Source organism: Nipponia nippon, unplaced genomic scaffold, assembly GCF_047370975.1.
Source record: "Nipponia nippon isolate SJK-2023a ecotype South Korea unplaced genomic scaffold, ASM4737097v1 scaffold_1, whole genome shotgun sequence".
In the NCBI taxonomy this organism is placed as follows: Eukaryota; Metazoa; Chordata; class Aves; order Pelecaniformes; family Threskiornithidae; genus Nipponia; species Nipponia nippon.
The window spans coordinates 27,694,341-27,752,816 of NW_028262290.1; the positions used below are offsets into that span (position 1 = coordinate 27,694,341).

Genomic DNA, 58,476 nt, shown 5'->3' on the forward strand with positions numbered 1-58,476 from the left:
AGACGGGAAGGACAGAGCGCAGGTAGGAGGCACTTCAACTGTGCCTCGAGGCAAGTGGTTGCAAAACAAATTCCCCTCTTCACAATGTTTTAGCTTTGGTGTAATATTTTAATATACGTAAACACAACGTTATGAGAATTGTAAAAATGCACACAAGGAACATCACTGCTTCATTGCATTTTATATTATTTGTTTCTTTTAAAAAAATCATGGAATATTTAAATAACTTATGCCAGGCCTGCACTCCCTCTCGCTGCCACCCACCTCCCACCCGCTGTCTGGCGCTGGCTGCAGCCCACACTACTGGGAGCGCAGGGGAGAGCGGAGACCGGGTGCAGACCAAGCCAAGGGGACAAGGATGGACGCTAACCTCCGCAGGTGGCTCCGAGGGGAAGACAGTCTCTCCCAGGCCCCGGCCCAGCTCAGCGGCTGCCTCTGGACCCGTTGCTTTCAACAACGGATAAATTCTTCCCTTTAAGAATATTGTACACAATTTATTGCAGACCACTCGACAGTTTCCCTCCCGTTCATGCGAGCATTCCTACTGGAAAGTAATATCAATGAATCTTGCAAAAGAGTCACCTAACAGCCCTTAAAAGAAATAGTGGCTGAAGAAACTGATGTCAACAGATTGCAGATAAAAGCAAGACAAGCTACTTAAATACATATAAACTCAAAATAAGTGGTGCTATTTTGCAGAGAAAATGTAATCTGACAAAGTAGTTAAAAGCTAAATTCTGAAAAAAAAACAAACAAACAAACCACAACACACCAAAAAACCAAAACCCTCTCAGTTTCACTTGATCACTTTTATGTATGGAGAAGTTCAATAGTATTTTCAAATGCAGCTTTTCAGAAGAGTTTGAAGTTTAACTGCTAAAACGCTGAGGATAAATTTTGCTTAGAAACAACTCTATTTCATAAAGAGTAAAGCTTTATCTGCTTGAATAGGAATAGTTGGTTGTTGGAGAATTCATAATACAGTAGGACTCTAAAGCCATAAAAATTACATGAGTAGACTTATTAACAGTAGGAACTAAGAAGTGAATAATCTAAGTACAAAATAAAAAAGTGACCACAATGAGATTTGCCACAAACCAATTTATTACTTTTTTGGCAAGTCCCATACAGCATGAGCAAGGATCTTCACTCACTATATTAAAACATTATTTCGCTTTATACAAATTGTAAACATCTTCAACAGGACAAACTGTTGGTACAGGCGTTCAATGACTCTGGCATCTTTTCTCTGTCAGTTAATCAAACAAGAATGAAAACCCACAAAGAACTTTTTTCATACAGTATCTATAAAATGCAGCATGTGCATTTCATATCACGTCAATTCTAAGCAACACATAGAAGAGTATTTCTGATCATTATTTTTAGTGAAATTCATAGTGGTATTATGAATAGAGACACTTTTTCCATACTGTTGTATCCAATTTTTTGTTTGAAATTAAAGACATTGTTTTATACAATCAAGGTAGTAAACCAAACTCTACAGTAAACCAGCTGCTATAAATACAGCAATTTTTGCTATACTGTATCAGATAAATAAGGATGTAAAAACTCCTGATCTGGTTAATACTTTGTTTTCCTGGCAGGCACCAGTCTAAAAGTAGTCATAATTCAAGTTCTACTTGTCCAAACCCCCCTGCTATAATTGACTGATTTTTTTTCCCCCCTCCCTCTCAAAGTGCTTTAAATCAGACATAATCTGATCCATAAAGTGACTACTTATCTCCTTCTTAAGAGCAGATTTTTCTTTCTAATTTATAAGTCCCAGGAATGTCAATCTGCTGGCTAGCTTTACTGAAGGACTACAAGATGCGCACTGTTAACTCATAATCCTCAAATCAGGGCAAAGGTGTTTAACCTTGACACGAACCGCTTTTCTCCAAATCAACTCATCAGCACTAAAATACAGACAATTATGATGTTATTGACTAAGGCTTTTTTAAAAAAAAAACAAAACACTTCTACTGTTAAAAAACAATTGCATTACAACTTTGGTTTCAGTATGCTGCTAATTTTGGAGTCACATTTACAGTGACTTAAAGACAAAAATCTACATTTCTAATGTAAAAAGTCAAGCCATATTAAAAAATACCCCACCTTTCAAGTCTCTGTGCATCATAAGGAGTAATGAAAATAAACTTAATTCTTATGAAAATCACCTTTAAAAGTTACCAACAAAACCCAAGGTGGTTATTTTTACACCTGTATGCAACCAGTTGTTTTAAGCATTATAAAACATCGCACTTTAGATCACAAATTGCTTAGATCAGCAGATCCATAAATGATGAGTTCAGATGAGTTTCACCACCTGAAGTGAGGACATGGAGGAGCTTTTTGTTTGTAAGATTTCTGTATCATCGAAATGCACAGATGAAAGACTGAAAGATGAACAGCACAGTTAGCTTGCATCAATGTTATGATGTATAGTCATAAACAATGCTCTTCCTACAGATTCAGCACAAGGAACAGCATCAAGCATTCAAGTCCTACTGTCAACTGCAAAAAAAAAAAAAAATGAAGTCCTCAAACCTTGGTGAAAATCTTAGATGAAAGTCTTTAAAATAAAAAGATTGTGCAATTCCTTCAGCCAAACAAGATTTGTCTCCAGCTCTTCTCTGCCCAAATAAAGAAGGGGATCCCTACTACAGCTTTAAAGCTAGATCCTGACAGAACTAAAGAAACCCTGTAGAGGATATTCCATAAATCAAAATAAAATCAATTATTTTAAATGCCTTAACTCTTCCATGGTCATCAAAATCTGCCAGAAATAACGTAACAGGAACCTTCAGGTAACCTTAATCTTCAGCAGAAATGCAGATTAACCAAAATATTTTCTATTCGGTATTTTCACTGCAGCATGGGATGAAGCTCTATTAAAAAAAAATTCTGATCTACACAGCCACCATTTTAGATAAGATCTTCTAAACATGATTAATACCAACAAGTTCAAAACACTGTTGTGTGGTTTTGGTTTGATTTTGTTTTAAATCAAGAGCTACTTCTGATTTATAGTCAAACGTCGTATGTCTTTTTTTCATTTTTAATCCATTCCATTTAGTTTTACTTTCCAGTCTGTCTGTGAATTGTCTGGAGCCCGACACATCAAGATGCAACTGTTATCCATGTGGATCTATGACTTTTGTATGCTAGCTGCCATTTTCTGTAGCAGTGTCTGTTAGCAGTTTTACAGAATTGTAATGTTCTCCCAATCCATAGGCATGTCTCATATACCTAAAAAAAAAAAAAGTAACAGAATTAGTGTTCAGTTTAACTAAAAGTATATGTCATGCCAAACATTAACAGTGCTGGAAGACAGCTTAAATAAATTCAAGTTTTAGCACAGAAGATATATAGGGTTATTAAACAGGAGAGTATTAATAAAGGCAGTTTTTAATTCTGGTGACTTCCAGGCATAGACTGATATAAACTTTGAAGAGAAAAAAAAGTTTTCTGCTGCATCTTATATCAATTTCACTATTACTTTCTAATTATGTAACAGGTAAAAGGACCTTGTAGCATTCTATAAAGCAGTGACTGAGTCACACTTCAGGCTGATTGTCAACATTTTAAGAACTCTAATTACAATATCTTTAAACTAAGTGTGTCAATCACAAACAATTTCTGACCTGCAAGATCATTATTCAAGCAGCATTTCAACATCAGATACGTAACAGAAAATAAAAGACCAGGTGAGAATCAAAGCTGAGCCCTCTGCTATAGAAATAAGTGCACTAATTTTAAGAAGGGATAAAATTACATACTTACACAAGTATTATTGGTTTGCCTGAATATTCTTCACCAACAATAATGGGAGGGGAATCCATTTGCACTACTTCAATAGGTGTTTGCAAAATGTGTGACAAAGCCCTTAGCTTTAAGGCACAAAAACAATTCAATAATAGGATTAAATCCAATGTAGGGAGAAGAGAGGAAGACATGGCATTTCGTTTTAGCAGACATGAGTGTGGGCATAACATTTCAAACATTGTTAGAAAAAAAACTTTATTAAAATAAGCAAAATTTTAACTTTTTAAACTTTAATTGAAACCAGGTTGCCTTAAATTAATCATTGTTTTGATGATACAACACAGGTAACATTGGGCTAGTTTCAGTAATTTGGTAACTGCTCTTTCATAAAACAATAAATAAGACAAACTGAAATAAATACGTATTTTCTGAAGTTCTGGTTTACATTACAAAAGTCTAACATTGCTCCGCTCTAGTCAGCCTTGCTACCATTTAAGTCTGCATAATAAAATGTTTTCTCCTTAGAAAGTCCTCCCCCACTCATACTGTCAGTCTTTCTCATGATATTTATAACGACTGAATTTGTTAACTTGTATGCCGTCAAATACATCAGAACAGCAGCACACCATCAGAAAAGCTACTAATTTGTGAAAATAATTTATAATCACAGGAGAAAGTTCTTGATAAACTATTTATGACTACGTTCCCTTATGCCTTCAGGTATTCTTTCTTAAGAAGCCCTTTTTTGAAGGTATATTCACCCACTTCAGAATGTCACAAATAAAAGTTATCAATACAATACTTACTTCCAGCTGACCACCCCATGCAGCTGTACTCGCTATATCATCACAGTATTTTTCAAATTCCTCTGTGAGGAAAGAAAAGACAACTTTTAGTACTCCTCTTATTTGAAAACAAGCAACTGAGGAAAAATACTGACTGTACAATGAAGAGCTAGAACCTGAAAAGTCCACACACATTATACAGGAAAATATGTATGTTCACTGAAGACAAGGAAAGGAAAAAAAAACAGAGGCCAAAAAAACCCCGTAACTGTTTTAGAAAGAAAAATTAAAACTGAAGACAGGAAGAAAAACAAGTATGGGAAGAAAAAGAAGTACAGGTTTATATTTCAAACTTTTTTTTCAGGGAACTGTTAACAACAAGCATGAAATTGCATACACCTGTTAAGTTTCACCTGTTAAGTTTCACAGGGTGCTGTTTTGAGACTCCAGAAGAGAGTGTGCTTAGTTCTTATGTTAGCTAGGTGCCAGGTATGTTTTTAAAATCTCATAGCTGTATGCAGTTCAACTGTTCTGTTTTTGCTTGGCTGGTTGGTTGCCTTTTTTTTTTTTTTTTTTTTAAATTTCCAAATTAGCTGCCTTGTTTTTAACCTCTGATGTATTTATTCCCAATAGCTCCTTTGTTAATAGCTAAATAAACCCTTTGCGGATCATGTTCTACAGAAACAAAGCTTTCAAATTTATAAATTACAACCCTTCAGGCTTCTGAACCCTATGAACAGATTCTAATAAAGAAAGAACAGATTTTCTGAAGACTGCTCAGAATTGTCTTTCATACATTCCCCTTATAACAGACTTAAGAGACATAAGAAAACCACCACTCCCCACAGCTCTGAAGAACTTCATTCAGCCTTCTCTTGGGGCACATTTATCCCATGACAACTATCTCTGTCAACATGGGAAAGATGCCTCCTACTTCGCAACAGCCCCCAGTCACCAAATGAAATCTACAGCAATAACTATTAAATGAATGTAGGCAGTAAGTTAAAAAAAAAAGTATAAAGTCATTTGCATGGTGCTCCAGACACGCAGTAAGAAATGAATAAACCATACATTGCTCAAATAAGGAGTACATAAATTCCATTTAACTGCATTTACTCAGCCTACACCATTGCTCCACACTAAATGCCTTTATATTTTTTAGTTTAGTCTGTTTATAAGAAAGGGCTCCAAAAGACCTAGTGTAAACAATGAAAATAAAGGGGAGAACAAGAAAAAGTATCTATGCAAACTATTATAAAATAGATTTGCTTGAATTTCACGCTCATCTTTAAGCTTTCCTATGTAAATTGAAAACACCAATACAAAAGTTGACAAAAAAAATCATCCCTAACCTGGCAGACAAGTTGTTTATAATACAACTTGAATCACATCCCAGAACATGATTACCATCTAGTAACAGCAAGTTCTGATTTTTTTTTTTAAATGGGAAATAACGTTTGCTAGACTACTTTAGAAAAAAAAAAAAAAAAGATAAGTTACAAAGATACAAGTGTACCAAGTTTCATAGCAGATCATAATTCTGTGTTCCATAGAACACAGCCAAACCAACAAAGTAACAAAGTTCAGGAACAAACACCATAATGGGTTAGTCCCAATTCAGCTGTAACTGAGATCAAGAATTATCAGAAATAGTTATAACAGTTTTTAAAATCTCTTATGCCACAAGTCTTACCTCTGCTATACATGTCTCCAGTACTAGGGTTTGTAAGAAATGGCAGGAAGTCATCAAAGTGACTTTGCATATACTTTGCTGTTTGGCTCCTCAGAGTTGCAACAGTCCAGGAATTTTGGCGATCCTTGAGCTGATCTTCAATAGCTCTGTACATGCAATGGCCATCTGAAGGGATCTGTTTAATCTCTAGGTGCCTTGCTGCCAATAGGGAGGCAAGTTTCTGACTTTCAAGATGTCTAGCACCCGTTAAATTTTCTATCTCAGCTTCAGCTATCCTTTCTTCTCTTTCTTTCTCCAAGGCAGCTTTTTTTTCCTTAGATTAAAAACACATAAAAATGACATCAAACGTTAAAATTTAGAAGATGCCTGTACAGTTCTTGGGTTAGTGCTTGCTTCTAACTCTTCAAATGTTTTCTCAGTACATTCATATCTGTGAAATGCCCTCCCGAATCAGTACTACCCAATCTGAGAGACCTTCTAAACCCAAACTTTAGCAAATGGTAAGTGACCAATATATCCTAACTGCCTCCGACACCACAGCCAAAATTATGTGACAGGAGAAATCGTACTTACATCAACACGCAAAATAACACTTTACAACACTCATACAAAGGCTATTAATAGTAGTAATTTCTTCAGGATCACCTATTTCACCACACTGGCAAACAACTTAAGTATGGGAATTCTAATTAAACAACAGAAAATATTGCTCTTTCATAATAAGTGTGAAATCTACCACTTACGCATATGATTGCATAATGGAGCTCATGTCATGAAACTGAAACTCCCTCAGGCTAGGTACTATACATCATAAAAGACTGCTCCTAACCTAAAGGATGGATAAGAATGCACACAGAGAATACTAGAGGAGATGTAATAATACATAAGAATGACTTTTATAGAATGCTTCGTAAGTTTACACTTAAGTTAACAAGGGAATAAGAGTCAAAGTAAAGGAGCAAATAAAAAAAGGAAGCAGTACAGAGAATGATCTTTCCACTTTCATGCTTAAAATTCACCATAAATCAAGACCAGACTGGTTTAGGCGACCACAATATAGGACAACTAGACTACAGAGTTTCTAGTTTGCCTAGACATGGTGTGATGAACTAAGAACATCTTTTTATCATGTTTGCTACAAGGCAGTTCTGCATTAGTGATCATGTAACAGGGGATGGACTCTGCAGTAAAGCAGTGCTCCTTTGGCCCTGAACCAACATTCACGCAGGTACAATGAGAATGTTAATCCATCTCAATTTAACATCTGAAGCTTAACAAAATTTAACCCTAATGGTATGGACACCAGTTGGTGTTTCTTAACAACTCAAAAATTTACAAGAATCTCAGTATTAATGCTCTTCTGATAAACATGTAACGTTCTACTACTTGCATATTATCCACATTATATTATTTTAGTTCAATTACTTTATTTCTTTATTAATGTTCTTAGTGAAATTCTTTTAAAATAATTTGCTTTGCATAATTTGATTTTTCTGGCTCCCATCTTCTGACCTATTTTGATTCCCAGCTCATGGCTGAGGGTAAAAAAGTACAACTATTTATAAAATGCTCACGAAACTCTAGGTAGCAGCTTTACAGATTTTCAAGGCAGCCAGCAGATATAGCACCAATACTGAATTAGCCAGGTAATGTCCCCTGCAAAATTGTTTAACTTCGGTTATTACAGTTAAGTTTAAGTGAATATAACTTCAATCAAATATTTATAAAATTTTTAAATGTTAAGTCATACCCGCCTCTTCTGTGCTTTTGATATTCGAGGATGCTGAATCTGTTGCTCTGCTCCTTCAAGCTCTAAATTTGCAACCCCATCAGCTATAGAATCTGTCTAAAAGAAAAAAAAAATGTTAAATGTTCTTATTAGTATAAATGATAACCAAGATGCGCATCTCCTGAAACAGTTTTAAGTTCTGTTCCTAGGTAATTCCAGGGTATATTTATGAAGTTTCACCACAAAGACCTGTGTATGGCACAGAACCCGTCAAAGCCAAAAGTAAAGCATTTTACATCCCAAACCACCGTCATACATTTTATTATTTTTCTGTAGTCTCAACAGAGACAGGTACTGCACATCTCAAATTTAATCTATATGTTCTCTTACAAGCTTCCACACTGAAATATGAACACTGCTTACTGGCTGAAAGGGAAATTTTTCCTCACCATACCAGCCAACTGAAGTACTACAACAGTCATTATCAAGTTCTGTGACAATTAAAGCAAGAGAAGGCTCCACCTTCCATACCAAAGCATAACCAGCAGGTGGAAAAGACAGGCAGTTGACACTTCTCAAGAAAAATGACAAAGCTAACCCCATAATGGTACAAACTAAATGTCACCCTTGGAAGCGTGGACATGTTTCAATCCAAATAAAAAAGCTGAGAAGTGAAAGAAACTATACATTTCAAAACAAAATCCTCTCAGGCAAAGCTATGTCCAGGGCAAGGATTTTGGCTTGAAAGGTCCTCCATCGTAAAGTTTTGACAGCTCATAAAACAAACTCTTGAAACTAATCTAAGATACAGGTAAATAGAAGCATTATGTTTAATGCTTATGCATTAATTATCTGCTTAAGCATCTGATTAAAAACTACTACAGAAGATTGTTATAGGGTCATAACTCTCCCAATTGAAAGCCTTTTTTTTTTTCACCAGGATTCTCAGCAGATGCTTCCCAATCAAGTCTATTTCCCTAAAAGTCATTCATGTTTTCACTCTCATTTTCAAACAAAAATACATTCTGCTTAACTCTTGTTAGGTCACTAATGAGAAAACACCTAGTCCCGAAAGCCTCAGGCAGACAGGTCTTTGTTTCTTTACAAGATTTAAATAGGAAAAAGACACACGCTGTTAGGGAAACACTTAAGGAGATGTATGAGCATGGAGCTTTAGCATCATTCACAGATAACTATATTCCACTAATTTAGCCATAAGCTCTATTCCCATTTTGGTAGGAGACAGTATATGAACAGGCCTACTTGCACAAACCGTCTTTAAATTCGGGCACATGATACAAATAGAGTTCTTTTCTGTACTGGATATACATAATTAAGTCTATGAATGGCAAATTCACTGTGACAGGAGTTTCCAACACTACTTATTAAGTGCTAAAACACAGGTGAATTTTTGTATGTCACAAGCATTTAATCGTTTACTCAGGTGGTCACTTTTCCTGCAGCTAAATTTCAATAACACTAAGCCTCTGTTAAAAATTAAGTGGTTTGCCATCAAACAGCAAACTGGAAGCATTTAAGTATGTAGCTATGTTGCCAACATGGCAGAATAGTAGCATTTAAGACAATTCCCATCATCACAGAAAGTGTATTCTTACAAAAAGGTCAGTTACATTGTTGACAGAATTGCAAGACAAAACACACTGCATCAGTCAAATGCCTATGGAAGGCCAACAATACTCTACTAGTATCTCATAAGATAATTAAAGCAATAATATAACAGGAACTTAAAAAAAACCTCTTTAAGATGACTGAGCTGCTAACATAGCCTTAAGAGTGAAGCCAAACACTGCCCAACAACAACAACAAAACCCCACAGTTAAATGTCCCTTCTAGTAATGCCCACCCGCCATAACAGCTGAATTTTTCCAAAGATGAAGAGTTACCAATACTGCAAGGAAAAAGATTAATACTTTAAAGTGTTACTTCATTATAATTTTTAGAAGTTAAAGAAGCCCTAACACAAGTTGTATCTATACCACTTCAGCTAAAGTTAAGGCACCTACCTTACTCTGCTCAGGTGAAGCTTCCTTCAGCTGCTTTAATTCCTCCTTGTGCTTCTGTTCAAGTTCTGCCTCTAGTTTGGCAACTTCATCAGCCAGCTGTTTTCGTCTCTTTTTATCATTCTTGGGAACAGCATTTTTCATGCCTTGAATTTTTGCTGTTAGAGGAATAGTGTAATAAAACATCACCTCTAAATACAGATACTCCACAGTCATTGTAGAAAAAAGAACTGAAAGTCATACAGAAAAAAATTTACAAATATCAACATATCAGTATGTTTTAACAGTTTAGCTATGAGACTGCCCATTATGATCATCACATTTTAAAGCAGCTCTATTTTTCTTAAAAGATGCAAATGTTGCATCTGAAGAGGAGAAAAACTTGTGCCAAGTTACTATTATAAATGCTTATGAACTTCATCAACACAGCAGACCTCAGTCTGTTGCCTTCAAAAAGGTTATCTGGGCACCGAGATCTCAAATCCTGTCACAGGTAAGACGTGTAAATTCTTAATCACACAAAGTATTGGGTTTGTGTGGCAAGGTTTTGGTAGCGGGGGGGGCTACAGGGGTGGCTTCTGTGAGAAGCTGCTAGAAGCCTCCAACAGAGCCAATGCCACCAGCCCCAAGACAGACCCACCACTGGCGAAGGCCGAGCCCATCAGCGACGGTAGTAGTGCCTCTGGGATACCATGTTTAAGAAGGGGGGGGGGGGGGGGGGGACGGACACACAGGACCTGTGCAACTGCAGCTGGAGAGAGGAGTGAGAATATGTGAGGGGAACAACTCTGCAGACACCAAGGTCAGTGAAGAAGGAGGGGGAGGAGGTGCTCCAGGCACCGGGGCAGAGATTCTCCTGCAGTCTGTGGTGAAGACCACAGTGAAGCAGGCTGTGCCCTTGCAGCCCACGGAGGTTAACGGTGGGGCAGATATCCACCTGCAGCCCCTGGAGGACTTCACACCAGAGCAGGTGGATGCCCAAAGGAGGCTGTGACCCTGTGGGAAGCCCACGTTGGAGCAGGCTCCTGGCAGGACCTATGGACCCATGGAGAGAGGAGCCCAGGCTGGAGCGGGTTTGCTGGCAGGACTTGTGACCCTGTGGGAGACCCACGCTGGAGCAGTCTGTTCCTGAAGAACTGCACCCTGTGGAAGGGACCCACGTTGGAGCAGTCCGTGAAGAACTGCAGCCCATGGGAAGGACTCACGCTGCAGAAGTTCATGGAGGACTGTCTCCCATGGGAGGGACCCCACGCTGGAGCAGGGGAAGGGTGTGAGGAGTCCTCCCCTGAGGAGGAAGGAGCAGCAGAGACAACATGTGATGAACTGACCGCAACACCCACTCCCTGTCCCTCTGCGCCGCTGGGGGGAAGAGGTAGAGAAATTAGGAGTGAAGTTAAGCCTGGGAAGAAGGAAGGGATGGGGGGGGAAGGTGTTGGGTTTTTTTTAAGATTTGGTTTTATTTCTCATTATGCTACTCTGATTTGACTGGTAATAAATTAAATTAATTTCCCCAAGTCGAGTCTGTTTTGCCCGTGACAGTACTTGCCGAGTGATCTCCCTGTTCTTATCCCAACCCATGAGCCTTTTGTTATATTTTCTCTCCCCTGTGCAGCTGAGGAGGGAAGCGATAGAGCGGCTTTGGTGGGCACCTGGCATCCAGCCAGGGTCAACCCACCGTACACAAGTAGCAGATTAAAAGAAAGAACAGAGTTTACCTGTCCTTAAAATAAAGTTTCTAAAGGCAAAATGGGTACTCAAGGAGGAAAAAACCCTCAATTTGCCCAAGTTCTATAAGTATTTTTAGGCTGTAAGTCAAGGCTCCATTTCTCAAATCATAGAATAGTTTGATTAGAAAGGATGTCCAGAGGTGAATTCAAAGCTACATCAGGCTACGTTAATTCAGATTGATCTGGAATTTATTCAGATGACTGTGCAAAGACTCCAGGAATGAACATTCTGCAACCTTTCTGGGAAGTTTTTTCCAATGTTTAACCATTCTTGTTATGAAAACATTTTCCCTTTTTCCTCCCATGAGGATTGTTCTTGTTACCACTTTCAGCCATTGTCTCTAGACCATTCTCTGTGCTTTACTTTGAAGAGTCTGGCTCCATCCACTATGCAGTGGAAACTACAACCAGATTCCCCCCCCCCAGTCTTCTCCTCCAGGCTGAACAAACACAGCTTCCACAGCCTGTGCTCTTACATGAACACACCCTGCTAGCTCTCATCACTTCTGTATTCACTGTTTTAGAGTTACAGCACCAATTATTTAACACCCTGTTTGCTATTCATTATCTGTACATTTTCCTGCCCTTTACCCTTGACTGGCAATTGAGCTGAGGATGATGGTGATGATAACGAAACTTTTCAAGAGGAGGCAGCGAGAATGCTCACACTGAAAGATCTTAAGCATTCAGCCTCACACATGAATCAGCTGAGTTAGACAGAAAAGCAGTTTTGTTCATAAAAATTAACATAATGGGGGAGAAGGAAATCTGGGACTTAAGAGGCAAACACAAATACACAAGGAGAGTATGTGGGGGGTGGTGAAGACAAGGATCATCAACTGGAGGAGATGCTGGATTTTCAGAGGCTGAGATCTACCTTATATTAATTCTTATGAACAAACTATTTTACTATCTGTTAAACAGTTAATCATTGCACTTCTCAGGAATGAATTTTCCAAGTGAGAAAATGCGTGCCTATAGGTCATCTGCCTCTCCTAACTGGGAAGACTGGGGCTCTGTCTTCTGTATACCCCTCCCATCATTAGGTGGTGGAGGACTGTAATTACATACCCCCTTATCACCCTCTGTAGGTGGGAAAACCCTCTGTTCCTCAGCCTCTCCCAATCAATGTGCCATGTTCTCCAGCCACCGAATCACAATGCTCGATTCCTACGCCGCTTTCCCATTTCAACCAAATCTGAGAGAGGAAAAGGCATCTCAAACCAGTAAGCTCCTATAGATTTAATGGCAATACACAGCCCAGAAGTGTCTCTCCTCTTCTTGAACCCTCTAACCCATAAAAGGCTGCAGATTGGCCTATTTCATCACATACCAAAAAAGCCAAACAAGGAAAAGGCCATATCAATACAGCAGCAATAACGAAGGCTTAACAGAAAGATTATAATCAACTACAAAACGCAACAGAATCCAGCTAACAGAACTACTTAATTATATTAATCTACTGTAATAAAGTAGGTAAAATGTGGCTCATGAACAGTTCATATGTAGTACTGCAAGACCACACAGGTCTTCTACTATAGATATTTTACTGTGGCTAGACAGAACGTGAAGTTCATTTCAGATCAACTGCACTTGGAACAAAGAAACTTAGCTGCCTGGGCGGCAAGGTCCGTTACGCAGGCTTTTCGATCTAAAATGCCTTACAAAACACTCCTCCTTGAACTTAAAAGCAAAGCAGCAAAACGTTAATATAATGTTAACGATCTAGCATTATGTTAGGGCTCTCAAGCATCGTTAGGCTCCGGAGACTGCAGTAAGGCGAACCCAGCAGACCGCCTGCCTGACAAGAACCACGCCTAGCAGCAAAGCACGGCTCTGACCCCTCTCCCAAGACATCTTCATTGCCGCCGTCCTCCTCCTCCCCTTGCCAGGGCAGCGCCGGGGCTGCTCCCTCCTCTTCCAAAGCCGGGCGGTGGCGAAGGCGCCCGCCCCCCTCCCTCCCGCCCCCTCTGCGCTTCTCCCGCTGCCGCCCGGGCCTTCCAGCGCCGCTTCCGCGGAGCGGCCCCCGGGGGAAGGCCGAGAGCGGAGGCCGAGCCCGCCCCGCGTCTCCCCGCGGCGAGGCGGGCCCCTGAGGGAGTCGCGCTCTCCCCTCCCCCGCTCCCGAGCCTTCTCCCCCGCCCGCCGCTCGCCGGGCCGCGGCGCCCCTCACCCTGGAGCTCCCGCTTCTCCTTGCGCTGCCGCTTCACCAGCTGCTGCAGCGGCCCCTCGGCCGCCGGCTCCTCGTCCCCGGCGCCCTCCATGGGCGCCCGCAGGCCCGCGCCCGCGGGACGCCCTCAGCCCGCCGCCGCGGCCGCGCGCCTCACCCCCGACCCCGGCGCGAGGCGGGAGCTCGCCGCGCTTCCGGCAGCGCCGCCCCGCCCGCTCTCCCTGCCCGTGGAAGAGGGAGGCGGGAGGGGAGGGCGGAGCTGGGGAGGGGGTTTGCGCGATTTGTCACCTTACAGAAAAAAATTACCTAACCTCTTCACTTTTATGCAAAATACACAGTGCCCTGTAAGTGACGGGTTTTCACCTGAAGTTACTTAAAGCTAAAAAACACGCAGAAAGAGTCCCGATTTTCCAAGCTGTGGTGTTCGTGACTTGTGTCTCCTCACCACTGCGAAATTATGTCTCATAAAGTGTTACAGTAAAATCCAAGATTCCTGGTGGGGGTCAAATCCCCACCTCAGAGTGGGAACTGCAAGTTCTTGTTGAGAGCTGGGGTGGAGCGAGGCCCTTTTCTGCTCCCCAACGTTATTCTGTGGAACATTCAGTTCATCTGGGTGAAATATAATTTATAAACTTTAATGTTTTAATTGGGTTTAAAACTAGTCAATTATTACGAATTATAAATTATTAATTTGTTATTTATTGTTGTTTATTATGTTTATGAGCAAAAACTTTGGTAATGGAAACAGTAAGTTTGTGCTTGACTGTTACGGCATTGCTATTATTCTTTTACATTTTTATCAACAGAGCCTCTACAAGAATACCTCCCAGGAGATATTTAAAAGACACGTAGAGGTGGCGCTCAGGGACTTGGTTTAGTGGTGGACTTGGCAGTGTTAGGTTAACGGTTGGACTCGATGATCTTAAGGGTCTTTTCCAACCTAAATGACTCTATGATCCTATGGAGTACACTGTCAAGTGCAAAGAAAGGAAACGGATCTAAAGCAGAATTGTAAGATGATGGATCGGACTCTCTTGCTGTATAGAACCACCCAGTTTTAAGATCTCCTTTACAATTCTGTTGAAATGTAAATAATTTTCAGATTTGTATATCAATACCTGGAAATATATTTTTCCCTTACCTCCACCTGCTTTTTCCAGCCTCTTTGAATGAAACAGATCACAGACCAGCTAGGAAAAAAAATGGTCTCATCCAAAAAGAATGAGAGGGGGACAGTTGGCTTCCAGCTGGGAAAATAGGTTAGCACTGGAAATTACTAGGGTGGCCCTATAAATAATTCTGTATACTACCAGCAGGTGCAGAATAAGGACAAATCTGGGTTATGTTTGCCTTGACTATTGTATATATGTGCTCTGTATCAGTTTGTCAATGACATGTATTTGCCCACACGTGTATGTATATATGAATATGCTGACATTTAATACATGTTCTTAAAAATGCTATATATTTAAAAATAATAAATATTTTAAAATAATAAATAATAATATACCTTCTGCATTTTAGTTTCTTTTAGAACTTTATAAAATTACAGCAATGAAAAAAACCATAGTCTTTTTACCATAACAAGACACTGTCATTAGATGTTCAGACATATGACCCACACCATCCTTAAAGCAGGCTGAGCTCTCCAGTGTTTTGGGAGACTACAGGCTTAAATCTTTCAGAAAAAATGGTAGCAGAGGCTCCTTCCCTCCAGTGCAACTATCCCCAGTCAAAGGGGATACATCCAGTGAGGTCCCTGTAGCGGCTACTGGTTTTAGTCCAGACTTCTGCCATACCTTTAGCAGTAATCTGAAAGAGAACACAGAATAATGTTCTATCTCGAGGCCGCACCTCGAGTACTGTGTTCAGTTTTGGGCCCCTCACTACAGGAAGGACATCGAGGTGCTGGAGCGTGTCCAGAGGAGGGCAATGAAGTTGGTGAAGGGCCTAGAGCACAAGTCTTATGAGGAGCGGCTGAGGGAGCTGGGGTTGTTTAGTCTGGAGAAGAGGAGGCTGAGGGGAGACCGTATTGCTCTCTACAACTGCCTGAAAGGAGGTTGTAGCGAGGTGGGGGTTGGTCTCTTCCCCCAAGTAACAAGGGATAGGACGAGAGGAAATGGCCTCAAGCTGCGCCAGGGGAAGTTTAGGTTGGATATTAGGAGAAACTTCTTCACCGAAAGGGCAGTCAGGCACTGGAACAGGCTGCCCAGGGAAGTGGTTGAGTCTCCATCCCTGGAGGTATTTAAAAGACGAGTAGACGTCGTGCTCGAGGACATGGTTTAGTGGTGGACTTGGCAGTGCTAGGTTAATGGTTGGACTCGATGATCTTAAGGGTCTTTTCCAACCTTAACGATTCTATGATTCTATAAATACCAACGACCAAATAAATAAATACCTCAGGTGACCAAATGCGTAGTGCTAAGTGATGATGAAGGTAGGGTGATTAAAGTGACCTTACGATATGCCAGCCTCATTTGAACAACACATACCTTAATACAGTTGAACTCAAAGTTACACAGCAATGGAGATTTTAGGGCACACTAAGTATGAGGGAGTACATTTTAGAGAATAGCGGTACGATAAATGCTGGGTTGGTCACGCTGCACAGCCAGCTAAAGATGAGTTTCCTCTGCTACTGTGCAACCGAGGGTAAATGAAAGCTAAGTAAGAGAAGAGCACTACCCTTGCTAGCAGCAGCCCACAGGCTCACTGCCAGCTGCACAAGGCCCCAGTCCTGGCCTGCGGGGCTTGTTATCAACCTGTGTGAGAACCTGCCCTGCAAACTGGAGCTGTGTGCCAGACAGCTATGACCAACTGGAGTTTAACGTGGGATAACAGCAAAGGCCTTGAAAATACCGTTGACAACAGAGGACCCAACGTTATAAACAACTAACTGATGGCCAATTACTGGTTGAAAAAACCACAATATCGCAAATTGTGAAGACAACTGGTTTGAGCATGCCAAAGGAAAGCAGCAGCTGAGCAGGAGGAAAACAACCAAGCAACAGGAGGAGGCATTTGCTGAGACCTGAGAAAGTAACGCTGTCCAGTATTACAAGGTACACGTAGGGCTTACGGGGTGGAGGCCAAAGGCTGCTGGCTGTCTAGAAAACATCTTATAAAAGGAAAAAAATCTGAATTTAGGGAAACTGTCATCATGGGGATCTGCAGTCATGACGCCTGTGTGGGATTGCCTTGGCTGCAAGCGTGCCACCAGCTCTCCCTGCCTGCGCCAAGGGTCCTGACACTCCCTCCCGCGCTGCCTGCTCCAGGGGCCCTGCCTCTCCCTGCCTGCTTGCCCCAGGATCCCTGGCTCCTCAGGGACCTCTTGATCTGCCAGCTCCTCAGGACTGTGCATATCAGGATCGCGTACGTGCATTTTTTCCGCCACAAATTCTGTGTGTTTTTCCTCTCTGACACTTATAACAAAACACTTAAATAGATCCTTACTGCATGTAAGCTCAGCTTGGCTAATTATGATTCCTGGGTAGAAAGGGCAGTTTAACAGATAAGGTCGTAATGAAATAGAATGCTTAGAAGCTGAAATGAAAAAAAAAAAAAAGAGAGAACTAAAATCTGAGGTAACTAACTGTGAAGCACTTTATCTAGGATGTGATAGGTTCACTGTCACACAAGTCTTTAAGTCAAGACTGAAAGCCTTCCCATGGATATGCGTTAGCTCAACGGTAAGTTATAGGCTCCATGCAAGCAACATTTACTGACGTTCTCTCAGAATTCAAAGAAGTCTGACTGGATTACCGTAACGGCCCTTTCTGGTATTAAAATTTATGACTTCATTAATCTGTTTTGAAGAAACTTGAACCTCCCATTGAAATCAATGATAGCTGTAAGATGCTCTGTACTAAGCACAGTCTGTGTCCTACACACTCAAAATTGAAACTTTCAGAATTAAGGGGCACTTTTGAAATGTGACTGAATTATTGTTGAGTTAGTCACTGAAGTCAATGACTGAGGGTTACCTTTGATAACAGCTGTCTTAGTGAATTAACCAGCTGTTGTGTTCTTTTTGTTTCATATTTATTTTCTGAGGAGGAAAGCATGCACGGCTATTTAAAGTATTACACTTTGACATCCTTTCTAGTATCTTTCTCCCAGTGGTTTCCCAGTGTTTAGCAAGCATGCTGAAAATGAGGAAAGTCGTTCGTTCATTGGTATTTTATAAGTAAGTTGGGGCAGGACCCCTGGTACTTCTGTCACTCTCTAAAAATTTTGGTTTTGTTTCTTTGGTTGCAAAACTAATAAGCTAAGATTGTCTAGCAGACAGTTTTCATGACAGCGGTAAAGAATATCCAAATCTTACTCCAGCTAAATGATATAAAATGCTGGTCAAGCAAAGAAGCTGTCTTACTACTTTTAGATAAGCGTGCATCTCATTTCGCTCCATTATCTCCAAAATGTTTCTTGCTGAGCATTAAAGTGAATTATAGAATGGTTGTAGCCACACACAAAATGCTTTTAAAGTAGCTCTATTGTTTCACTGAGGTTTTGTTGAGAGTTTTCTAATTTATGTACTACCTGACCAGTCAATCTGGGTCACTTGATCCCAGGCACTAAAGCAAAAGTAGCTAAAATTACGTTTACTCTATGCCATAAAATTGGCTGGTAGTAAGATTTGCGATTATTCTACATGAATTAAGGAGTATACATGACCTTGCAATGAAGCCTCCACAGAACATGAGGATCAATATGGCATGTTCTATTTGGCACCTAAAATCTCCTAGCGTGGTATATGTGCTATATATTGTTGTCTGAAAGTTAAGTTATATCTGTAAGTGAACTAGCTGAGCTTTTCTTGTTGTTAGTTTATGTTTGCTGAAAACAGTGCTAACAGATTTTCATAGCAGGGCATCTGCAGCTAAGATCCCTCATCTGTGAAACTGTTTTCTAATAATTTTTCAACACAAATCTGACAAGCGTCAGGACCTAATTCAAATCTAATCACTTAATAAAATCTGTAATGGGTCACATTTATCAGTTAAACAAAATAGTGGGGTTTATTTCTGGATTTGACGTTTTGGAGCTCACAAAGCCCAGTGTATTTACCTTTTCTATTTGTAGCACTAGAAGGTGTAAAAAGAATCTCAGGTCTCTGTTAATGCAAACAGATTCAGGGTCACTCATTATTCACAGTTACCTTACAAATGCTGGGATGCAGAGAAACTGTGGCTGTTACCTGGAGACGTCCTTGATTTCTATGAAGGCTGCTATTGAGAAATGTGTGTGCTAGTGGTAGCACAATTTTGCCAACCTCTGCAGATGTATTGTGAGCTTTGCAGTGTTTTGCTTTCTTAAATCTCAGCAGCTGGAATAGAGAGTTTTCATGAAAACCCATGAGTCTGGATTTTTAAGCAGTTTTCTTGGATATATGACTGAGACATGTGACCTATGTTTGACACGAGGTGACTTGAATGCATCCTAAATGCTCAGAAACAATAAGCAAAAAGAAAAAGCCCAGGTCCAGCTCTTCACACTGCTTTGCAGAAGAAAAATTTTAAAAAATTGGACACTTGGGATTTCCAGTACTTAAGTACAGTCACTTAGTGCATTCAGCAGAGACTGTCAATCAGGTTTCACGGGGTTAGCACTGAATGTCATCACATTTTGCTGGTGTAGTCTTGGCAAGAATCTTGGCCAATAATCCATGCTCTGCTAAACCCCTTGAAGCTGCTGTCATTTTCATTATGGTCTTTATTTACTTTCTAGACTGTGGAGTTGCCAACTATATCTTGTGTTATCTCTGTAAAACAATGAAAGCGAATGTCACATGTAAGCAGCCATTTTTTTGCCAGGTAATCTTCCCAGATCTCGTGATAATGAAAGAGAAGAAAAGAGGGACCCTAGGTACTCCTTAAGCTGCTAAAAAGTATAACTGGGCAGTTACTATAATCGCTGAGACTCTCAAAGTAGCATTCAGTAGTAAGCATTCCAGCTAAAATGGCATTTTACTTGTACATAGACTTCAAGACAAATATATGACTAAAAATTTGTACTGTGATTCGTTCAATATAATTTCTTATATCAATAAAATGCAATTACACCTTATTCCAGACCATTGCTGTCCAGCATACAGACCACTGGTTAATTCTCTCCATCACTGTCACAACTCAACCAAAAATACTTGTCCATGTCCGACAAACTGCTGATGTACTTGAGCAGAGAACCTACACACGCATGCACACTCAACAGCAATGGGGGGGCCATAGGGGGTTCAAGAGTAAACCTGCTGGGTGACAATCCTAAATGCTGGTGGTTTGTGAATAGTTTCAAATCCCACCTAGTGTGCAGACCCCGCCACATTTAGATCTGTAAGTAGGACCTTCATCTACAACGCCATGCAAAGAACTCGTAGCTAGGGGTAAGTTTTTACCCTACTAAATGTTTGAGCACACGAATGAGGAAGCCACCAAAACAGATCCTTAATTAGCTATGATATCAGAAACACCTTTAGTATGGACATGGCAGATAGTATGTTTACCAGAAAACTTTTGTTCCCAGATTCATTTTTTTCCATGTTGCTTGTCAGCATGAGAGATTGCAGCAGCAGCCCTGGTGCTGCTCCAGCTGGATACGACTGGTCTCACACCAAGTGAGACCCATCCTCTAATCCCAATGCTGGGCTGCTGTTACCCTCCACAGGTGTGAGTACTGGAGCCTACCTCTAGTGCTCTCATCTGCTGGGTACCTGGGGAGGGAAGAAAGGACTTAAGCCTAACTTAAGTGCCCTAAGGACAAGGAAAAGACAAGCAGAAGATGCAGAAAAGGAGTCTGGAGGTCCGGACATGGAGAAGGGAAAGGGAAATCTGTCTGAGAGCTGGGAAAGGAACGTTGGCCTAGAGAGGTGATGGTTGGAGAGAGAGACCATGGCTGTGACAAGAGGAAGGAAGGTCTGGAGCTAATACAGAAAATGGAAGAGGGAATTGGAGGAGGCATGTTTGACAAAGGGAGGGGAGTTTGGGGGACAGACTTTTTAGTAGGGTCTGTAGCGATAGGACAAGGGGTAATGGTTTTAAACTAAAAGAGGGTAGATTCAGACTAGATATAAGGAAGATTTTTTTTGTGATGTGAAACACTGGAACAGGTTGCCCAGAGAGGCTGTAGATGCCCCATCCCTGGAAACATTCAAGGTCAGGTTGCTCTGAGGTCAGGGTCAGGGTCGAGGTCAGGGTCAGGGTCAAGGTCAGGGGGCTCTGAGCAACCTGATCTAGTTGTAGATGTCCCTGCCCATTGCAGGGTGGTTGGACTAGATGACCTTTAAAGGTCCCTTCCACCCCAAACCATTCTATGATTCTATGAATTTTAAAATAGGGTATGAACAATGGGACTCAGACTAGTCAGAGAAGGAGACAGGGAATCACTGATCCCTATCACAGATAGGTGGAGTTGGGAGATATCTCTGGCAAGAAGCAACGCTGCAAGAAAAAATTGAGATAAGCTGAGTGAGAAGCCAGAGAATCAAGGAATCATGCATGTGGAGGACAAAAGCAAGAGGTAAAACAGGGTAAGGACCTGGAATGGAAAAATATGACTACTGGGGCAAGGAAATGGTTAAAAGAGATTAACAAAACAGATGCACTCCAAAACTCTGCAATGCAATCCCAAAGCGAATGGGCCACACAAATAATCTGATGGACATGCAGAGACATTGCTGCACACACTCCAAAGAATACTATCACACAGCGTTCAACGCTTAGAAACAAAGAGCTGATTAAGTAGTTGATGAGTTTGGCAGCAGACTTGTGCTTGCTCTTGCAGGGTGTTGGAGTGAACACCCTCTACATGGAATGATTTATGATTGAATTGTGGAGAGGGATGAGATGGAGTAAGATAACAAATGATTAGACAATGAGCACAACTGAATTATTTGAAAAGGTGCAGAACATATGGAGGATACAGTGCTTGGTAAATGAAAGGAATAGGTCAAAGGACTCATAAAGCTGTACATTATAGCTATGGGCTGTAAGTACAAAAGCACTACTTCATATGTTTCAAGCCAGTGTCAGTACTTAACATTAGGCATCTTTCAATCCTTCTTTCAAAATGCTTCATGAAGTTTTATCTCTAGATTTACAGAACCTATTAATAAGCACCTGCCAGAGCTCTCTATACCTTTGCTGTGTATCATGTGGAAGAAAAAAGAAAATCCAGCAGTTTCCCCAAAACCAAAGCAATAAATAAACAAAGCTGATGTGTATTTCCACTCATCTTATTAAACATTTTGCAAAAATCCTTTTCCATACTTATAAGAAAGTGATATTTACAGAAACAAATTACATTATTCCTTCTGGTTTTGGGTTGGGTTTGTTTTGTTTTTTGGAGGAAAGCTGCTTTTAGGGGTTGAATCTGTAGCAGAACTGAATTTTCCATGTCTTTGGAAATCCTAAATCAGTGCCTTTGAACTCCAAACTCCTCAACTTCCAATAACATCCTTTCAAAAATATGTTGGAGAATTGTATTCATTCTTGCTCTGTCATCTGTTCTAGTAATGTGCCCAGAGATGATGCCATGTTTGATCGCTGTTAGATGCTAAGGACATATCAGAGAACACAGATATTATAAATTTATTACAGAAGGTTGTTGGGGTTTTTTTGTGATCTGTAATAGATAGCATACTAGAGACCTCAAATGATATAGCAGGTCATCTGGGAGGGGTTATGGAAGGAAGGCAGAGCTGGAATTGCAATAGCTGCCTGCAGGAAATAAGGGAAGTGGAAGCTATCCATACTGCTATATGCACATTAAATAGGAGCACAGTGCAAGGTCTTCCAGCTCTACAGGGAGGGAGCAAAATATTACAACTTAAGTGACTAACCTGATAGCAAGATCACAAAAAAAAATGTGTCATTGGCTCCCAAAGCCGATGCACATCAAAATAGCGGTTGCAGAAATACACTGAAGCAATTAAATCTCTTTTCCCCCCCAGAGAAAAAGATCACAGGAATCATGTTTCATGCATTATGTGCTGAGTAACAAGGCGCAAAGACTGCGTATTTATTAGCTCTTCATTAGGAGAACTTCTTATAAAGATGCTGTAATGGGATTAAGTACACTCATTTCATTGCACCTTTTTCAATTGTATGGATCTTGAAACTTGTGTCTAGTACCGGTAAAGGGCTTTTTTCTATTCAGTTGTTGCCCTAATTGCACCATTTTGCACTCTTTCTCCTTGTTATACATCCTGCATCTTTTCCCAACAATCTTAAGATTGGTCAATTGATAAGTAGCTCCTGGCTCTGTTTTGACCTTTCCCACGAGGATATTGGGTTTTCTATCAAAAAGCTGTATATTATTCTTCTGCTGAAGATCACAATACTATTGGCATGCTTCTCACATCTTTTCCATCAATGGGAGAATAATGTATATTTCCACTTTTCCACTTTCAATCTGTACTGATAAGATCTAGATACAAACAAAAAGAAATTTATTTCTGTTATTTTTACTCTTATAGTGGGAAATTCAGCTTTCTAGTAGCTGGAGTCCCTCCAGGCTTCTAATTTGTCTGGTTTCTCGTAACTACTATGTTTTGCAGTTAATTACAATTTTGTCTTTACTGGTAGTTGTGATTAGACTAGCTGTTGCCACCCTTGCATCACATGCTGAGAGACACACAATAGGACTCCATATCTGTAAAACTAAATTATTTCTTTATGAAAAGAATCAGATAAAGAGGTTCTGCAGGTGCAGCTAATATTTAGATGCAAACATGCAAACAGTTTAATTTCTGGGTAAGTACAGTAAACTCATTCCCCCTCAACTTCTTTTCTTTCCCATGCAGTTATGTGGAGGTTTCCTAACTCACAGAAGTCTTGCAGAACCCCAAGCCATAGCGGAGCCAAGCTCAAGGCACCTGACAATCTTTAAGAGTTTCATTCAATCATATTTCCAACATCTGCACGTTCCTTCAGCAGAAACATCTCTTTTGGCAGCTCCCAGTAGTAAAGCTTATCTTGGAGACAGCCATCACCAGCCTTTTCACTCCCCCAGTCTGATTTCAGATGTTTACTTCCAAAGTACTGGTCATTCAAAGATCACCAGTTAAATATGACTAGTCTTGATCACATTTGAGCACCAAGTTTAAAGAGCAGCACCACGCCACTTCAATCTACACAGTCCATATCTATGTGGAAGTCTTTGCAATACAATTTGCAATATTGTCATGAATCATCAGCAAAACTGCTACTTATCTGAAATAGAGATTGATGCTTACATAAAAACAGTTAGAGTAACAGGCCTTGTTACTCTTTTTTATTCTCCTGGACAAATCATGGAATTATTTATGTTAATCACTTCATCCACTCCTGAAATGGAGTAAGGCTTTAATGAACATGTTGCATGAAATGAGTTCTGCTTGAAAGTGAAGAAGGCTGGTCATTGAGACTAAAATGGCAAAGGGAATTCAAGTCAGACCATTAATTATCCAAACTGGAGTTTGACCAAGATGCTGCTATTCTTGTGATATGAGTCATGGGATAGCTCATGATCAAAAGCTGTCATAACCTTGACTTCAGTTTTAAGGTTGCTTCTTTATACTTAGTCTCCATCTGGTACCAGGAGGGCACAGCAGCTCCACTCTTCCTCAGAGCAAAGTGTGGCATCTACTGAAGCACCAGAAGTAACTTCAGATCTTTGCCTGTTTTTCTTGGGTGTCTCTTATCTAGGCATTGATTAAGCCTGATATTGCTTAGTTTCATGACCAAAGACTCAGAGATGTTTCTGGCTAAAAAGTAACTCCAATCGAAACTGAAAAAAATGCTCAAGTAACAGTGTAAGTCGATTTTTTCCCTATTGTCTTCCCCAAACCCCCACCCTCAGAACTAAAAATTAGAGATCAAATGAAAATTGTCTATCATGCCAACATTTAGAAGTGTCTACAAATTTAGAAGTATCTAATCATCTCTGTAATATTTATCCATTCATGAATAGAAAGTAGAAAAAAGGAATTAAAAGGTTATTTAAAAGCTACGAGTACAATACCATTTGACTGACATTAGCAAACAAATGGAAGGATTTTACAGAAGGAAGGGATCTAGGTACAGGTATTTATTGAGTAGCAACCTCTGACAAATAATAAAGGAAGGAATCTTGAGTCTATGTAATGTGATTAAGAGGAGATAAATATATTAAATTAAGATTTTTGAAAGCAGCTGGTGTCTTCAAGATGACCAAGAAAGTGCTTAGCAGTTATGGTAATACATTGATACAGAGCTGGGCTGGAAAGGAATTTAAAACCCATAAGCAATTTTCCTGCCAATCAAGATTATATTTTCCAGTGTGAACTGCTTCTGAATTGAGACTGAAAATTCCTCCATTATTCTAAAAATAAGGTTAACTAGAAATAGCACCAAGACTGTAAAAGAAATGACAGATGTGCAGCCAGGAAAAGATGATAACAAGAATAAGCTTTACAAGAATCGCGGTTCCAGTTAGGAATAACAGAAGAGGTCTCCCTTTGTGTAAATGTAGACATCTTTACCGTGATAATTTCTGTCTGTCATGATCTACTGTAGTAAAATTGATGCAATCCAGTAAATTGCAGCTTTGTAACAGCAGCCTCCATACATACTTTTGCATGAGTGCTCTGTAGTGACAGGAATAGAATATACGGGATAAAAAGTTACCAAAAATAGACCTGTCTAGTCACTGGCCGAATGCTACCCATCACTTTTGGGAACAGAGGGTGGCGACAAGCAGAGGCCGTCAGTGCAGGGAGCATGACCCTTCCTGCTGCTTTCATGTCCTGCAGGTGGGAAGGAGTGGGTTGGAAGAAGAACCACTTTCTGCAGCATTAGCTGCTGTCAGCCTCCTAAGTCATCATTGAATAACATAATGTTCTTTGTCTGTGTTTTGCCAGTGGGAGGGTGAATTATCACACAACCGTAAGGGATGAGCAGTGTTGATGGCACTAGAGATAAAATTCTTCTGCACCTAAGAGGTTCATATTTAATTCCTGTGCTCTGTAGACCTACTGTCTAATTTCTGTTGGATGGAGAGGAATCAGCCCCTTCCCAAGTACAGATAAATATGGAATGGTGACGTTCCCTTTTTCATGGTGCTTGTATACTTTTGCATGTGAGTAAATTACACACACATACATTAAAAGAAAAAAGAAAAAAAAAATCCCAATATACTAACAGTTCCAGAGGTTAGCACACAGTTGTGCATATCAGTGCCAAGTTACAATCCTACCTGGAGTCAGAAGTCTGCACCAGGTCGTGGCATGGCCCAAAGGACAGAAGTGAGAAGTGTTTTCAAAAGACTTGCCCATCTGTCAAAATATGCTCTCAAATACCATCCTGGATACTGTATCATAGTTATGATATTAGGTTATGTTGCATTACCTTACCTGATACCACATATGCAAACCTATAGTTATTTTTATAACTGATGCTGATTATTATATCCTGCCTTTCATACTATATGCAGTAATGTTATTACATTTCTCAGACTATGTACAGTATAAAATTTTATCTTGTTATAGAATTAGTCTTGCAGCACAGGATAACTCTGCAAATAAAAATCATGAGAGGATTTCCTGTACACTGTACACGCTGCTCCTATGCACTAATCTGTACTACAGTTTTAAAAAATAAGCCAGATCTTGTGTTATCTTACTGTGCCTCTTTCTAATGTAGCAGATCTGGGAAAATGTGAGAATAAACACTTTTCCTTAATTTTTAGTCAATATACTCACCAAGCAGCAGAAGAGAAATTAATATATTTCAGTAACACAGGACAAGAGGCATTAAAACAAAGGCACAAAAAACAACCTCAGAAAGCTTTAGTCGCAATTCACCTTCTCCTTCCCAGCATGGTCATATTCAATATCTGACACCTCTAGAAATTCAGATATTTCACCAGTTAGCCATAGACCATAGCCAGATCCTTCAAAAATGATTTGAACTGACAAAAATTCTGCAAACTTATTAAGGCAGATTTGTATTGTTCGCTTTTACTGCCTTATTCACTATCAAAGCCAGCAGTAGATGGGCTTTTCGTTGTTTTCAGCCATTCTCAAGTAAGATTTTACCATCCAAAGGTTTAGATAGATAATATGACTTTAATTTCTGTCTACTTAGATTATTATACTCTTTGCAGAGCATCTGAAAACTGTGCTTAGGCCATGGCGGGGTGTGGAGCTGGGCCATGTGCAAGACAAATGATCCCAGGCTTTTCTTTCCTCTTCCGTTGGCCAATAGGAAGAAACTTGGTTTAGCAAACGGCCCTTTAACTGGACTTGAGAAAAACTGTATTTCATTTCTTACGCTATCAGTGAGATGTTATGTGAATTTGCATAACCCATATCATGCCTGAATATTTTTTTTTCTTTTTCATCTTTAAATGGTCAGGGTATTCCTCTGTGTCTTTGAACAGCTCCTATCACAATGAATTGAGGCTTACAGTCTCTAAGCATTATTATGAAAATAAAAATAATAGACAGATAAAAGGTCATTACTGGAGGTTATTTGTTCTTAAATATAACACATAAATTTACAACATTACCTGACAAAAGTCTGCAGAACACAGACTCCCTCAGATTTTTTTTGCACTTACTGCTTATTAAAGAGGCAAGATTAACAGAGTTGTAGTTGTTTATAGTATTAATACACAAATACTTTTGCACTTGACAGTGAGCTTCAACATTTGCAGTGGTTTGTCTCATACTAAACTAATTTGATTCTTCCTTTTATCTAGGGAAAATAAAAAAATAAGATAACCAATGAGGATGGTACTTTCAAAATGAAGCAAAATAAACTTAAGCATTACCAAGCTTCTCAAAAGATCACACTAAGCATGGAAAATTAATAAAAATAGTAGAAGAAAATATGTTATATCCTGTTCATTTTACGTCTCTATTTAATGTAAGCCTTGATAGTAACTGATGTGCTGTCTTGCTCAGCCCTCATTTATTCCGTACAGAAGTTTATATGAAACAACCCAACTTTGGGGCAGGGCGGAGAGGTACACGTGTGATTCAATTCTGTGACACAGATGAAGACACCTTGAGAAACCTTCTGTAAGGTTGTTCTCAGAGGCGCAGTCAGTTCACTTGCCTGTGCCATTTTCACAGTTGCCTAGTAGCATGTTTTCAGTTCACCTGTGCTTACGGAGGCATTTTGCATAGAGGCACGTGGCTGGATCCATGGTCTGTATCATTCAGCCTTTATGTCTGAGAACCTGCGAGATGCTTTGGCAGCATGAACAGGTACCGCAGGGCGAGCGTGAGCCGTACGCAGGGTGCCGGTTGAAGGAGCCTAGGGGCAAGAAGGCCAAGCGTAGAAAACCACCATCATGTGCCATGCAACTGTGGCTCGTGCTATGGCACTAAACTCAAGTAGTGACGTATCTTCTGGGTAGTTCAGTCACAAGCAGGGCTGCTCAGGGCAGAGCATCCTACCCACCGGACAAGGCAGGATTTACATAGGAGGAAAACTGCACAGTGGTGTAACTAAACATGTATCATAAGGCATTTGTGTCCAGAGGAAGACCGGGAAGAAAGCAGCAAGGTCTCACTGCCTAGGTTGTCTTCGGCCTGGCATTATCCGATGTTTGAATTCTTCCCTTTACAGCCCGAGTAACATCCAAAGAAGGTTTGTTACCAGCCGAGTGCATTGTCTAGTTTCACGGTACACCTTTTGGTACCTGCTGTTGTTACTAGCTGGGTCCATCCAACTTGACATGGATACTGCAGCCAGTACTCGCAGATCTACATGTCAGGCTGCAACGTTTGAGTTGGAAAGTCCTGTAGACCTTTGGCTACCTTAAACTCATGGACTCAAAATACTGAAAAACACAGGCAGATGACTGAATTCTTACCTAATTTCTGCTATTTAGGCTGTTTAGCAGCTCAGGTGACTATAGGGTTTAAAGAACTCTGACAAGTCAAATCACAGGGGCTGGAGGAATGAATTTTTTTTTTAATCCTGAATGGGTACTTATTTAGATGGCAATCATATTTCCAAGAATAGGTCAGCACGCTGGGATGCTTTATAACAATAATTCTCAGCTGTATGTGCAGGCTTAAGCGGTCAGGTTGAGCTGTGACATAGCTTTCCCTGTGGGCCCCTGGGAGTGATCCTAAGGTTTTCAGTCTTCTTCTGAGGCACAGAACAGCAGTTCAGTGGAGAAGGAGGTCCCACACAGACAATTTGCTGTAATTGCAGTGGGATGAGTCCATCCGTTGGTGGAACTCAGTGCTGCCTAGCTGGCAGCTTTAACAAGATATAAAGTCTCTTCTATCTTTCCCCAAACAAGAAAAATGGTAAAGGAAGCTGGTTGCAAATGCCAGTTCCTGCATTAGGACTCCAGAAGAAAGCCTACGGCTCTGTACTTGTTGAAAACTGGCCGTGTGATAGCAAAATCATGGGCTGAAGATGAGCTGAAGATATGTCCTGGCAAGTAATATTAAGGATCTCCTTCTGAGCTGCCGATGTCAGCAAGATGGAGGATTTGGGGGCACAAGACACCTTGAACCCTAAAAATCCTCACAAAAAAAGCTTGTAAGTATTGGTTTGAGCTTGAGAGAGCTCTTAAGCTGACTGGAAACTGCAAGCTCAGACTATTTTTGTATCAAAAAAGCATCTTCCAAGTTAGTTGCCACATTTTCCAAGGGAAGAGCAGTTTAACGTGGCATGACTGCATTTCTTCCATGATGAAGACAGTTGGCGTAACACAACCAGCTGCTTTGTAGCGTATTATTCCTTACGTGGTAACATCAGAGCTCGCTCCAGTTTCCTCAGGAAATAACAACATTCAAAAATGCAATGTTGTCCCAAATGAGAAAGAATAAACAATATTTCAAATTCTGCCTCAAAACAAAAACTTTTTTTCTTTTTCAGAAACATCAAAATAATCTATGAAAACACTGTGGTTTGCCATCACAATATTACCATAGTTTATTAATTCCATATTACAGTTATTAAAGTACAAATGAATTATTTAAATCTTACAGAAATAAAATACATCAGCCTCCATTTAATTTAATGTTTTGATTATTTCTCATAGTCTCTCAAGTACATCAGTCTGTTTTTGTAGAACTGTCTGATTTCCTAGATTCAAAATTTTTTCGTGAAAAACAGCTCCCATAGAAAATTTTCAACATGATGCAAGTAATACTATTTCTTCTTATAAAATGTATTATTAAAGAAGGAATACGACCAGCTTGTGAACTCTCAGGCCACAATCTCATCTGATAAAGTTTTCCAATTACAATTCAATACACAGTTCGTATGAAGACGCCTTCCACGTAATGCATTTCAAGAAGCGGCTTGGTTCTGGGTAACTGCGCCGGGGGGATGCTGCGTGGCACTTGGCAGTCAGGACTGAGGACTGCCTGTGTACCAAGCAACTAGTTATCTTCTGGTATTACCCCAGCCTGGCAATCTCTGACGACGGATGGACATGACACACGGGTGACAAACATCTGTCTTATCTCAGTATAGGCTGAAAAATTGATCAGGGAAGGCTATTTTCCCTCTTTGCTGGAGACTTCCAGATGATGCCCGAGTGGGCTGTCTAGCAGAAGGAAATTAAGTCCTCAGAGAGCTCAGTGACACTAGGGGAGAGACTTCTCGCTTGAGCAGCAGATTTGATAACGTGTAGATTTATCTCCGCATGTTTAGAGTGGCTTTAAGGGTTACCACCATTTTCGCACCTCAGTGAGTACCGCCTCGGCCCAGTCCCTCACTGCCAGTCCGCACCCTCGGATCTCTGGAAAAAGCGACCGGTAGCAGTTAAATCAACTATAACACTTCCCTGGTATTGATATTTATAACCACAGCGTTTCATAAAAAAAAATCAGACCCGCTTGTTTTTGAAAAAAATATTGAAAAAAGAAGGTTGTTACGTTTCTCCTCCAGACACCCTCCTGGTGAACCCGCCCTCGATTTACCGCTGCCTGCTGCGGCCACCACCGACGGGCTGAGGGCCCTCCCCCTCGGGGCTCGCCGGGGGCGGAGGGGGCCCGCACGGCTCCCCGGGGCAGCGAGGGGCGGCCCGGGCCCGGCCGCGCCTCCCCGCCCCGGCCCCTCCTCCGGCGGCGCTGCGGCTGCCGGCAGGCTGCAGGGCCGCCGCAGGGAGGCTCCCCCGCCCGGGAGGCCCCGGCGCGGCCCGCCCCGGCCCGCCGCAGCGGCGGTACTCCCCCGCCTGCTCCGCCGGAGGAAGCCCGGCCCTCCCCGGCCTGCCCCGCTCATTAGCCCGTGACGGGGGGACGGAGGGAGGCCGGCCCGGCTAGCCCAGCCCAGCCCCCGCCCCGCCGTCCCTCCTCCCCGCCCCGGTCCCATTCATTCCCAGCCCCCCTCCTCTGCGCTCCTTCCCCTTCCCGACGCTGCCGGCCCGGCCGCCTCCCCGCCCCACGCCGAGAGCCCGGCAGCGGGAAGGGCCCTTCGCGCCGCAGCCATGGCCGCCGAGGGGGTGGACGAGCGCTCCCCGCTGCTCTCCGCGCCCGGCTCCGGCAATGTCACCCCGACCGCGCCGCCCTATTTGCCGGACAGCAGCCCCCGAGGTAAGGCGGCCGCCGCCGCCGCCCTCCCCGCTCGCCCGCCACCGCCGAGCCGCGGCCCCCGGACCTGTGCCGGTCAGGGGGGCGGCTGCCGGCCCGGGCGCCGCGGGGCTGGCGGCGGGGCGGGGCGGGCAGGCCCTGAGGGGCTCGGCGCGGCCTTCGGGGCGGGGGGCCTGCGCCCGCGGGGGGACGCGGCGCCTCCGCCCGGTTGCGGGGGCTCCCTCGGCCTTTGTCGGCGGGCGAAGTGACCCGCTGCGGCGGGGGGCTGCGGGGCCGGGCCGGGAGCCGCCGGGGCGGGGGGGAGCCCTCGCCCTGCCCCGGCGGCGGGGGCCGAGCTGGGGAACAACAGGTAACGCCGCTCAGGGCCGGGTAGGCCGTGCTCCGCTCCGCGCTCGCTCCGGGGTGAACGCTTCAAAAGGGGGGGGAATTGTTTGCAGTGGCAGAACGAGCCCAAACTGGTCTTCTTATTATAACTCACTCGCATGTCAGAGCTTGCGAGGTAATTGTTGGACTTCGGTTCCCCCATTAATTAGGAGGAGCAGGATTCAGTAAAAGATCCTTCGCTATGAGCAACCGGACTCGGTACAGCGAGCTGCAGGGTAGAGGCAGCTAGCAGAGGTGCAGCGCAGAGGCGAAATGAAGTACCCAGGTCCCTGCTTCATCTCCGGTGACCGCTGAACTGCGTTAACCCAGAGATGCCGGCTGATCCGCTCCTGTTCTGGCAGTCAGATAAGCAAGGGGCTCTGTGCAGTGTGGTAGTTGAAGCCCAAAACCACTAGGATGTCCTTGCAAACACATTTCAAGGCCATAGCTGGTTTCGGCTGTATTTCTAAAGCAAGTCAGATACTGTGGTTACAAATCTGGAATAGCGGTTTAATGATACGGTATTAACTTTCTTTAACATACTTAAGAGAATCATCGTGTTGATCAGTACTGAATATTTCATAAGTAGGTGAAAAATTTTTACTTAGAAAATATGAATCAGGAGGTTTACAAAACATATTAATAGATTCCCACCCCCCCCCCCCCCCCAGTTGAACGTTTTAGAGCAGAAAGCAAGGGGGGGAGAAAGCTGAAGGAATCAAGACTATATAAGATTAGTGTAGCTTTGCTAGCAGTAGCCTTTAAATTGTAAGATTACAGTCCTGATCTCACTGGCTCCAGTGTTGGCCCTTTCTTAAGGATTTTTATGTAATGGTATAGCTTTATTACATATGTATGTAACTAGAATGCTATGAGTGAGCATCTGTCTGTTTTCAATAATGTTTAAACCTGTGGAAAGCTAGTCCTCTTTGCCTTGATATGAAAATGTATTTCGGTTAGTGCTGTAGCTGGTGTTGACTGTTTACTTTCATTTGAATTGCACAGTCGAATATCAGCCTGAAAAGCAGCAGAGGGTTTATTTTTCCCCAATCAAATTGTGCAGGATTGGCATCATCCCTTAAGTTCTGTGGTTTAAAAAAAAATCCAGAAATCCTTAGTTTAAATTCTGGTATTCGATGCTTTTATTCATAGTAGTCCTTATCCTGTAACTATTACTTTTGCCTACATTTCAAGCTGTTTTTAAAAAGGTCTTTAAAGATTTAAGAAGTAATGAACATGCATTGGATCAGTGACTCTTCCTTGAACCCAGGATAAAACTCATGACCTGGAAACAAGCTGGACCCCATATGATGGTTGCAGCTGGTAGCTGTGCCCTGCTGCACCTTCAGTCCGTGTCTGTAACTCCTGTTATCTAGCTTGGCACCCGTCCTGGGGTGTGGCGCTTGAGATAAGTGGCTTGTTCCCAAAAGCAAGGAGGAACCATAGAGCTTTCTTAAATGTCAAACATCTCTTCACAAGTTGAGGATCTCTTGTTTGATCAGTCCATGAGCAAGCCTACGAGGTAGCACTTCAGAACTGCTCTACAAAACTTAAAACAAGGTATCTGCAGAACAAAATTTTGCAGGGCTGTCACATGGACCAGGTAGCTCTAGTTTCCTTGCTCTGTCAGTTATACTTAGTGAAAGGATCTATGCAAGCTAAACCGCCTTTTTGGCCGATGGGCAGTCTTTATCTCTCTCCCTAGTGCAAGTGTAGACATAGAAGGAAGAAGCATTCTCGCGGGGAGATGAGGTTTCCTTCCAAACCCCCTTCTGCAGAGCTTCCTTGCTTAACATCACCTTACTGCTGTGGAGCTGGAGAGGTAGAGGAAGGAGGAAGAAGCCCTTCACGCTCCAAACTACCATCTGAATGTATATTAATAGATTTATCCCCATACTTGTAATTATCTACTGTGCCCAATACGTCATCCTGAGCTTTAAATTAGAGAGGCCATGGTTTGAAAGTGGCCTCGTCTTCCCTTGTTAGGCTGCAGCTGAGACTCAGCTGACCCTTTTCAGTGTAAGCTGGTGTGTGGTTGAATCCTGGTGATGACTGGGTGTTCCTAATGATGGAAGCAAGCAAGAAAAATGTTTTTGATGCAGACACAGGGTCCAGTGTTTAAGAAACTTTTCACATAGACAAAGGGTGGCACCAGCAACTCTGTTCCCTGTAGTAGGGTGGTTATTCAGTGCCCCCCACTTTTTTTAGTGTTTTGTTCCCCCCCCCCCCCCCCCCCCCCAGCTTTCTCAGTCCTTAACTACTTGTCTTTGACATAGATCACTAACTCTTTTTCCCTCACTCACCCCCTCCTCCCAGGACATGATAAAGAATCTTTCTAAAAAAAACCAACTAAACAAAACAAACCCCAAACCAAACTCATTTCTGTTTGACCCAGGTAAGCTGCAAGTGGTTCCCACCCTTCCAATATCAAGGGAGGAAAGTGCATAAGCACCGCAAGGAATTTCTAGGGTTGAATATGTGATACCTTCCACTGCATCTCTATCCTGTGGAGGTGAGAAGGGAATTGTAGGTTAGAGTCAGATGTATTGCATGGTAGGGCACTCTGCTAATCTGGCTGAACTAATTACTGTTGGATTTTGGTTTTATTTATTTTTTTAAAGAAAAACTGATAATATAGCTGTAAACTTGTATGTCAGCAGCAGAAAATCCAGTATCTCATTAAACGTGTCCTGAAACCTCTGGTGTGTACGTGAAACTTGCCTACAATCCAGTCACGTCCAACATGATGGACCTTTATGAACTGGTTTTAGATCTTAGCCTGAAATTCAAGCTGTCCAAAAAAAAAAAAAGCCACCCCAAACTACAAAAAAAAAAGTCATAGCAAAGTACATATGTTAATGTGCTTTGAAAGCTGCCAATCTTTTTATTAAGGGATAATAAGCAGCAAGCTCTGAGACAATGCCTTTATTTTCCTTTTCACCCCTCCCCCACAATATACTTTTCTTTAAACTTAATTTTGGTGGCTTTTGCTGGTTTGTTTTTTGGAGCTCTTCCAAATGCACTTTTTCTTTACGTATGAAGGTTGCAGTGCCAAGATACCTCTGGCTTTCTGCTCCATAGCAAATGTCATTTGCTGCAGCACCGCTCTGAAAAGCAGCCATTATTCGCTTGCTATCTGAAATGTGCTGAGCCAGCGGGATGGGAACGGAGAGGCTGCTTACCTGGAAGCCAAGCAGCCCCAGTGTGAGGCTGGAGAAGTGGCTGGTGGTGTCCGTAGGTGCTCACACACCTCATTTAACAAACTTTCAAAATTCCAAGAGTTGTCACTTACCAGTAGGGTATAGAACATCACAAATGTCTAGACGGGCATAGTTGCCAATTCTTGAAGTATTCCAGGATTGTGGAAAGCTGAAAGGCTGGTATGTGTGTGTATGTCTTTTTACTTCCTAGTACCCTTCAAGATACTGTTTGCCTTTCCTTAGTACAGCTGCCCCGTGCCCAGCTGATAAGAGTTGAGAAATTGCACTTTAAATGGAGAGGACAAAGCAAAGAAGTTCTGTAGCATGATTGTTCCTTTTCAGAAAAGCAAGGTCAAAGCTGGGCTTGAACTGTAGGGGTGTCTTGACAGAGTTGTCTAGTATTCGATCTGCTGGACATGCTTTTTGTTTTACGACTACCTATTCTCCTAGCCACAAAGCGTGCCAGCTGCTTGCTGCAGGAGCACTTAAGTAGCCTGCTTATGGCCAAAACCCCCTTGCAGCAGCCGTGACTTTGCCACTCACAGCTAAGACACTGCTGTTCCCATCATCCAAATCTCAAGCCTGGTTTCTGCAGTGCTTTAGGAGGCTTGAGATTGTTTCCAATTGCCAAAGTATGTGGGGGTTAGGCTTTTGTCTTGCGTGTGGTTTTTCTGTTAATACCTTGTAATACCTCCTCTCTTGCCTGTGGCAGTCTTGTACTGAAAACAGGGTATGACAGTACAGCAAAACATTGTTATTCTTAATTTTCAACTGGATGCTATGGTAGTTGCTCAGAAACAGAAAAAATCAGAATGCTCTAAGTTACCTGACGCTTCTTAAGGACATTGGTTTCTGCAACCGGGCTATCAAAGCTGAAGGTGTGAAGTTTACTTGCTCAGGTAACAGAGCAGCAGTTTGTGTGATTGCTTCAGAATTGCATCGCTGCGTATAAGTCGATTTTGTTTCTTGTCTGACATAATTCAAGTATGTTGGATGCAATTCTGAGACCCTCAAGGTCTCCACCTTCCTTCCGCTGCCTTTGTGGGTTAAAATCAAGTATGGGTCTGGATTGTTTGTAGGCCAAGCAGCAAAGAGAGCGAGCACTGAACAGCAATGCTGCTTCAAAGGTTTGTGATGATTTTGGGATCTGAAAGGCAGGCAGGATTTCTTGCATCCCTCCAGCTTACAACCTTCACTTTAAAATAGTGAAGGTGTGATGAGTGCTTTCTTATAAGCTTAAATTTAATACTCGGGCTTGTCAGTTTTGATAGCAGCCCGTGATTTCCCTCGCTGCCCCCCAGCAGATACTGCTCTGTCCAGTGCTGTCTGTAATCTGAAAGTAGGCTGATCTCTCATTGCTTCTCTGAAGATTTTATTGGCTGCTGGGATGTAATTATGAAATAATTTATTGAAGTCCAAGGCTGCAGAGTATTTCAAACTATTAGTATAAAAAAAGTTAACTATGAACTACTAAATATGCCTATTCCTTATTTGCTTACCTGAAGAGCCCTGAACTTCTTGATGAAATAAAAGCCGGTGCTATTACATGCCAAATAATTGGGGTAATAAGCTTGTGAGAGGTTGCTGTGTTGAATTGTTTTCATTCCATGGATTCTTAAACCGAGAAGGATCTTGAATGTTTCCTCTCTGGCTTTTCATGGGCTCAGGACTGGTGAAGCTGAAATCTGCTCTTCCACGGGGCCTGAGGCCACTATATTCTTCCTTGTGTTAGCCTGTCCTAAGTGACTGAAGACCTCCTTGTGCATCTGTGCTTTGGCTCTTGGACAACAAAAATATCTGGAACCCTTAAAAGCAGAAGTTCTGAGGGTTCAGTTCATCTTTTTTTTTCAAGAAAAATTTGCTGTCGTTGCACTCAAGAGAGAAGCACTTTGTGCCACTTCCCATCCAAGACCTATTTCCTTAACAGGGCTTTTCTGTGTTTTTACCTGTAGTATTTGTTACTATATGATAAACGCTTGTCTATGTTTCAGTCTCTCCAGATGTTTGTAAATGCTGGTTATGGCTCTTCTGCCTACCAGTCTCTTGTTTTATCTTCTGGTTTTTTCTTCAGAAGCCAGTCTCTGGTTGCTATTAATCTGTGCTGGGTTTGGGATTTGTTTGTTTTTTTTTTTTTTTTTTCCCCCCTTTTCTAAAGACTGTAAAAAGTTGATTTCAAAATAAAGTTGCATAGATGAACCTTTTGTCTGATCTACTTTTTTGGGGTGATCTATGGTGTGTTTGTGGTGCGAGTATGCTTTATGTATAACTACGGTTGGTGTTTGAGTGCACAGAAGTTGTGGGGAATGGGAAGTCAAACTTACCTTTGTCTTACATTTATACTAATTGTTAACTTGGATTTTTTTTTATTGTTTTAGTTCTTTTTCTTTTTTAAGGCTGTGACTGTTAGAGAGTACCTTTGCTGACGGTGTTTTAGGATCCCCTGTTTGGTTTTTCAACTGAGATTTCCTGATCTCTTGCAGCAGAGCTTCCTCCTCCATATACTGCCATTGCAAGTCCAGATGCCAGCGGTGTTCCTGTAATAAACTGCCGCGTGTGCCAGTCGCTAATCAATTTGGATGGCAAGCTACATCAACATGTTGTTAAGTGCACAGTTTGCAATGAAGCTACGGTAAAATGGATTTTTAGCATTTTCTTTTTGTGGAGGGAAGTGGGGGGAGGTTGAAGTACGTCCTTGGTAGAATTCACGTCCTGACCTACAAAGGGTGAGTCCCTTCCTGCCATCCCTGCAAAGGACCTGTCAGCGCAGCTGGCTACTAGTGTAGCTAGCATGCAAGTTCAAGGGTTGCTGGCACAAGGATAGGCATAAGCAGCTAGAATAAATCTTTGTGCAGTTGAAGAGGCCATGCAGGATGTTTCCTTCTGAGGCAGAGATCAAAAAGCAAAGATGTTGTTTAAGTAATTGCTGTTCTGTAAAGAAGGGTGAAACTGTTTTTGGTGGCATGAAGAGAAATGAACAATTGAATTATTTTAAGAATGGAAGAAACGAAGAAACTAACCCACACCTCTCCCTGGATGTGTGCTTTCCTCCTGCAATACTATTCAGTCAATTTGTTAGCTTGCTAACGAACCACAACACAACAATTTTGAAATGCAGAAATTCTAGGTTCTGTTCCAGTGATCACAGACCTTTTTGCTGCTCCTCCCTTTTTCTTAATTCAAGTCTTCAGCTTTTGGCATCTTGCTTCTATTTTTTTCCTTCCTGCCAGTTCTAGTTCCAGGACCTGATATGCAGCACTCCACAACTGCTGGAGGTATTTGCATGGAAAACAATGGATTGGATTTATTTTATGAAAAGAACTTTAAATTATGTCCAGAAAATAGGAAGCCTTAAATCTGTAGGAAAACTTTTTTTTTGTTCCCTCCTACTTAAAAGAGAGAGTAGAGAACCTGCCATTAATACTCACTTTTCCTGCCAATATATAATGTTTTCGGCCAAACAAAGTATCTTGCAGCTTTTGAGATTTGTGATTTGCTGTATGAAAGGGACCCAGAAACTTGACTCCCAGGTTGGAGAAAGATAATTTCGGTAGAGTTTAAAATAAGATAACAGTTTGGCGATGTCTACATATTCTCTTAGTGAGCGAGAGCCAGATTGAGGGCCTTTTACTGTTGAATAAAGCCATTGTACCAGGCAAGGAGGCTTTCTTGATGTTTTGATTGCTCTTTAAAAAATATACCACTACTTAAGCTCACACTTTAAAAAATAACTATACTGAAGTCTTGAAATTGCTAAAATAAGGTTTTTCCATTAGCTTGCAGAATCTCTTTTTGTTCTAGTGAGGAAATTTGCACTTCTTTCTCTGAGCAGAGAGAGAAAACTTACAATTTTGTCTTGACTCTCAAGTTTCTTCTGTAAGAGGAACTGTATTTCTCTGTTAGCAAGAACTTGTCACTGAAGCGGTTCTGCTTTGTCATACTGTTATGAGGAAAAAAGTGAATTGCTATGACTTCTGATGTGTGTTCTCTGGTGGTTTTTTTTTTTTTTGTTTAGCCAATCAAAAACCCTCCTTCAGGGAAGAAGTATGTTAGATGTCAATGTAATTGTCTCCTTATCTGTAAGGATACATCTCGGAAAATAGGCTGTCCAAGACCAAACTGGTAAGCATAAAAAACTGTAAGTGCCTTGAGATAGTTTTGTTTAAAGCAACAGCACTTTTTGTGCTCAATATTTAAAACTAAAAGAGGTTCAAGCCTGGGCCTCTCTACATGGACACTTACAGACCATTACTGAATTACTGCAAAAACAGGTTCTGGTAGTGTCAACTTTGATTTTTTTTTTTTTTTTTTAAATAAAGAAAAAATTTTCTTTCTTTGTATTTAGTGGTAGTCTCAAATGTGTGTTTCCGATTTTAGCTACTTCATAAGGAACAAATGATATAAAGAACAATGGAGAAGAAAATCACTGCTTGTTTTTGGGACTTAACATTCATAATTTCTTGCAAACTTAATTATTGTAAACACACAGGTTGCTCTCTTTGCCTGGTTCAGAGTGGGGACTTTAGAATGAAATGGGAGAGGGAGCAGTAGGTTGGCTTCAGTCCTGTCCTCCCTTCTTTGGTACGCTAAGTTTTCAGTCTCCTCTCAGCTCTCGACTTACATTTATGCATTTGTTATAAGAAATAAGCGAGATTGCCATAGCGAGTGTTCTTACCGCCTAGGGTGTTAAAAATCTCACTGAGGTAGGAGTAATTTGATTGTAAGTGGTGCACCTTTAACAGGAGAAACTGAGATGAAGTCTGGGTCTGCAGATACTTGAAGGGAAGCTCTGTCACACCAAGTGCCCTAGTCACCAGTCTATTGGCTATTCTGGTTTTGAAACATAGTTTGAGGCTTGGGGGGGTAGGGTGTTAAATAAAGCAGTGTTTGGGAAAACTTCAGAACATTCCAAATGTTTTCTCGGAGTGGAAAAATGTTCATGGGATACTTCAGTTCTAATCCATCATATGATTGGTAACCAAGCTGAATCAGAAACTCCCTAATTTTATTAAAATAAGCTCAAAAGCATATATCTTAGTAGTTTCCTTAAGATAGCCTATATATTTGTCTTACTAGAAGATAAGCAAAAATGGGGTACTTTGAATGAGAGAGTTGGGAGTATGCCCTAAATGGAAAGCTCCAGATTGAAGGGAGGCCATCCAGAATACAATGTTGGTTGTATATGGAGAGAGATGCAGTGCAAGTTAAATAATGCTTTAATTTTTCCCTTCACTTTTTTCATGCTAGGAAGTCTGATCCTCATTCTGCTTTGAGTTGGTTAATTTGAGTGCTGTCATTTTGGATGGACAAATTGTATAATTAAACTGGAAACACATTGAACATAAAAGCAAATACTTACAAACTGTTTCTTAAAGTAAATTGATTGCATTTAGTCAACCTGGGGTGGGTTTCTTTTTTAGTTCACTCAATCTGAATGGAATTTTTACTGTATAAATGCAGATATGCTGCTTATATTGACATGGTTGTCAGTAGTGTGGGGAGGAGGAGTATCTGACTTGGGAAGGAGAACTAGGTTATGGAGGAGTCCTTACTCTTTCTACATGTTTCACGTGGGTATGTACATTGCAATTCATGGGCTTGCTCAGCCTGGGTATTAAGATTTCATTTTCCTGAGGAGTGTTTCTGCCATATGATGGCAAGTCTTTGATCTCTGCAGGGTTCTGGCTTGCATGGGTGATCTTATAGTGAAAGAGAATGTTTTCAAAATGGAAAAGGAAAACACTTTGGAGAGAGACCAAAACTGGATGCATCATCTGTTTAAAAAGCAGATTATAGTTTAAAAGTGTAAAATATTTGGTAGTGACTGAGGTAATTGCTTAAATGCATCGTCCTTCTCTTTTGCTAGCTTAATTACATGTACATCTAATGTTCTTAACACAGTAGACGCATCATTACTCTTGGTCCAGTAATGCTGATCCCAGAAGAGCAGCCAGCTCAGCCTGCCTTGCCAGTTCAACCAGACGGAACTAGAGTGGTATGTGGGCACTGTGGAAATACGTTCCTTGTAAGTAAAGCACCAGATTCTCTTTCTCACCTCACCATGCTATCGCTCAAGCTCTTTGTTATAAGCAATTTTAAGAGCATATTGCCTCACTCTGTGGCATCATTGAGGAACTAAAGCTTCTTCTGTGCTCGTATTGCTATGGTATAGTCTGTATTTGGTTACCTTTACATGCATTTCAAGAAAACTTTAACAGTCTTTCTGTGCATGCATGGATAAAGCCCAAAGTCAGTCTTACTGCTTAGAGATGCAGAGTAGATGATGCTGGAAAAGGAAGTTATGTTTCTAGGTTCTGTTTGGACTTGCAATGATGGCCGTGTTCTGCAGTGATTAAGATAGTATAGGTTCTGCCATTGCTGTATGGACCCCTGGAAGCTCTTCGTTATAGTGCTTGCCATTAGCATATTTGTCAGTTGTTATCTAACAACAATTTTGGGTTGTATGTGAGGCTGAAAGTTTCTCCTGGTTTTGTAGTAGAAGGATGCAAAAAAACTCTTGCTGTTAAACCATTTTTGTAGCCTTTACATGAATAAGGGGCTGCCATATTTGAATTTTGATATAGGAAGACTGCAATATACAGGTAAGTTAGCTTTACCTTCATCATCTAGCAGTGCTAGAATGTTTGTCAGGTTTGCGAGTTATGGGAAATGGTGAAGATAAGTGGTACAGCTGAAGGACCTCCATAGTCACCAGAGTGGTGTTACATTCCTGAAACAAATGGTCGTAATATACATAAAGGCCAGGGAATACTCAAGTGCAACTTGTGAAAGGAAAAAGGAAGCTTCGGGGATGGCACTCCATGTTGGCTTGTATCAGCAGTGAGAGAAGGGTTTGCTTGTGATGGGCTCTATAATGGAATAGACTTGTTCCTTCAAATCTTTACTTCAGGATCAGTGAGGTGCACAATAATGGCTTAACTACTGTAGTAGATGATGAATGCAGGGAGGAGGAGATGGCTCTTACACTGTTTTTTTTTTTAAAGGCGAACTAGGGATTTGATTATGAATTTACAAGTAATGTATCTGAGAAACCATTAGAGAGATGCTTAAGAAATACTGTCTACTAATTCTGCCTATATTTAAAAAAAAATATTCCTATTACAACCCTTGCTGAAGAACAGTAGTCTGTAACTGAAGATAGCTGGAGTTGGTTTTCTGTTTGCTTATTTTTTAAATGCAAGTCTATATGTGACCTTAACTAGTAAGAACATTGTATGCAATATAGAATAATGTTACTAACAGAAAACTACTGGATCTATGGAAGAAAAAGGCCGTCTCAAGTACATATTCTAAACCAGGAATCTTTTATTAAAGGTTGCCTTTTCTTTTAGCTTTTTTTTAAATATAATAGCATGTTACAGACTGTTAAGTACCTACGTGAACACTGTAGTTTGATACAGAGTCATAATTTAATTTTGTAATGCAATTATGTTTTTTAGCACAGCTTCAAAACTGCACAGGCAAAAGCAGTGCTGTAGAAGAGTTACAGTATTAAGTTTTAATGTTGTCTCTTAACACAAAAGACCATCTCTACTATGGGATTTTTTTTTTTTATTAGAGAGAGTCAGTGTTAGTGAAGTAAAATTCTCATTGCTAAATTATTGGCCTATCTTTGGGGGCTTTCATAAGCATGGGAATTTTATTTATCTTTATCCCCTATTTACTTTCTATAAGTGCAGCCCAAATGAATTCTGTCGTTTTATGTTTCTTTAGGTGAACATAAAGAGAAAAAAAAAAAACCAAACCACCAACCAACCAAACAAAAAAATCCCCAAAAACCCAAACCCATAAAGACTGGTTTTGCCCATAACTACTAGATTATGCCTTAAAAGGCTAAGTTTTCTAATTTGGCGTTTGTGCGTGTGACTTCAGATCTGATGGTTGCTTTAGGGAACTGCATCATGTTGAACTTCATAGTCCTATCTGCCAGTAAGACCAATTTACCACTTCACCGTACATTGAAAAGAAACCCTCAAAATCATTAGAAATTTGAAGCTTGTATTCTTTTATGCTGAGTTGTCAAGAAACAAGCCCTTTTTTCTCACTTTATACAGCTTTTCCACTACCCTTTTGCTTATACCTTTTTCTGTTACTAAGTTTGAGATTCTGCAAATAAATTCTTTAGTTAAGAAAAATCAGAAGGTTGCTTGTGTTTGAGCAGAGAAGCAAAAAAATAGAAGTTCTTTAGTCAGCCTGGAAACTCAGCTTCTGTGGGGGTATTTCTGCCCTTTCATATCTCCACATTGTAAAGCAAATATGTCATGCTAGGTGCATCTCTCAGCAACTCAGTAAGGTATCTCCTTTACTTTACTTGGCAGTTAAAAAATAAATAGAATAGACAAGCAAAGCTAGGATCACTGGGGTGGAAAAGTCAAATTGTCAGTTGCTTGTTCTGTGTTCTTTTAAGAGTATCAACTTGTTCACCACCTTTCCAAGAATTCTTTTTCTTTTTGCCATATGAAAGCATAAGTATGGGCTGTGCTTTCCCTGCCTCTACATGTGGGAGGTGTTTTTTATAAATTATTAAAAGCATGCTCCATGCTATGGAGTGCCTTAAAGTTTCTCTGTCTCAGTTGGGAGAATGACTTAGTACTGAAGTGATACTGTAGCTGAACTATCACTAGTTATTCACATTTTGTTCATCAGATTATTTTCTTCCTTGGTTAACCTGGTAGGAGTCTTTTCTGTGTTAAGTTTTCCACTGTTTCTGGCAGATTTGGAGTTCAGACAAGTGGAAAAAGTGGTAGAATAGAAAAGGAGGGCAGGACGAGAGTTTAACTGTCCTGCTGAATCCCAATCCTATCTGGTTTGGGCTTTTTTGAGAACTTCTGGACTTGGGCTGAGTTACTGTTTTTGCCAGCAGTAAGTCATTCCCCGCATCCCCTCTCCCAGGGGCCTCTGCCTGTGATGATTTGCGGTTGTCGGAGGCTGAGTTGCCTTTGGAAATGGTGGCAGGCAGGGGAGGGGCGTCCCTGTCCCCCCCCCGCCATCCCTCTGCTACCGTCCTGCTTTCAGAGACACCCTCAAGGACAAGAAGCCAGGAGGAAGCTATGTAAGCCACAGGCTGTAGGCTAGGTTTGTCAGTTGTGCTCTATGTCAATTTATTTTTTTTTTGTAAGTAATCAAATATGAAAAGTATTTCTCCTAAAATAATTTAATAGAAAGCCCTTTAAATTCTTTAGAAAACTAAGAAATGTTTTAATCTGCAAACTATTTTGCTTTCCCAAAAGACCTGGGGAAAGCAGAGGGGAATTTTTTTTCGGCAGAAGCAGCTGTATGTAGGGATGTGTATGTATATATGTCTTTTTTTTTTCCTCTCTGTCTTGTTTTGAATGCATTGAGAACTATTTTAGGCTCAGAAGGAAGAAAGTTTGACATATTCTTCTAGTAAATCCCTTGGCAGATGTCTGTTTTTGTTCACAGTTGAAATATTTAAGAGCTCTCTGAAATCCTCATCTGTCTTTCAGTACATCTAACCAGGGATTTGAGCTATGTTTATTGTATTGTTTCAATGGGAATAATACAGTTTGTATTGTTGTCAGGGAGCTAAATTTCACATAACTGTAACCTCAAGTTTTCTTAACAACATGAAACAAGATTAGGTACTTTAAAGCACTCTGAAATCTGAGTAAAAATACCAGCTTTAAGTATGATTTAAACTACTTGTTAAACCCACCAAAACTCCAAGAATTAGAATGTGCATGGAAGTAACCTTTCCCTACTGTGCTAATGTGATCTGAATTCTTGGAGTTTGAATGTCTTGTCGTGTTTTTGCTTTTTTTCTGCAAATATTTCTGATGTATGCAGAAGGCATCATAACAGTGCTTCTCTTACTTCCAAGTAACTCTGTATGAAAACAGGTTATCAATGTCTCTGTTTTTTTATCAATATTTAGAGCCCAAGAGTATTTGAGTTTGTATCCATTGATAATTATGGCTAATAATCAGAAATCTTAAAATAAATAAAACCCTAGAAAGATCATTAATGAGTAACTTTGAAAATAATTGCCCACCCTGGAATAAAACTAGTGTACAGAAGTGGAGTTGAATTACAAATACATAAAATGTAGGTCCTGAATTTAGATTTGCTTCTGTTTCTGGAACTGCAGTTTAAAAAGCTGAAAGAACAGCTCTGAAGAGGCCTGTCTCCATCCCTGGTACTGGCAATTGCACCTTATCCTACTTTTGCTGTGTAAAACCAAGTGAAACTGAGTAGTTTTTGACAGGGATGCAGACAAATAGCTAACTTGCTCCTCTGGTAGGAATGTGGAAGTAGAATTAATGCTCCTAAAATGCATTGCTCAGGTGGGGAGTATTACAGCAGCTTTCATTTTATTAGGGGATAAAATACAAATATGCTAAATCAGTTTGGCCAAGTCTTTGTAAACAAATAAATTTTAAAGAGCAACTGTGTAACTAGTATTGTAATTGGATACTTCAGAACCAGGAAAAAAAATGATGTATTTCTTCTTAGTGGAGAATTAGCCCCATTAGAAGTAAATAAAACTGAGGGAGACCTTCAAGAGGCAGGAAAATGCACTCTAAATACTACAGATCAGAATCTTGCTCACAGCAAAACCTGCTCATACTGGCTAGGCATTACAAGCCACATCCTCTTTCTTTGCACATTAAATCATAAATTTCTTCTCAGTGTTTAAGTGGTGCTGTGTTAGAGGTAGGTCCTGTTTTCCATACAAGGATGGGCTCTGATTTTGATTTGTGTTTGTAGCAGTTACAACAACACTAGTCACTTCAGTAGACCGACTTCTGATCTCTCACAGAGATAAGGAGGATCCGAATGGAGGCATTGGTGGTCTGCTGTAGCTTCTTCCCCTGCTAGTAACTTGCAGTGTGACTTTTGCATAAATTAAGAGGGGAGGGGAGAGGAGAATTATATTTAACCAGGAAACTGTTGAGTTTCAACTACCTCCAGTTGAGAGGCAGCAGAAGAGAGCTGCAGTTACAATATAACTGCTTACAGAGCAAAGAACAATAAACTTATCCCCTTGTTCAAGACAAACATGTTTAAAGTGCTTGTTTAATACTTGTATTATCACAGAATGAAATTAACAAAACCTGCGGTTTTTAAATGAGTATATGACTGTGTCTCCTTTGGTTGAGGTAATTCTAGGCGTTGCTTTCACTAAGGCTGCTTCCCGATAGGTTTTAGTCTGTGCATGGAAGGTTATGACCATACCACGTATGGTTTTATATATCACCTTTTCAAAATGTCATGTAAGTAGCCAATAGTGTTCTCTATTTTATTGATATAAAACTTACAAAAATCTTTCTGTGCACACTTAGTTTTCACAAATGATGCAAGGGTTGGGGAAAGATGGGAAAATGCATCTATCCGTAATCGTGCCAAACAAAACACATTTATTTTGATTCAGGTTAAATTCATAGTCATGGAAGTAAGAGAAAAAAACTGTATTAATATTATTATGTTGCCCATACTGTGCCTGTGGATGAAACCACATTACGTCAAGCGAATCTTGTAATACCAAGGCAAGTCATGGGAAACGTTCACATGGAAATCCCAATCCTGTGCTGCCACTGACAAAAGGGCATCCCATTTACGGAAGAAAGCAAGAAACAACTCAAAGAAAGCCTGAGAAGCGAAATGTTTTCACAGTGACATTTAGCATGAAGTACAACAAACATTTTCTCAGGCCAGTTTTTCAACCTTTTTATTTTTTTCTTTTTACAGTGGATGGAACTGAGGTTTAACACACTAGCAAAATGCCCGCACTGCAAAAAAATGTAAGTTCTCTGAAAGCAAGGTTACGTAAATTAACTGTTAAATAACTTGCCAGTGTTTCTTCCATAAAAGTCTTGGGAGTAAAATGAGTTTGCCGTGCTGATTATTTTGCTGTGCTCATCTGAATTTCAAGGCTAAAGAGCATGTTATGTGCACATGAATTCTCCACTCTTTATGCACAAATCAGTAACTTTGACAAATGCAACCTGCATTTATTAAAATGCTCTGATTGAATTGCTAGAGGCAAAAATAAGCTGCTAACAATAGACAGGAATGGGTTGCTAAAATTAACAACTTATGTCCTTGAAATTTTACCACTTCATGCAGTTAATCAGATGTCATGTTTAAATGTAGAACTTGAATTGCCTTGTTGTAAAAGGAGGAAAGGAAATAATCTTGTCTTAATTTGAAAGAGGTTTTTCTGATTTCATAAACTCTATAACTGACTTGCGTTAAGCATCTTAATGCATTAGCTTGTTTAACATTTATGAATTACTGTGAAATAACTTGTCTACTCATTTGCTATTACTTCAATAAGAAGGAGAAAAATTAGAATACAATAGCTGTAAGAGTTTTTTGTTTTGGTTCTTGTTTGGGGCTTTTTTTTTTTTTTTGAATATTTGTTTGGCCTTTCTTATCTGAGGTCAGGAATACTTAGTTTGAAGTGTTGTTAAAAGCTACACTAAAAACATACTTTTAATTTGTATGGAATCTCAACCACAGGGTGTGAAATAAGACTTAAAAATATTACTTCAGAGTCTTTCTTGTCCTGATTTATTTGAATATTTGTGTTCCTTTGATAGGCAAGTGTGACTTCAGTTAAAAGAGCAAATGTGTTTTCCATTGGGAATGGAGAACCACAGCTGTGTTGCATGTTGTAGGAAAGCTAGCAGGTCATTTAAGAAGCAGAAGGCTTAGGATAAGTGTACTGTAGATGTTGGCATGGCATGGCCTGGCCTTCAACAGTGATTGATATATTTTACTGGAGTATTTGATAGAGAAGTCAGTCTAGTGGTACATTTAACCTCAGGAGTGTAACCAATCCAGTGTGGAGTAGTGGATATGTTCTAGTTCGCTTAGGTCAAATAAATTTAAGGTCTTGATAAGATGTTGCTTTGCAGGTTTGGTTTTGGTTTTTTGTTGTTTTTTTTTTTTTTTATTGACTGTAATTGCATTCAGTCTTTTCAGTCCTTGGGGAGGGGTTGGTGTTTTGTGGTTTGGTTGGTTTGTTTTTAAACTAATTGCAGTTATGTTTTATATTTTATTGTGTCACACTTGATAGGTGACCTCAGCTTTTTTCTTGACTCTCCTTAGGTACAAAATTGTTTGCTGTTTAACCCTAAAAAAACCAAGAAAAAAAAAACCCAAACAAAACCCAACCCCAACAATAACAAAAAATGCCACTCCAAGCAACAGTCCAAAAGTCATACCATGTGATCTTTTGGTCTGTCTTCTGTTGATTTATGTTGCTTGTATTTTAAAATCTAGCTGGAGTCTAAGGATTTCTTAGTATTTTTGTCTATAAAGTGCAAAGCATGCTATCTATACGTAGTAAAACTGGAGCATCTCTGCAGTGCAGTTTGTGAAAATTACAGCTTGTGTGGCAACTGAGTTGCAGAATACAAACCAGATTTTAACAAATAGGCATTTCTGTCCTTGAGCTGAGGATGCAAACTGTGGAATATTGTAATTTAGCTTTGAATGAGTTGCTTGGTGTCTTCATGTGTTTGAAGTGCGATGGTCAGGAGTTCTGCACTTCCAGCAGCATAAACATCTGTAATGCATGGCACAGCATAGAGGAGGCAGAGCTTTGAGTTGTGATGATGGAATAAATAACTGCAGTGACCTGCTGCTTTCTATCAGTCCCTTGTCAGAGGTTGTGGTACCTGTAACCAAGTAGTCAGAAGGGAATGTGGGGTTCTTTATTTCAGCTTATTAATGCAAAATTTCTTTCATTAGTAGCTGACTAGTCAGATGCAAAACTATTCATTTCTTTTGTTGACTAAGTTGATGATTGTCACTGAAAAAAGGATAGAGTAGACTGAGGCAAAAGGCACCTTGAATCACTGCAACAGTAGGATTTTCAAGAAGACATCTGCTGAGACTTAGATTCTCAAATAATTTTCATGATTTTGTTTCAAACGTTTTTAAAAGTGCAGTGAATCTCTGTGAATAGCTTGTTTGTCACCACCTGTTTGGTTGATGGAGACTAGATCTTAATATTAAGAACGCCTTGTAAAACTGTAGGGGAAGTTAGGAGTTATCACATGAAAAGGTCAATAACAAAATAATGTTCAGTGAAAATAAAGTGATTGTGCCTCAGAGTACATAAACAAAGGAACCTTTCATATCTGGATGTTGGGAGAAACAGGATCTTGGGTTTCTTGTTTGTTTTTAGTCCCATCTACCTGTTACCATTGTGGTCACAAATTTATTATTTTGTGACATACTTTTTTTTTTTTGTCTGTGTCATTGTCCTGTGTTCCCCTCCCAGCTCCGAGAGTGGGTTTTTTTTGTTCTGTTTTGTTTTCAAAATAACTTGAGAAATATAGGAAATTAGTTATGATGCAGAGAATAAAATCAGTTATTTGGTAAATGACCAAATCTCTTTGGAAATGGACTACAAACCTGGTCATGCCAGTATAGGTGTGGTGTTTGCAGAAGCCCTATTGATGCATAGTGGTTCTGCCTGATGTAGGCTCTTAGTTGCAACGTTATCTACTGCATTGGGACAACAAATGTAGTTAATGAGGAAATTGCAGCAGTATAGTTTTATTTTATAGTGTAGAGGATGACACCTGGGAATGGGGGAGAAACTGTTTCTTTTGTGTTTCAAAATACAAAATACCAGTTGTTTATCAGCCTCTTTCCCAAAACAATGAGAGGTTTAAGGAAGGCTTCTGGTATTTTTTTTATTTAATGATGGAGAAGAAGCAGGAACTGTTTTTGTCTGCTGCTGTCTTTCCCAAGCTGTATATTAAATAATCTAGAAACTTCAGGATCATGAATACGGTTACTAGAAAGAGTATTGAATAGTACAAGTTTTTATTTCAGAATGCCAAATCTCACTGTTTTTTTTTTCCCTTTAGAACCTACTTTGTTTTCTTTTTAAGGTCTTACAAAATGATGAACACTAATGAGTTTATAACACTTTTGCCCCATAAAGTCTGTGGGACCTTTAGGAAAGAGAAAGATGTTGGAACCTCGTCACTACTGTGGAGGCTAGTTTCAGCAGTGCTATTCACCTTCAAAATACTGGCATTTTGATCTTCCTCTTAAAAACCCTTCTAAAAGTACATCTGAGAGCACAAGAGATCCTGCATTCATAGAATCATTTATGTTGGAAGGGACCTTTAAGATCATCAAGTCTAACCATTAGCCTAGCACTGCCAAGTCCACCACCAAACCATGCCTCTAAGCACTACATCTACACGTCTCCAGGGCTGGTGACTCCACCACTTCCCTGGGTGGCCTGTTCCAATGCCTGACTACCCTTTCGGTGAAGAAGTTTTTCCTAATATCCAACCTAAACTTCCCCTGGTGCAACTTAAGGCCATTTCTTCTTGTCCTGTTGCTTGCTGCTTGGGAGAAGAAACTGATACCCACCTCGCTACAACCTCCTTTCAGGTAGCTGTAGAGAGCAATAAGGTTTCCCTGGAGCCTCCTTTTCTCCAGGCTAAACAGCCCCAGCTCTCTCAGCCGCTCCTCATAAGACTTGTGCTCTAGACCCTTCACCAGCTTCATTGCCCTTCTCTGGACACGCTCCAGCACCTCGATGTCCTTCTGGTAGTGAGGGGCCCAAAACTGAACACAGTATTCAAGGTGTGGTATCACCAGTGTTGATTGCTAGGGGACAATTACTTCCCTGTTCCTGCTGGCCACACTATTCCTGATACAAGCCAGGATGCCATTGGCCTTCTTGGCCACCTGAGCACACTGCTGGCTCATGTGCAGGCGGCTGTCAACCAACACCCCCAGGTCCTTTTCTGCCAGGCAGCTCTCCAGCCACTCCTCCCCCAGCCTGTAGCATTGCATGGGGTTGTTGTGACCCAAGTGCAGGACCCGGCACTGAGCCTTGTTGAACCTCATACAATTGGCCCTGGCCCATCGGTCCAGCCTGTCCAGGTCCCTCTGTAGGGCCTTCCTACCCTCCAGCAGATCGACGCATCCACCCAACTTGGTGTCATTTGCAGACTTACTGAGGGTGCACCCAATCCCCTCATCCAGATCATCAGTGAAGATATTGAACAGGACTGGCCCCAGCACTGGGCCCTGGGGAACACCACTCGTGACTCGCTGCCAACTGGATTTGACTCCATTCACCACCACTCTCTGGGCTTGGCCATCCAGCCAGTTTTTAACCGAGCACAAAGTGCACTGATCTAAGCGGTGAGCAGCCAGCTTCTCCAGGAGAATGCTGTGGGAGACAGTGTCAAAGGCCTTGCTAAAGTCCAAGTAGACAACATCCACAGCCTTCCCCTCATCCATTAAGCAGGTCGCCTTCTCATAGAAGATCAGGTTGGTCAAGCAGGACCTGCCTTTTACAAACTCATCCTGACTGGGCCTGATCAGCCGGTTGTCCCATATGTGCCGCGTGATGGCACTCAGGATGATCCGCTCCATAACCTTCCCTGGCACCAAGGTCAGATTGACAGGCCTGTAGTTCCTTGGATCCTCCTTCCAGCCCTTCTTGTACTTGAGCATCACATTTGCTAGCCTCCAGTCGACTGGGACTTCTCCAGTTAGCCAAAACTGCTGATAGATGATGGAAAGTGGCTTGGTAAGCACCTCTGCGAGCTCCCTCAGTACCCTTGGGTGGATCCCATCTGGCCCCATAGACTTGTTTGTGTCTAAGTGGTGTAGCAGGTTGCTAACCATTTCCCCTTGGATTATGGGGGCTTCCTTCTGCTCCCTGTCCCTGTTTGCCAGCTCAGGGGGGTGGGCACCCCAAGAACAACTGGTCTGACTATTAAAGACTGAGGCAAAGAAGGCATTAACTACCTCAGCCTTTTCCTTGTTCTCTGTCACTATGTTTCTGCCCTCATCCAATAAAGGATGGAGATTCTCCTTAGCCCTCCTTTTGCTGCTAATATTTGTAGAAACATTTTTTTATCGTTGTTCATGGCAGTAGCCAGATTAAGTTCTAGTTGGGCTTTGGCCCTTCTAATTTTCTCCTTGCGTAACCTCGCAACATCCTTGTAGTCCTCCTGAGTTGCGTGCCCCTTCTTCCAAAGGTCATGAAGTCTCTGTGGGTTTTTTTTGTGTTTTTTTGTTTTTTTTTTCCTGGGTTCTAGCCGAAGCTCTCTGTTCAGCCAGGCTGGTCTTCTGCCCCATCAGCTCATCTTTCTGCACATGGGGATGGCCTGCTCCTGCGCCTGTAAGATTTCTTGTGTGACTCCTTTAATAGCTTCTGTCCCTTGTGGCGGTTTTCCCCTCTTCTGTTTACCACCTGATGCTAAATTGGCTTTGGTGTCTTTTATAAATCTGCTGCCGCTGCCCAAAGGTCTGGCAGGTGCCTTTGCTTCCTTAGCAGCAGCTCAGAAAGAAAGAACTGCTGCCTTCTGGATGGCTTTGTAGTGAGTTCACCCTCATCAGTCCCACAATGGAAACAGCTGCTTCTGCAATGTAAAAATGTTCTTTGGACCTAGTTTTAATATTGCTGAATGTGCCTGTCAAAGTTGCTGCAGTTGGTAGGTTTTGGGGTAGGGTTTCAGCTTTCTTTATTCAAAGTTAATTTGGGTTTTTAATGTGTAATTTGGGGTGGGTAAAGGGAAACGTCACTATTTAGAGTGGCCCAGTGGCTAATATCACTGTTGGGAGATGAGAAATAGGGGAGGTTTAAGCTGGACAGTAGGAAGCATTTCTTTACTGAGAGGGTGGTCAAACACTGGAACAGGCTTCCCAGAGAGGTGGTCAATGCCCCAGGCCTGTCGGTGTTTGAGGTGTTTGGACAGTGCCCTTAATAACACGCTTTAACTTGATCAGGCAGTTGGGCTAGATGATCATTGTAGGTCCCTTCCAACTGAAATAATCTATTCTGTTCTAAATAAATTATGATTTATTGTGATTGATAAATATTCCCAGATCTGTTATGTGACCGTAGAAACGTAAATTTATTTATTTATACTTTCCTTTCAGTGGAAAGAAAAATGCAGTTAAATTAAGACATTCTTTACATTTCCTTTTTGTGGTATTTGAGGTGATGGTTTCTCCCCCAGCCTTTCTTACTGGATAGGAGGGGACAGATTTTGGGAGAAACATGGATGGAAAATACACACGGCACTGCAATATTATGGTTACAAAACCAAGACTGTAAGTCAGACAGCTCTGAAAGTGAAGGTCTCTTTCCCAAAACGAACTTTGTCTCCATGTGAAATACACAGTGCAGTAAATATCATGTGTGTGTTAAGTGTATTGAACATGACATTTCTACCGGCTTATCTTAAGGTATCCAGCTCTGTAATAGAATTAACTTTCTGAGTACATAGCCAGGAAATCCTGCAAAGGAGGGAACCTAAGGTCAGTTTGGCAAGCTCAGTGCTCATCAGTTCGGCTTCTGGAGACGCGTCCTCCCTGTCCCCTTATACAGAACTTCTGTATTGTTTGGGTTTTTTTCGTCATGTAACTTGGAATTAGACAACATATCCCTCTTCTAGAATGGCTGTAGAAGTATTTCGGGTGGCTTTTGGGGAGGGGGGTGTGGGTGTGTGTGTGAGAGGGTGGTAAGATACCATTATTTCCCCAATTGGGAATTCTCCTACCCTAATCACACCCCATCCCCCATCCCATCCCAAATGTGTATGGTGAGGCTTTTGATAAGAAGTCATTTTCCCTGGGAAATTAATGAGCAGAATAATTTTGGGACTTTTCTGAAAGTGTGTAACAGATGGCTTATGAGTTGTCACTGCATTCAAGCCTTGCCTTGCAAGATGAAGCTCTATGTCTGCATGTTAGCTTGAGGGCTGTGTTTTGGGGTTTTTTTTTTCCTTGGAGCATTTTAGAAATTCCTTGTAAAGAAGCAATATTGGAGTAAAGCTGCTTAAGCCAATCTATTTGAAGGCTTTCTAAGATGAATGCTTAAAAAATTCTAGTCACATGCTAAGCATATGAGGCCTTACTATGTGATTAATTAACTGGAGCCAGAAATTTGGTCAGTCATATGACAAATGTGCTACTTCAATAAGTCAGCAGTGCTTTCTTCTGTTATATGTTTATCTTGAATATGTTGAACTATCATGAGACGAAAATTACTTTTCCTTGCACCTTTAACACAGAGAAAAAGCAACCCAGTATTTCCAAAGGCATGTTGATCTCCCAGGATGGGATGAAGTACTTAGCTAATGATAGGATGCTTCAGGATGCTTCAAAACTACCTCTGCGATAGATGGTACACGTTTTATGAGGCACCTCTGCCTGTAGTCCTTTCAGTTGAGCTACGTGTTCACTGTGTTTCAATGGAATTAAATCATGTTCCTATTTTCTTCATTAATATAGCTGTATGTGATTGCAAATGTGTGACTCAAGATGTATTTGCTAAACAACACTGAGCTTCTAGAATAATTTCTCTAACCTGTAGTAAGGAATGTAATGTTTTGTTTGCATTTTATATGCCGTTTGACTGAAGCACTGTTAAGTTAGCTTAATGCAGCAGGTAGAGACAAAGCTGTCTGTTGTGGAATTCATAGTCTAGATGATGAGTGACAGAACTTCCAGGGGATTTATTTACCTTGGTTGCCAGCAGTGATTTGTGCAGCTCATGCAACCTTGTGATAGAACTCTAAAAGAAAATTGGAAAGTAAAAAGAACTTGTCACCTTTTTGAAGTTACTAAAACTGACTTAAACATGTCTAAAGAATTTCAGTCTTTGGAAATATTGAACACGAAAAATTCTTCATGTTTGTGACTAAAATGGTTTGGGTTTTTTATCTTCAAGAAATGGGGTAGAGTTTAGCCACTCAACAGTACTGAGTGAACTATTCCAGGAAATACATAGTGCAGGTTGTTATTGTTAATGACATTTAGGGGTCGTAGAACTGCTTTCCAGTTACTTAGATGCAGTGAATGTATTAAAGCCATGTATTGATGTGTTAACAGTCTAAAGGGTGTCTTACCACCTACCTTGAAGCTGCAAAGCAAACTTGGGTTTTGCAATCCAAAGGCTATTCAGGGTACTTATCTGGGTGCACTGTGGATATAGGAGGTAGACGCACTCAAACTGTAGGTGTGGCACCACTCTTTGTTGCAAGCATCTAGATTTTTAGATACTAGATAATCTTGACCAATAAACAAATATGTAGACTCTGTCTTTTACTGCTTGGTATAATTGTAGACTTTGCCTACAAGTTTATAAACTGAAGATGGTGTATGCGTATTGCCATTCTCTTCCCCTCCCCCCATTTAGACTGAACAGTTACTATTTATGTAGGGGTTTGGGTTTTTTTGTGTTTTTTTTTTTTTTTTTTTTTAATTTAAAATACCGTTTATTTTCTAACAGTTCTTCTGTTGGAAGTGCACTGCCACGGAGACGCTGCTGTGCATATATTACAATTGGAATGATATGCATCTTCATTGGAGTTGGATTAACTGTGAGTGATGTACTCTGATATACTTGCAACTGTGTGCAGGGGTGTGTGTGTACAAAGGAGCTCCCTTGGTTGACCAGCTCTTTTCCCCAGCATTTGAGTAAAACCTCCTAAGTTTGTGTGTTTTTTGTCATATCTATTAAAACCATGGACTTAATCATCTGAGGTAGCCAGAAAAATGAAATGTTCCTAAAAAAAAATGTTCTGGCACTTTGAGAGTGTCGTCTTCCTAATTTTAAATTTGACTCTTCATCTCTCTACAAACTTCAGTTTTATGAAAAATGGTTTTACTTCACTGTAGAAATACTGGAACATCTTGCTCTTGCTAGGGCTCTCAAAACTTCCAGTTTTCCAGAAATACATATTGCTGCATAGCCAGGAATGTAGTTCCACTGCAGTGCAGGGGAATGGGATTCCAAAAGTTAGAAACATGTATATGCCTTTATAATTTGTATGAGCTCTAAGGAGTAAAACCAGATAATAAGCTATTTATAGATTAAAAGGCTCGCATTGTTGTTACTCTATTACTCAGAAAACTGTCTGGCTTGCTTGGCTCTGAAGTATCTGGTACTGGTCCCTAGAGCCAACTTTCTACCCGGCAGTCCCAGAAAAATACACATGAGGAAACACCTGCAGTTGAATTTGTATGTGTGATTCTCATTACTCATCTCGCCTGCATTGTAACGGGAGTAATTTTTTTTATATGTGAGCTTAAATGAGTTATGAAGGATTTTCCAGTTTCCCCTAGTAAAAACAGTGACAGCCAGAAATAAAAACAGTGGGAGACAGTTTGGGTTTTTTTGTTTGTTTGTTTTTTACAACCTTACTGAGTTTGAAAATGGTGAAAACATTTCACTGTGAGGTGTGCCCAGAGGCTTGTGTAGCCTCTGTCCTTGGAGTTTCTTGGGTCCCAGCTGGGTTAAAACCCTGAGCAACCCGGTCTGACCTCAGAGTTGACCCTGCTTTGATCCAGAAGTTGGCACTAGAGACCTCCTGATGTTCCTTCCAAGCTCAATTAACCTATGATTGTGTAAAATTAAGCTAATAGAATATCTGATTTATCCTTACCAGAGTAAAAAAAGTGCTGAAATTCTTGTCCTTAATATAATTTGCTCTTTTCTGAAGAGCAGATAGTGCTGTATGTTTGACGCTTCTGTTTTCTCTTTTTAGGTTGGTACACAAGATTTCGCCAGGCGATTTCACGCAACATATGTTTCTTGGGCTATTGCTTATCTCTTAGGTTTAATCTGCCTCATTCGAGCCTGCTACTGGGGAGCCATTAAAGTCAGTTATCCAGAGCACAGTTTTGCGTAGAGAAATTGTTAGGTTATAGCGGATGAACATCTAGTAATTCTGGATATTACTTCTTGGACACTTTTAAAACCTTTCCTGTAAGGATTCCATTCTGTTCAAAGTAGTTTTAAGACTGGGGGTCTCTAAGAACAAATGTTCATTGCACTACATAATATGCAAATAGTTTGTTTTGCTGCTAGATTCCCTAGCTCTGAATACTAAAGCTGTGTTTACATGTTCATAACTGTCTTTATAGGTGTTGAATTTTATTTCAACAGACAGTATTAAGTTTTACATTTCCTTTGTTATGTTAAAATCCGTCTGCCATTTTTCTAGATGATCAGTAAGAATTCAAAAAGCAGGAGTGTTTATAAGTGTTTCTACAGTAGCTTCACATTTGTACTTAACATTTTAACTAAAATTATATAAAAGTGGCTTGCTTTAAAATCTAAGCAATAAGCATTTTGCTTGAACTGCTTACTGTATCTTTTGCCTAAGATCATAGTGACCTTATTCAGGAAATGAAAGTTTTGAGTGTACTTTAAAAGACTGACACTGTTGCTAGAGAGACATTTGTAAACACTGTACGCTTTGAGATTTTTCAGGTAGAGAGATGCTATTTTGGTAGTCCAATTAAATTTCCATTTATCCAGGATTGGATTTCGGTTAGGATAAATGCTTTCTTCTCAAGGATCCTGGGACTTAGGTTTGGTTTTGGTGTTTTTTTAACTGGCAAATCCTAGAAGCCATGCTCGGATTATGGAACTTAACTCTGGTTGTTCGTACAAGTTCCTTTACAGGGTCGAAGGGAAGCATTTCATGTGACTTGTTTCGTAATAATTCAGTGTCACGTAGGTGACAACAAGATGGTGATGGGTTGCCTCTTACTTTCCTCTGATCACGTCAGATTTTCCCTGTTTGGGAGAGTTATGCACTGGTCACTGCAAAGGGAGGCACTGGAAATTCACGTTAACTGCTGTAATAAGAAAATGGGTAAACTATTACTTGGACCATTCCATCAAAGTACATCTAGTCAATTTAGCACTGACTTGCCAAGAGAATACGGAAACAGAAAGCTTTTTCTAATGATGTATTCACAAAGGATTGAGGGACCAGTTCTTGCACTGCCCATCTTCATAGTTTTAAACAAGTTTTTGCTAAATTTGGAAGGAATGTCCTGAGTGATTTAGACGACTGTAGTAATTTAGATAATGGGGTCAGATGGGTAAATTAATGTGGATGTTTCAGGGATACATGTAATTTAAATTATCTATGTTCCTGCTAGGACAAGATGATACTCAGATAAGGATTTTGGAGCACAATAAATGTAAATGATCAAACTGTAAATGATCTGTCTTTGTATGATGCTAAATGTATAAAAGCAGTAGCTCAGGATTACAATGTACCTTTTACAAATAAACTAATAAAGAAATAAAGATTATTATTCAAACAATATCTTTTTCCTTATTTATATATAAATAAAAATACACAAGTAGCAGAATTTCCTAGTATGATACAGGAACAACGGTATTCTGCAGCAGAGGTGGGCTCTGCATTTTTGCTAAATGGCAGCCTCAGGAGTGTAAGACAGCAAGACCAAACTGATGTTTTCTTGATGTTTTGGGAGGAATGAGGAAGTGAATAAGGGATGAAACCGCTCTTGGGATTGTGTCTTCTTTAAGCAATGGCTTATTGAGGGAATATGGTAATATACTCTTTTCCTAATGCTATTTACATCCCTTCACTGCAGGGATTTGCTCTGCTCGTTTGCATCTTAAAACCTTTGAATACTCTTTCCAGTTGTCTTGTATTTCAAAATACTGCCTGCCCTCTGCATCCTGAAATAAAGTAGGCT

At 40.8% G+C, this 58,476-nt stretch overlaps 2 protein-coding genes across 3 annotated transcripts; one reads left to right on the top strand and one right to left on the bottom strand.

Annotated features, from left to right (window-relative positions):
- Nucleotides 1-1,083: 1,083 nt before the first annotated feature.
- OTUD6B (OTU deubiquitinase 6B) lies at nucleotides 1,084-14,060 on the bottom strand. Its single transcript, XM_087750151.1, has 7 exons — nucleotides 13,891-14,060; nucleotides 9,997-10,151; nucleotides 7,994-8,089; nucleotides 6,244-6,556; nucleotides 4,572-4,633; nucleotides 3,784-3,890; nucleotides 1,084-3,249 (listed from the first exon to the last, which is right to left on the bottom strand). Exons 1-7 carry the CDS (start codon nucleotides 13,979-13,981, stop codon nucleotides 3,165-3,167), a joined length of 909 nt encoding a protein of 302 aa, XP_087606277.1. The 5' UTR covers nucleotides 13,982-14,060; the 3' UTR covers nucleotides 1,084-3,164.
- A 16,931-nt stretch (nucleotides 14,061-30,991) lies between these two features.
- PIP4P2 (phosphatidylinositol-4,5-bisphosphate 4-phosphatase 2) lies at nucleotides 30,992-57,635 on the top strand. Of its 2 annotated transcripts, none has more exons than XM_087735049.1 (7): nucleotides 30,992-31,408; nucleotides 37,452-37,597; nucleotides 38,981-39,087; nucleotides 40,867-40,990; nucleotides 46,696-46,748; nucleotides 55,241-55,331; nucleotides 56,499-57,635. In XM_087735049.1, the coding sequence occupies exons 1-7, from the start codon at nucleotides 31,303-31,305 to the stop codon at nucleotides 56,640-56,642; spliced, it is 771 nt and encodes a 256-aa protein (XP_087591175.1). In that variant the 5' UTR covers nucleotides 30,992-31,302; the 3' UTR covers nucleotides 56,643-57,635. The 2 variants fall into 2 exon arrangements, with proteins under 2 accessions (XP_087591175.1, XP_087591165.1); XM_087735039.1 differs by having other exon boundaries at nucleotides 30,996-31,408; nucleotides 37,449-37,597.
- Nucleotides 57,636-58,476: the final 841 nt, after the last annotated feature.

What these genes read in the sequence shown, in the direction of transcription:
- PIP4P2 (XM_087735039.1), top strand. Translation starts at nt 31,303, where the DNA reads ATGGCCGCCGAGGGGGTGGACGAGCGCTCCCCGCTGCTCTCCGCGCCC. An exon ending in TGCCCGCACTGCAAAAAAAT is followed by an intron (nt 46,749 to 55,240) that starts GTAAGTTCTCTG and finishes ATTTTCTAACAG; the next exon opens with TTCTTCTGTTGGAAGTGCAC. An exon ending in TCATTGGAGTTGGATTAACT is followed by an intron (nt 55,332 to 56,498) that starts GTGAGTGATGTA and finishes TTCTCTTTTTAG; the next exon opens with GTTGGTACACAAGATTTCGC.
- OTUD6B (XM_087750151.1), bottom strand. Translation starts at nt 13,981, where the DNA reads ATGGAGGGCGCCGGGGACGAGGAGCCGGCGGCCGAGGGGCCGCTGCAG. An exon ending in GGAGAAGCGGGAGCTCCAGG is followed by an intron (nt 10,152 to 13,890) that starts GTGAGGGGCGCC and finishes TTCCTCTAACAG; the next exon opens with CAAAAATTCAAGGCATGAAA. An exon ending in CAAAAGCACAGAAGAGGCGG is followed by an intron (nt 6,557 to 7,993) that starts GTATGACTTAAC and finishes TTTTAATCTAAG; the next exon opens with GAAAAAAAAGCTGCCTTGGA.